The 72089-nt window shown below is 34.0% G+C and overlaps 6 protein-coding genes across 6 annotated transcripts; all 6 read left to right on the top strand.

The window, feature by feature from the left end:
* Nucleotides 1–205: 205 nt before the first annotated feature.
* On the top strand, nucleotides 206–799 carry LOC105766867 (uncharacterized). The gene has a single exon (XM_012586418.1). It carries the CDS (start codon nucleotides 206–208, stop codon nucleotides 797–799), a length of 594 nt encoding a protein of 197 aa, XP_012441872.1.
* A 6433-nt stretch (nucleotides 800–7232) lies between these two features.
* On the top strand, nucleotides 7233–7826 carry LOC105766866 (uncharacterized). Its single transcript, XM_012586417.1, has one exon. It carries the CDS (start codon nucleotides 7233–7235, stop codon nucleotides 7824–7826), a length of 594 nt encoding a protein of 197 aa, XP_012441871.1.
* Nucleotides 7827–13591: 5765 nt separating this feature from the next.
* Nucleotides 13592–14185, top strand: LOC105770806 (uncharacterized). The gene has a single exon (XM_052630259.1). The coding sequence runs from the start codon at nucleotides 13592–13594 to the stop codon at nucleotides 14183–14185; it is 594 nt and encodes a 197-aa protein (XP_052486219.1).
* A 5026-nt stretch (nucleotides 14186–19211) lies between these two features.
* On the top strand, nucleotides 19212–19805 carry LOC128041003 (uncharacterized). Its single transcript, XM_052630258.1, has one exon. The coding sequence runs from the start codon at nucleotides 19212–19214 to the stop codon at nucleotides 19803–19805; it is 594 nt and encodes a 197-aa protein (XP_052486218.1).
* A 21552-nt stretch (nucleotides 19806–41357) lies between these two features.
* LOC128041002 (uncharacterized) lies at nucleotides 41358–41951 on the top strand. Its single transcript, XM_052630257.1, has one exon. It carries the CDS (start codon nucleotides 41358–41360, stop codon nucleotides 41949–41951), a length of 594 nt encoding a protein of 197 aa, XP_052486217.1.
* Nucleotides 41952–48741: 6790 nt separating this feature from the next.
* On the top strand, nucleotides 48742–49459 carry LOC105766865 (uncharacterized). The gene is made up of 3 exons (XM_012586415.1): nucleotides 48742–49051; nucleotides 49136–49328; nucleotides 49411–49459. The coding sequence occupies exons 1-3, from the start codon at nucleotides 48742–48744 to the stop codon at nucleotides 49457–49459; spliced, it is 552 nt and encodes a 183-aa protein (XP_012441869.1).
* The last annotated feature ends 22630 nt before the right edge of the window (nucleotides 49460–72089 follow it).

Here is a 72089-nt window from a genome sequence, read left to right as displayed (position 1 = left end):
TAGTAAATAAATTACTAAATTAGTTTTGCTAAAAAATTGTAAAATAACTTTATTTTTATAACTGATAATAATGTATGTTATTGTTGCTAAGACTTATCGAAAAATATATTATTTTTACAGTTATAAAAAGTAGTAAAAGAAATTAAAAAGTCACAAGATCAAAATTTGTAATTAAAAATATCTTCGTATCATAATCAACAAGACAATGGTTCCTCCAAATCAGTTATGCTTAGTTTTAGTTATTTTCTTATCTATCTTTTCCCTTTCTTCTTTGCCAACAAGTGCAATTATTCCAAAGGCTAATGTTTCCCTTCCGATACCTTCATCGCAACTAGTGGAAAATTTATGCAATGGCAAGGCAGTTGAAAATCGCAGGTTTTGTCTAAAAGTACTTTCCACTCCCAAAATTATTGCGGCAATGGATACAACCCAACTAGGAACCCTCATTATGAAATTAGGAGCAACAAATGCCAAAGCAACGTTGAATGTATATAATGAAAGAATTAAGAAACCAGGTTCTCCCCAGGCTTTGAAAGCTCTTAATTGTTGCGTTGAGGCTTACAAATATGCAATCTTATCATTTGAAATGGTATCTTCAGAATTGGTTGAAGATCCCCAAACTGCAAACTATGATGTAGCTATTATAGGTCCCGAAATTGCTAATTGTGAAAAGGAACTGATTAACGCAAAGGTTCAAGCACCTCGACTCCTTGCTGGGAATAGATTTATGAAATATTATATCTCAATGGGATATGAGATAACATCAACTCTCGAGCTTGAAAATCCAAAAGAGTATTAGGCAAAAAATTAAGCGTATATGTATAGATAATAATGTGTGAATTTTTTTTATCTTGATTGATACAATATAATATTGATGGCATAAGCGTGTTGCCATTATTGTTGCTGTTGAAACTGTCAATTAATTTAAATAATCATTGTAAAATTATATAATTTTTTTCATATTCGATTAAGTTAATGAATTATTAATATTCCAATCATCAGCTATTCAAAGTGGACTCAGAATCTAACCAAACTAAATAATATCAATCTTCTTACCTCTTCCATTTATGACATTTTTGCAAAAATCTGTAATAATTACACCTAATATTCTAGGATGAGATTTTTGTAAAAAAAATCTAGGAGTATTTATCGTCTTCCACCCTAGTTGTGTTATACTCCATTTCCATTTATTGCTTTAGTTAATTGCCTTCTCCTTAATGCTTTCTTTCAATTCCTTGCATCCAGAAGTACTAGTGAACTTTTCCTTATTATCCAAAGATTAAATCATGGAACCATTACCTCTTAATTGACAAAGCTTTATCCTTTGAAAATTACTTTATTAAACTTTAAGAAAGAATAAAGAGTCATTTGTAATGAAAAGATGGGAAAACAAAGATCATTTAACTTGACATTACAAAGATATTTTACTCTATTCATGGAAAAAAATGATGTTACTTTGCAGTATTATGTTTTTCTTAGCAAATTGAAATCAAGTCAAGCCACCGAATATATTTAGTTCTTTGGTTCTTTTTAACAAATTGAAATCAAACTATCTAAATAGGGCCAGATATTTCCCTTTTGTTCTTTGTAAATGATTTGGTAATCTTTTCGAAAGTGGACTTAAAGCATGTTTGGATCCTTAAAGGAATTCTTCACTGCTTATGTAGTTTCTTAGGCCATCGAGCCAATACCCAGAAAACCAACATTTTCTTTTCTATATGAGTGGGTGGTGATCTTAGTAACATGCTAAGTAGTTTACTTGGCTTACAAAGGGCCCAAGATATTGAAATGTATTTGGGGTGCTATTATTCTATAACACAGTTTCTAACTCTACATTGTGGTTTTTGGTAGAATAGGTGCATGGCAAATTGAGTAAATAGGGTGCTAAGCAACTCTCTATGGCAGGTAGTGTTACTCTTGTTTAGCTTGTTCTTCTTTCTTTATCAAATTATTTTATGCAACCAATGTAAATTTTGAAATGTGTTTGCATATAGATTGAACGATTGGCAAGATAATTCATATGGGTGTTGATAAATGATGGAAGGAGAGTGTCTCCAGTTGATTAAGACTCTAATTGTCAACCTCGTACCTGTGGAGGATTAGGTCTAAGGAATTTAAAGGATTTGAATGCTTATTTTGTTTTCTAAAATTTGGGTTTAATCAAGTCTCTAAGGATCTACCTTATGGGTTCGAGTTCTTTGATCAAAGTATTGAATGAAAGTGAGGGTGCCAGAAAGTATTGCACGAGAAATGTGTTCAGCCATATGCAGAGGACTTGCTAAGATACGACCTATATCGAGAAAGAATTTATATTGGTCTATTTAGACCGAGAATTTTGTCTACTGTTGGTTTTCATCCAATCATGTGCCTTCTCAAATCAATCTTATAATTGATTGTTTACTGTGTGACATGGTATCTGAGGATTGGATGTGGAATCTAGAACTGTTTAGAGCTTGGTTTCTAAGGGATATTGATAAAAGAGTTGTGAGTATTCCCCTCACCACCCTTAGATTGGTCATGATAAAATGAATTGGGTGCGCACCTCGGTATGGTCCTTTTTGGTCAAGAGTGCTTATTGATCGATAATGGAGGGTACATAGAATAGAACAGACAAAGGGTGGCTAAGGAATTTTCAAGGACTTTAATGTGTCTTTTTTTTTCTTATGGCTTGTGTTCGAACAACATCTTCTAACTATTTAGAACGGATAGGAAGGGCATTGGTCACAGTGCGTCCTGTCAGATGTGTCACCATGAAATGAAAGATTTAATTAATGTGGTTAGGGATTTCCTTGTTGCAAAAGAGGCTTGGATACAGATTGTGCCTGGAAACCGTTGGCCCTGATTCTGCTCCAATAGTTTTCTACACTAGATGAAGACTAATTTATGATCTTAAGTGTGGATGTCGTGTGTGGGGATCTTTTGGTCTAGTTACTTTGGTTTAATAGCTTGTCGCATATGGAAAAACAAGAACCTTTTTTACTTTTAGGGAATAACATTGGGGATTTATTTAAACTATTAAGATTTTCATAATCTTGGCAAAATAGTACAATTCAACCTATAAGAGTCACTTGTCTAGACATCTCATTATTAATTCTGAACGTCCTTTGGTAAGAAATTTGATGCGTTATATACTGACGGGACTGTTAGGATGGAAACAGGTTTTGCTACTACCGGGGGTTTTACATGTAAACAAGATGGAGAATAGATCCTTGGATATAACCACTATTTGGGGAGTTGTTCTATTTTTGAAGCTGAAATTTGTGGATACTTGAAGGTTTTGCCATTATTTAGGGGAAGGCGTACAAGAATGTGTCCATACACATGGATAGCTTGGAATTCGCTAAAGCATTGTAGGTTAGCTGCTTGGCTAGTTCGTCCTCAACCTCGATAAGAGGGATTTATTTTTTTTTACAAACTATAGTCCCATGGAAAATCAAGTGTATTCTGAGATAGAGGAATAAAGTTGCTAAAAGGCTTGCTAAGGTGGCTTCAGATAGGAATAAAGAGGTGCAGGTGTTTGTTAATTTCCCTGAGGAGATGTTAGATGAATTTAGGTTTGATAAAGTATTTGAGTTTCCGTTTGTAATTATTTAGTAGAGTTGGTTAGTTTTATTTACACACCAAAAGAAAAGTTGATTGCAACCAAAATTTTCAATAAAAAGAGAAAAAACAATATAATTGTATAGTCAAACACTTATACTAGTAAATAAATTACTAAATTAGTTTTGCTATCAAAATTTTAAAATAACTTTATTTTTATAATTGATAATAATGTATGTTATTGTTGCTAAGACTTATTGAAAAATAGATTATTTTTACCTTTATAAAAAGTAGTAAAAGAAATTAAAAAATCACTAGATCAAAATTTGTAATTAAAAGTATCTTCGTGTCATAATCAACAAGACAATGGCTCCTCCAAATCAGTTCTGCTTCGTTTCAGTTATGTTCTTATCTATCCTTTCGGTTTCTTCTTTGCCAACTAGTGCACTTACACCAAAGGCTAATGTTTCCTTTTTTGTACCTTCATCGCAACTATTAGAAAATTTATGCAATGGCAAGGCAGTTCAAAATCGCAGGTTTTGTCTGAAAGAACCTTCCACTCCAGAAGTTATTACGGTAATGGATACAACCCAACTAGGAACCCTCATTATGAAATTAGGAGCAGTAAATGCCAAAGCAACGTTGAATGTATATAATGAAATAATAAAGAAACCTGGTTCTCCCCAGGCTTTGAAAGTTCTTAATTGTTGCGATGAGTCTTACAAATATGCAATCTTATCATTTGAAATGGTGTCTTCAGAATTAGTTGAAGATCCCCAAATCGCAAACTATGATGTAGCTGTTATAGGTCCCGAAATTGGTAATTGTGAAAAGGAACTAATTAACGCAAAGGTTCAAGCACCTCAACTCCTTGCTGGGAACCAATTTATGAAATATTATGTCTCAATGGGATATGAGATAACATCAACTCTCGAGCTTGAAAATCCAAATGATATTAGGCAAAAAATTAAGGGAATATGTATTGATAATAATGTGTGAATTTGTTATCTTGATTGATACAATATAATATTGATGGCATAGGCGTGCTGCCATTATTGTTGCTGTGGAAATTGTGAATTAATTTAAATAATCATTGTAAAATTATATAAAATTTTTTCATATTCCATTAAGTTAATGAATTATTAATATTCCAATCATTAGCTATTCAAAGTGGACTCAGAATCTAACCAAACCCAAATAATATCAACTTTTTTACCTCTTCCATTTATGACTTTTTTGCAAAAATCTGTAATAATTACACCTATTGTTCTAGGATGAGATTTTTGTAAGAAAGATCTGGGAGTATTTACCGTCTTCCACCTTACTTGTGCCGCGCTCCATTTCCATTTATTGCTTTCCTTAATATCCTTCTCCTTAATGGTTTCTTTCAATTCCTTGCATCCAGAAGTACTAGTGAACTTTCCTTTATTATCAAAAGACCAAATCATGGAATCATTACCTCCTAATTGACAAAGCCTTATCCTTTGAAAATTACTTTATTCAACTTCAAGAATGAGTAATGAGTCATTTGGAATGAAAAGATGGGCAGACAAAGATCATTTAACTTGACATTACTAAGATATTTTACTCTATTTGTGGAAAAAAATGATGTTACTTTGCAGTATTATATTTTGCTTAGCAAATTGAAATCAAACCAAGTCATTGGATCCATTTAGTTCTTTGGTTCTTTTTAAAAAATTGAAATCAAACTATCGAAATGGGGCCAGATCTTTCTCATTTGTTCTTTGCAAATGATTTGGTAATCTTTTCAAAAGTGGACTTAAAGCATGTTCAGATCATTAAAGGAATTCTTCACCGCTGATGTAGTTTCTTAGGCCATCGAGTCAATGCCCAGAAAACCAACATTATCTATTCTGAAGGAGTTGGTGATCATCTTCGTAACATGCTAAGTAGTTTACTTGGCTTACAAAGGGCCCAAGCTATTGAAATGTACTTGGGAGTGCCGTTATTCTATAATAGAGTCACTCTACATTACGGTTTGTGGTAGAATAGATGCATTGCAAATTAAGTAATTAGGGCGCTAAGCAGCTCTCTAAGGCAGGTAGTGTTACTCTTGCTTAGTCTCTTGCTATTTCTTTACCAAATTTTTCTGTGCAACGAATGTAAATTTTGAAATGTGTTTACGTGTAGATTGAACGGTCGACAAGATAATTCATATGGGTGTCGACTAATAGTGGAAAGAGTGTGTCTCTAGTTAATTAAGACTCTAATTGTCAACCTCGTGTTTGTGGAGGATTTTGATAAAATAGTTGTGAGTATTCCCCTCACCACCCTTAGGCTGGTCCTGATAAAATCAATTGGGTGCACACCTCGGTAGGGTCCTTTTTGGTCAAGAGTGCTTATAGATTGATAATGGAGGGTATACGGTATAGAAAAGACAAAATGTGACTAAATAATTTTCAAGGACCTTAACATGTCCTTTTTTTCTTATGGTCTGTGTTCGAACAGCATGTTCTAACTATTTGGAATGGATACGGAAGGGCATTGGTCACAGCGCGTCCTGTCAGATGTGTCACCATGAAATGGAAGATTTAATTCATGTGGTTAGGGATTTCCCTGCTACAAAAGAGGCTTGGATATAGATTGTGCCTACCAACCGTCGTCCCTGATTCTGCTCCAATAGTCTTTTACTCTAGATAGAGACTAATTTATGATCTTCAGTGTGGATGTCGTGAGTGGGGATCTTTTGGTCTAGTTACTTTGGTTTATTAGCTTGGCACATATGGAAAAACAAGAACCTTTTTTCCTTTTAGGGAATAAGATGAAGTTTTATTTAAGCTATTAAGATTTCCATAAGCTTGGCAAAATAGTATAATTCAACCTATAAGAGTCACTTGTCTAGACATCTGCTTATTGATTCTGAACGTTCTTTGGCTGGAAATTTGATGCGTTATATATTGACGAGGTTGTTAGGATGGAAACATGTTTTGCTACTGCCGGGGGTGTTACATGTAAGCAAAATGGAGAATAGATCCTTGGATATAACCACTATTTGGGAGTTCTTATATTTTTGAAGCTGAAATTTGTGGATACTTGATGGTTTTGCCATTATTTAGGGGAAGGGGTACAAGAATGTGTCCATACACATGGATAGCTTGGAATTCATTAAAGCATTGCAGGTTAGCTGCTTGGCTAGTTCGTCCTCAACCTTGATAAGAGGGATTCATTTTTTTTACAAACTATAGTCTAATGGCAAATCAAGTGTATTCCGAGAGAGAGGAATAAAGTTGTTGAAAGGCTTGCTAAGGTGGTTTCAGAAAGGAATATAGAGGTGCATGTGTTTGTTAATTTCCCTGAGGAGATGTTAGATGAATTTGGATTTGATAAAGTAGTTGATATTTTGTTTATAATTATTTAGTAGAGTCAGATAGTTTTATTTACACACCAAAAGAAAAGTTGATTGGAACCAAACTTCTCAAGAAAAAGAGAAAAAAAACAATGTAATTGCACAGTCAAACACTTATATTAGTAAATAAATTACTAAATTAGTTTTGTTAACAAAATTGTGAAATAACTTTATTGTTATAATTGATAATAGTGTATGTTTTTGTTGCTAAGACTTATCCAAAAATAGATTTGTTTTACCTTTATAAAAAGTAGTAAAAGAAATTAAAAATCACAAGATTAGAATTTGTACTTAAAAATATCTTCGTATCATAATCAACAAGAAAATGGATCCTCTAAATCAGTTATACTTTGTTTTAGTTAATTTCTTATCTATCTTTTCACTTTCTTCTTTGCCAATAACTGCAATTATTCCAAAGGCTAATGTTTCCCTTTCGGTACCTCCATCGCAACTAGTAGAAAATTTATGCAATGGCAAGGCAGTTCAAAATCGCAGGTTTTGCCTGAAAGCACTTTCCACTCCCAAAGTTATTGCGGCAATGGATAAAACCCAACTAGGAACCCTTATTATGAAATTACGAGCAGCAAATGCCAAAGCAATGTTGAATGTATATAATGAAATAATTAAGAAACCAGGTTCTCTCCAGGCTTTGAAAGCTCTTAATTGTTGCGTTGAGGCTTACAAATATGCAATCTTCTCATTTGAAATGGTATCTACAGAATTGGTTGAAGAACCCCAAACCGCAAACTATGATGTAGCTGTTATAGGTCCTGAAGTTGGTAATTGTGAAAAGGAACTAATTAACGGAAAGGTTCGAGCACCTCAACTCCTTGCTAGGAATCAATTTATGAAATATTATGTCTCAATGGGATATGAGATAACATCAACTCTCGAGCTTGAAAATCCAAATTATTATTAGGTAAAAAAATAAGTGAATATGTATAGATAATAATGTGTGAATTTTTTATCTTGATTGATACAATATAATATTGACGGCATAGGCGTGTTGCCATTGTTGCTGCTACTGATTTAAGTAATCATTGTAAAATTATAGAATTTTTTTTATAATCCATTAAGTTAATGAATTCCTAATAGTCCTATCCTTAGTTATTCAAAGTGGACTCAGAATCTAACCAAATTGAAACAATATCAACCTTATTACCTCTGTCATTTATGACCTTTTGCAAAAATTTGTAACAATTACACCTATTGTTCTAGGATGTGATTTTTTTAAGAAAGATTTTGTAGTATTTACTATCTCCCACCCTATTTGTGCCGTACTTCATTTCACTTTATTGCTTTCCTTAATTGCCTTCTCCTTAATGCGTTCTTTTAATTCCTTGAATCCAAAAGTACTAGTGAACTTTCCCTTACTATCAAAAGACAAAATCATGGAATCATTACCTTTTAATTGGAAAAGCCTTATCCTTTGAAAATTACTTTATTCAACTTCAAGAAAGAATAATGAGTCATTGGTAAAGAAAAGATGGGCAGACAAAGATCATATAAATTGACATTACTAAGATATTTTACTCTATTCGTGGGAAAAAATGATGTTACTTTGCAGTATTTTATTTTTCTTAGAAAATTGAAATCAAACCAAGCCACCGTGTAACACCCCGAATTTTGGGCCTAGAAGAAATAAGTTTTTAACAAGGGAACAGTTAGGAGACTGCACATAAATATTTAGTTGTGCGAGGAAGTGACATAAATGAATGTTTGCTTCAGTGGTTAAGTGATTTAAGAGTGTTTGGAAGTGTCTAAGAAGTCAGGTGTTCAAGCCTTGGCTTATGCAAAATTTTTATTTTAAGTGAATAAAATCTTTGGGTCTAGATAGTAGGTTCTTAAATTATTGTGGTTAAAATATGATACAAAATAGTTGTTGGTCTAGTGGTAAGGGGCGTGTGGAGTGTACATGGGGTCTAAGGTTTGAGTGGTGGCGCATTAAAAAAGGGAGTATTTATTTTGCTGCCTAATCCATGTGGGTGGTAGAGTTGGATTAAAATACTACTAAATGGAGTTTGAACTGGTCATAGAGAGAATTGAGGAGGGATATTTGGTGAGATTTGATGAGAGAATATTGGGATTTCGGGAGGTTGTTGTTGTGGAGAGATATATATCATCTCATTTGTTCCTTGTTATCGATGGGAGATCGGCAAGGTTTTCAAGGTTTTCATCGCTTTCTCTAACTTGCATTACTTCCATTCCTAGCTGGTGGTGGTTGAGGTTGATTGGCACATTGCCTAGGAACCAATAGTGTGATGGTCATTGATTTTTGGAATAAGAGTGTTCGGAACGAAGGGAATCTGCAAATCGCATCAGGTGTGTAACCACCCCACTGTAACAGTAGGATGACAAAAGCCGAAAAGCTGAAGTACAACGTTGAGACCACACGAGTGTGCGATCGCTCGTGTGGAAAGCCAAACCTACAAATCATGGGCGATAAACTGTAAAGGCCTCTATGAGCATTTTCATGGGCTTAGGCCGTAATAGGCCACGTTGGGCCGAAATGGGCCGTGTGGGCTCAATGGGCTCATGGGCCCACATGGATAAAATCCACGAGTTATGGCAAATATTGGATTGGGCTATGTAGATTTCATAGCTGTGGCAAAATCTGGGCTGAATGGGCCGCACGAGCATATGGGCCTACTTGGGTCGAGTAATGGGCCTTGGGCACATTTACACTATTATGACCATTTAGGTTACATGAGTCGCTCGAGGCGACTGCGGACCTTTCGAGAGGTCGATATCTGCACCGAGACCCCAAAATAGGTAAAATGACCGAAATACCCCCATAGGGTAAAATGATCGAAATACCCTCATAGGGTAAAATGACCGAAATACCCCATAGGGTAAAATGACCAAAATACCCTCATAGGGTAAGATAACTATTATACCCCTGAGAGATGAAATGATTGATTTGTTCTATGATATGTATGAATATGATTGAGCATGACATTTTGCATACACGTAAGATATTATGTCGTGATATATTGCATGGGGATGGATTGTTATATTTGGAGGAAGGGTACCGTACTGATAAGGTTACACGGGTCGCCCAAGATGACTATGGAAATACTGATGGATACATGCCATTTATTTTACTGGCAGCTTTGCTGCAATACTGTTTAGTGTCGTAACCGATGCTAATCTTGGTGTGTCTGGCCGAGTGGGTTGATTTTATCCCCACATGGTGTGTTTGGCGGGACGAAGTGGTGTGTAGAGGCTGGATTGGATAGGATTTCTAACTGCATATATGCACTGATTAATGATATTGTACTATTACTGCATCGATTAATGATATTACATACTGTTCACTGCATGACTAATATCAGTTACTGTTATGGGCCAAGGCCCCACTGATACTACTACTGAAATTAGGCAAAGGCCCTACTGATTACTGGCATTGTGATGGGCTCAAGCCCAATCATTTACTGTTACGGGAAAGGGCTTAGGCCCACATTGAACTGGACTGTTATTGTAACGGGCTCAGGCCCAAACTGTAGTTATTTACTGTTTAATTGACTGTTTGTTTATTAGGGGATTACACACTGAGTTTTCGTAAACTCACCCCTCTATTTAATTGTACAGGTAATCCCCAGTTGTAGTCGGGTTGGTGCTGTGAGGGACACGGAGGTGGCCACACAACTGCAGCTGTTCTACACTTGCTTTTTTTGAAATTTAATGTTTATGTTCGATTTTGTTTTTGTAATAAGGCCTTCAAGTTTGTTTAAATTTTTAGTTGGGATTGTGCTTACTTATTTTAAACTGCTAGTTTAGGAGAAGACGGATTTTCAAAATAATTATTATTTTCAAAGACACGAGACCTAAACAACAGAGTTTCAAAAGCTTCCACAATTTCAGATCAACATACCATAACAAAAGCAAGACAGCAAGGTAAACATTTTGGCTAGATGATTTGTTAAATAATAATTAAAAGGTTTTTAAACTTAGAAATGAATTTTTACCAACAAGACCAATTTCCGAAAGACACTTCAATGTGACACGTCAGATTCGACCATCACGTCTAGGCCGGGTTTGGGGTGTTACACACCGGATCAATTTAGTTTTTTGGTTTTTTTAACAAATTGAAATCAAACTATCTTGATGGGGCCAAGTATTTCTCATTTGTTCTTTGCAAATGATTTGGTAATCTATTCGAAAGCGGACTTAAAGAATGTTCGGATCGTTAAAGAAATTCTTCACTTCTTCTGTAGTTTCTCAAGCCATCGAGTCAATGCCCAGAAAACCAACATTTTCTTTTTTGAAGGAGTGGGTGATGATCTTAATAACATTTTAAGTAGTTTCCTTGGCTTACAAAGGGCCCAAGATATTGAGAAGTACTTGGGAGTGTCGTTATTCCATAACATAGTTTTTAACTTTACATTGCATTTTGTTGTAGAATAGATGCGTAGCAATTTAAGTAATTGGGACACTAAGCAGCTCTCTATGGCAGGTAGTGTTACTCTTGTTGAGCCTGTTCTTTTTTTTACCAAATTATTTTATGCAACCAAGTGAATTTCAAAATGTACTTCCGTGTAGATTGAACGGTCGATAAGATAATCCATGTGGGTGTCGACTAATGGTGGAAGGAGAGTGTCTTTAGTTGATTGGGACACTAATTGTCAACCTCGTGCTTGTAGAGGATTAGGTCTAAGGTATTTAGAGGATCTGAATGTTTATTTCTTTGCTAAAATTGGGATTTAATCAAGTCTCTAAGTATACTGCCTTCTGGGTTCGAGTTCTTCGATCAAAGTATGGAATGAAATTAAGGGTGCCTGAAAGTATTGCATCAGGAATGTGTTCAGCCGTATGGATAGGACTTGCTAAGGTATGACCCATATCGAAAGAGAATTTATATTGGTCTGTCTGGACCAGGAATTCTGTCTATTGTTGGTGTTCATCAAATCATGTGCCTTCTCAAATCAATCTTCTGACGGATTGTTTACTTTGTGACATAGTAACTGAGGATGGGATGTGGAATCTAGAACATTTTAGAGTCTGGTTTCCGAAGGATATTGATAAAAGAGTTGTGAGTATCCCCCTCACCACCCTTTGGTTGGTCCTGATAAAATCAATTGGGTGCACACCTTGGTTGGGTCCTTTTTGGTCAAAAGTGCTTATTGATCGATAATGGAGGATATATTGAATAGAAAAGACAAAAGGTGGTTAGTCGTAAGGAATTTTCAAGGACCTCAACGTGTTCGTTTTTTCTTATGACTTAAGTTTGAAATACAACTTCTAACTATTCGGAATGGATACGAAAGGGTATTAGTCATTGTACGTCTTGTCAGATGTGTCACCATGATACAAAAGATCTAGTTCATGTGCTTAGAATTTCCCTGCTATAAAAGATGCTTGGATGCAGATTATGCTAGCAAACCGATAGCCCCGATTCTGCTCTAATTGTTTTCAAGACTGGATGGAGACTAATTTATGATATTCAGTGTGGATGTCATGTGTGGGGATCTTTTGTTCTAGTTACTATTTTTAATAGCTTGGCGCACATAGAAAAACAAGAACCTTTTTACTTTTAGGGAATAACATGGGGTTTTATTTAAACTATTAAGATTTCTATAAGCTTGGCAAAATAGTACAATTCAACCTATAAGAGTCACTTGTCTAGACATCTTGTTATTGGTTCTGAACATCCTTTGAAAATACTGAAGCTCCTTTTAGTTGATGAAATCAATGGAATGAGGGTGAGGGTGCTCAAAAATATTGCATGAGTAATGTGTTCAGTTGTATGGAGAGGACTTGCTAAGGTACGACCCATATCGAGAGAAACTTTATATTGGTCTGTTTGGACCGGGAATTCTATCTATTGTTGGTGTTCATCAAATAATGTGCCTTTACAAATCAATCTTCTGATGGATTGTTTACTTTGTGACATAGTAACTGTGGATGGGATGTGGAATCTAGAACTTTTTAGAGTTAGGTTTCCAAAGGATATTGATAAAAGAGTTGTATCCTCATCACCACCCTTTGGTTGGGCCTGATAAAATCAATTGGGTGCGCACCTCAGTTGGGTCCTTTTTGGTCAAGAGTGCTTACCGACCGATAACGGAGGATATATGGAATAGAAAAGACAAAAGGTGGTTGGTCGTAAAGAATTTTCAAGAACCTCAACGTGTTCATTTTTTTCTTATGCCTTATGTTTGAAATACATCTTCTAACTATTTGGATTGGTTACGGAAGGGCATTGGTCACAGTCATCTTGTCAGATTTGTCACCATGAAACAAAAGATTTAGTTCATGTAGTTAGGGATTTCCCTGCTACAGAAGAGGCTTGGATGCAAATTGTGCCTGCAAACCGTCAGCCCCTATTCTGCTCCAATAGTTTTTAAAATTGGATGGAGACTAATTTATTTAGTAAAGTTGGTTAGTTTTATTTATACACCAAAAGAAAACTTGATTGCAACCAAAAAATCCAACAACAAGAGAAAAAACAATATAATTGTACAGTCAAACACTTATATTAGTAAATAAATTACTAAATTAGTTTTGTTAACAAATTGTAAAATAACTTTATTGTTATAATTGATAATAATGTATGTTATTGTTTCTAAGACTTATCCAAAAATAGATTTGTTTTACCTTTATAAAAAGTAGTAAAAGAAATTGAAAAATCACAAGATCGAAATTTGTAATTAAAAATATCTTTGTATCATAATCAACACGACAATGGCTCCTCCAAATAAGTTATGCTTAGTTTTAGTTATTTTCTTATCTATCTTTTCGTTTTCTTCTTTGCCAACAACTGCAATTATTCCAAATGCTAATATTTCCCTTTCGGTACCTTCATCACAACTAGTAGAAAATTTATGCAATGGCAAGGCAATTCAAAATCGCAGGTTTTGTCTGAAAGCACTTTCCACTCCCGAAGTTATTGCGGCAATGGATACAACCCAACTAGGAACCCTCATTATGAAATTAGGAGCAGCAAATGCCAAGGCAACGTTGAATTTATATAATGAAATAATTAAGAAACCAGGTTCTCCCCAGGCTTTGAAAGCTCTTAATATGTGCGTTGAGGCTTACAAATATGCAATCTTATCGTTTGAAATGGTATGTTCAGAATTGGTTGAAGATCCCCAAACCGCAAACTATGATGTAGCTGTTATAGGTCCTGAAATTGCTAATTGCGAAAAGGAACTGATTAACGCAAAGGTTCAAGCACCTCGACTCCTTGCTGGGAATCGATTTGTGAAATATTATGTCTCAATGGGATATGAGATAACATCAACTCTCGAGCTTGAAAATCCAAATGAGTATTAGGCAAAAAATTAAGGGAATATGTATAGATAATAATGTGTGAATTTGTTATCTTGATTGATAAAATATAATATTGATGGCATAGGTGTGTTGCCATTGTTGTTGCTGTTGAAACTGTGAATTAATTTAAATAATTATTGTAAAATTATATTTTTTTTCATTTTCCATTAAGTTAGTGAATTCTTAATATTCCAATCATTAGCTATTCAAAGTGGACTTAGAATATAACCAAACCCTAATTATAACAACCTTCTTACCTCTTCAATTTATGACCTGTTTTGCAAAAATTTGTAATAATTACACCTATTGTTCTAGGATGAGATTTTTGTAAGAAAGATCTAGGAGTATTTACCATCTTCCTCCCTACTTGTGTCGTACTCCATTTCCCTTTATTACTTTCCTTAATTGCCTTGTCCTTAATGCTTTCTTTCAATTCCTTGTATCCAGAAGTACTATTGAACTTTCCTTTATTATCAAAAGACCAAATCATGGAATCATTACCTCTTAATTGACAAAGCCTTATATAACATCCCAAAATAGGGCCTAAATGGAATAGTGGTTGCGAAACCATGAATTTGAGATAGAAAAGTTTATTGTGATTAATTTTTATGATTTATTGATTGATTGGATGCATGTGTTAGAATACCGATAAGAAATTTCAGCGATTGCATGTCTAAATTGCATATTAGGGTTTGATTGCAAAAGTGGGTAAATATGAGCTTTAGATGATAAATGATTTAATAAAAGTGCATAATTGAAGTAGAGGTCCTTAAATGGTAATTAGACCATTAGATTTTCATGAACAAAAATGGGCATGCATAGATAAAAATAACTAAATTTTTAATGAAGGGCATTTTAGTCATTTGGTAATAAAAAGAATTAAAAGGGAAAAAGTTGGCAAAATGTGCTCATCTTCTTCCATAAGGGCTGAAACTTCAAGGGACTCCATAGCTAGGGTTTCTTCACTTTCTCAAGCTAATAGTAAGTGCATCCAAGCCCCGTTTTTAATTTTTTTTATGTTTTTGGAGTCCTCGTAGCTCGGTTTAACTTATTCTACCATTAATTCATGTTAGGGTTCATAGTTCGAAAAATACCCATAGGTGTGTTTGTTTTGGTGTTTTATGGTAGAATATGAAGTTTGAAATTATGTTAAACAACTTTTGCTAGGAAATTATAAGTGAAAATGAGTAAAACGACATAATCGGTAAAAATACCTAATGTTCATAAGTAATTGTTAGAGTGGGAATTTGATGTTGCCATAGATGGGAAAGAGGTTCAGCATATCATGAAACATAAGAATAAGGGATGAAATTTAATTTCCGAGCTTTGGGGCAAAAGTGTAAATATGTAAAAGTTTAGGGGCAAAATCATAATTTTTCCAAAGTTCGAGTCAAGGACTGTTTTGATGAATGTGAGTATTAAATAAGCTAAATTTTCTATTATAGATCAAGAGGAACGAAATCCAGAGTTAGACCGGGGAAAGAAAAAGGTTGAGGACTAAGTTGCTAGATTTGATCGTATTTTGTATCGAGGTAAGTTTACGGTAAATAAATGCAATATTTCAATAATTATTATTAATGTTGTTATTTTCCAGCAATTATGTACTTATTTCATGAAATTATTTAATGTTGACTCAAGTATGAGATGATAGAGAATCAGTGTTAAAAAGTCCCGTTGAAACATTAGGAATGTATCGGATACAAATGTCATGACATTAGGGGGATGAGATGCCATGTAATACCATGTCTGGGACATGACATGGGCACCGATATAAGAACTCTCATGTAAGACCATATCTGGGATATGGCATTTGCAGTACAGGAAACATCCCATGTAAGACCATGTCTGGGACATGGCTTTGGCATGTTATTATCAGATAGTATTCAAGTGGTTCAACAGGCTAGTAAATAGACTATGTTACATGAAAGTTCAGGTAAAAGCATAATAAATAGATTCAAGTGAGTTATAAGGGTTAAGAATATCTCAGTTATCAGTTAAGAAAAAAAATTTCAACAAGGGAGGAGTAAGTTAAAATCATGAGTTCTTTAAGTAAGCAAGTAAGTAAACAAGTAAGAGAGTAAGTAAAGAAGAAAGTAAAGATCATGATACTTGATGATAATTTATGAGTATAATTATTTATGATAAATGTTGTTATTTATTTGCTTGTAAACTTACTAAGCTTTATGCTTACCCCCTTTATTTTCCTTCTTTTTTTTATATAGTATCGCCAAGCCAATTCGGGGATCGTAAGGATGTCGGAGATTGTTTCACACTATCAACAGACCATCTCGATATTTTGTGATTCGAAACATTTTAAGTTATGGCATGTAGAGGGACTTAGTCATTTTGTGTGTGTGTCCTTATGATATGGCTAGTGAATAGCATGTAAATACTTGATAATGATTAGCCATTGAACTGGCTAATTAAGAACATGTTTTGGTATTATGTATGCCTAAATGATAGTTAACACAAAGAAATTATAAAAGAGTACAAATTTGCAATGGAACAATTTATGGACATCAGCATTGATGTGATTTTGAAAAATCACCAAGGATAGTAGAAATGGAATTAGAGAGTGAATGAGACATAGAATTAAATCTTATCGAGATTATTTTTACATGAAAGAAACGGTGTAGGCAAAGGAATTTTATATTTTGTAATATTTGAATTTTAGTGAGACGGGGTCAGAATGGTTTTTGAAGTCCCCTGTTCTGATTTTAGGAAATCATTAATAATTGTACATAAAGAATTATGAGTTATAATTTATATTTCTAGATCCCTTAGTGAGTCTATTTTCAATAGAAACAAGCAAAAGCACCGTATGAAGCCCGTACAATGAGACAATTGATTTCTAGAGAATAGAGGTCAGAACCGTCAGACAGTGAAATAGGGGAGACTTTAACGAATTAACTGTACTATTTGGCTAACCCAAAAATTCTAGAAATTTTATGATAAGAAGATATATAAGTCTAGTTTCAGGGAAAATTTACGAATCTAAATTTTTAGTTTCAAAACTTGAGTTATAATTAAATTAGTGACTGTCAAGCAAGTGGACAGTTTTATTGTGAATAGTGAAATAAATTATTTTGATTTATTTAAGTATTCGAAAAATTTTTAATGTTCCCGGTTTGGACCCAAACCATTTTTGTTGCATGTTATAGGGTCTTGAGAGCCCTTTTTAAGGACATATTGATTGAATGTTAGTGAATTAATTTTAAACGCAAATTTTTATGCTCCGAACTAGTAAGTTAAGTTAGGTAACGCCTTGTGCTCGACTTCGGTAATGGTCTCGGGTAAGGGGTGTTACACCTTATCCTTTGAAAATTACATTATTCAACTTCAAAAAAGAATAATGAGTCATTTGAAAAGAAAATATGGGTAGACAAAGATCATTTAACTTGACATTAATAAGATATTTTACTCTACCCGTGGAAAAAAAATAATGTTACTTTGCAGTATTTTGATTTTCTTAGCAAATTGAAATAAAACCAAGCCACCAGATCCATTTAGTTCTTTGATTCTTTTTAAAAAATTGAAATCAAACTATGTTATTTGATTCTTTTTAAAAAATTGAAATCAAACTATCTAAATGGAGCCAGATCTTTCTCATTTTTTCTTTGCAAATGATCTGGTAATCTTTTCGAAAGTGGACTTAAAGCATGTTCGGATCCTTAATGGAATTCTCATCGCTTATGTAGTTTCTTAGGCCATCGAGTCAATGCCTAGAAAACCAACATTTTCTTTTCTGAAGGAGTGGGTGATGATCTTAGTAACATGCTAAGTAGTTTACTTGGCTTTCAAAGGGCCCAAGATACTGAAATGTACTTGGGAGTGTCGTTATTCTATAACAGAGTTTCTAACTCTACATTACGATTTGTGGTAGAATAGGTGCGTCGCAAATTGAGTAATTGGGACGCTAAATAGCTCTCTATGGCAGGTAGTGGTACACTTGTTTAGTTTGTTCTTCTTTCTTTACCAAATTATTTTATGCAACCAATGTAAATTTTGAAATATGTTTGCGTGTAAATTGAATGATCAACAAGATAATTCATATGGGTGTCGACTAATGGTGGAAGGAGAGTTTTTCTAGTTGATTAAGACTCTAATTGTCAACCTCGTGCTTGTGGAGGATTAGGTCTAAGGCATTTAAAGGATTTGAATGCTTATTTTTTTGCTAAAATTGGGGTTTAATCAATTCTTTAAGGATACTATCATATGGGTTCGAGTTCTTAGATTGAAGTATGGAATGAAAGTGAGGGTGCCTGAAAGTATTGCACGAGGAAGGTGTTCAGCCGTATGGAGAGGACCTGCTAAGGTACGACCGATATCGAGAGAGACTTTTTATTGGTCTATTTGGACCAAAAAATTTGTCTACTGTTGGTGTTCATCCAATCATATGCCTTCTCAAATCAATCTTATGATTGATTGTTTACTGTGTCACATGGTAACTAAGGATGGGATGTGGAATCTAGGACTGTTTAGAGCTTGGTTTCCAAAGGATATTGATAAAAGAGTTGTGAGTATTCCCCTCACCACCCTTAGGCTGGTCCTGATAAAATCAATTGGGTGCGCACCTCGGTAGGGTCCTACTTGGTCAAGAGTGCTTATTGATCGATAATAGAGGGTACATGGAATAGAAAAGACAAAGGGTGGTTAAGCAATTTTAAAGGGTGGCTAAGGTTTGATAAAGTAGTTGAGTTTCCATTTGTAATTATTTAGTAAAGTTGGTTAGTTTTATTTACACACCAAAAGAAAAGTTGATTGCAACCAAAATTTTCAATAAAAGGAGAAAAAACAATATAATTGTACAGTCAAACACTTATATTAGTAAATAAATTACTAAATTAATTTTGTTAACAAAATTGTAAAAGAACTTTATTGTTATAATTGATAATAATGTATGTTATTGTTCCTAAGACTTATCCAAACATAAATTTGTTTTACCTTTATAAAAAGTAGTAAAAGAAATTAAAAATCACAAGATCAAAATTTGTAATTAAAATATCTTCGTATTATAATCAAGAAGAGAATGGCTTATCCAAATCAATTATGTTTAGTTTTAGTTATTTTCTTATCTATCTTTTCGCTTTCTTCTTTTCCAACAAGTGCAATTATTCCAAAGGCTAATGTTTCCCTTCCGATACCTTCATCACAACTAGTAGAAAATTTATGCAATGGCAAGGCAATTCAAAATCGCAGGTTTTGCCTGAAAGCACTTTCCACTCCCGAAGTTATTACGGCATTGGATACAACCCAACTACGAACCCTCATTATGAAATTAGGAGCAGCAAAAGCCAAAGCAACGTTGAATGTATATAATGAAATAATTAAGAAACCAGGTTCTCCCCAGGCTTTGAAAGCTCTTAATATGTGCGTTGAGGCTTACAAATATGCAATCTTATCATTTGAAATGGTATCTTCAGAATTGGTTGAATATCCCCAAACCGCAAACTATGATGTAGCTGTTCTAGGTCCCGAAATTGCTAATTGTGAAAAGGAACTGATTAACGCAAAGGTTCAAGCACCTCAACTCCTTGCTAGGAATCGATTTATGAAATATTATGTCTCAATGGGATATGAGATAACATCAACTCTCGAGCTTGAAAATCCAAATGATTATTAGCCAAAAAAACTAAGGGAATATGTATAGATAATAATGTGTGAATTTGTTATCTTGATTGATACAGTATAATATTGATGGCATAGGCGTGTTGCCATTGTTGTTGCTGCAAAAATTGTGAGTTAATTTAAATAAATATATTTTTTCATATTTCATTAAGTTAATGAATTCTTAATGTTCGAATCATTAGCTATTAAAATTGGACTCAGAATCTAACCAAACCCAAATAACATCAACCTTCTTACCTCTTCCATTAATGACCTTTTTGTAAAAATTTGTAATAATTTCACCTATTGTTCTAGTATGAGATTTTTCTTAGAAAGATCTGGTAGTATTTATCGTCTCCCACCTTACTTGTGTCGTACTCCATTTCCTTTTATTGCTTTCCTTAATTGCCTTCTCCTTAATGCTTTCTTTTAATTACTTTAATCCAGAAGTATTAGTGAACTTTCCTTTATTATCTAAAGATCAAAACATGGAATCATTACCTCTTAATTGACAAAGCCTTATCCTTTGAAAATTACTTTATTCAACTTTAAGAAAGAATAATGAGTCATTTGTAAAGAAAAGATGGATAGACAAAGAAGATTTGACTTGATATTACTAAGATATTTTACTCTATTCGTGGAAAGAAATGATGTTACTTTGCAGAATTTTGTTTTTCTTAGCAAATTGAACTCAAACCTAGCCACCGAATCCATTTAGTTCTTTGGTTCTTTTTAACACATGAAATCAAACTATCTTAATAGGGCCAGATCTTTCTCATTTTTTCTTTACAAATGATTTGGTAATCTTTTTAAAAGCGTACTTAAAGAATGTTCAGATCCTTAAAGGCGTTCTTCACTGCTTATGTAATTTCTTAGGCCATCGAGTCAAAGCCCAGAAAACAAACATTTTCTATTCTGAAGGAGTGGGTGATGATCTTAGTAACATGCTAAGTAGTTCACTGGGCTTACAAAGGGCCTAAGAATTGAAATGTACTTGGGAGTGTCGTTATTCTATAACAGAGTTTTTTTACAAATGTACTTGGGTTTGTGGCAGAATAGGTGCATAGCAAATTGAGTAATTGGGACGCTAAGCAGCTCTCTATGGCAGGTAATGTTATTGTTGTTTAGTCTGTTCTTCTTTCTTTACCAAATTATTTTATGTAACCAATGTAAATTTTGATATGTGTTTGCTTCTAGATTGAACGATCGGCAAGATAATTCATACGGGTGTCGGCTAATGGTGGAAGGAGAGTGTCTTTAGTTGATTAAGACCCTAGCTGTCAACCTCGTACTTGTGGAAGATTAGGTCTAAAATATTTAGAGGATTTGAATGCTTCTTTCTTTGCTAAAATTGGGGTTTAATCAAGTCTCTAAGGATACTGCCTTATGGGTTCGAGTTCTTTGATCGAAGTATAAAATAAAAGTATTGTACGAAGAAGGTGTTCAGCCGTATGGAGAGTACTTGCTAAGGTACGACCCGTATCGAGAGAGAACTTATATTTGTCTATTTGGATCGAGAATTTTGTCTACTGTTGGTGTTCATCCAATCATGTGCCTTCTCGAATCAATCTTATGATTGATTGTTTACTGTGTCACATGGTAACTAAGGATGGGATGTGGAATCTAGAACTGTTTAGAGCTTGGTTTCCAAAGGATATTGATAAAAGAGTTGTGAGTGTTCCCCTCACCACCCTTTGGCTGGTCTTGATAAAATCAATTGGGTGCGTACCTCGGTAGGGCCCTTTTTGATCAAAAGTGCTTATTGATCGATAATGGAGGGTACATGGAATAGAAAAGACAAAGGGTGGCTAACGAATTTTTTAAGGACCTTAATGTGTCCTTTTTTTTCTTATGGTTTGTGTTCGAAGAACATCTTCTAACTATTTAGAACGGATACAGAAGGGCATTGGTCACAGTGTGTCCTATCAGATGTGTCACCATGAAATGAAAGATTTACTTCATATAGTTAGGGATTTCCCAGCTGCAAAACAGGCTTGGATACAGATTATGCCTGTAAACCGTCGACCCTAATTCTACTCCAGTAGTCTTCTAGACTAGACAGAGACTAATTTATAATCTTTAGTGTGGATGTCGTGTGTGGGGATCTTTTGGTCTAGTTACTTTTGTTTAATAGCTTGGAGCATATGGAAAAATAAGAACCTTTTTTACTTTTAGGGAATAACATAGGGTTTTATTTAAACTATTAAGATTTCCATATGCTGGGCAAAATAGTATAATTCAACCTATAAGAGTTATTGCAGCAATGGATACAACCCAACTAGGAACCCTCATTATGAAATTAGGAGCAACAAATGCCAAAGCAATGTTGAATGTATATAATGAAATAATTAAGAAACCAGGTTCTCCCTAGGCTTTGAAAGCTCTGAATTGTTGCGTTGAGGCTTACAAATATGCAATCTTATCATTTGAAATGGTATCCTCAGAACTGGTTGAAGATCCCCAAATCACAAACCTTGGTGTAGCTGTTATAGGTCACGAAATTGGTAATTGTGAAAAGGAACTAATTAACGCAAAGGTTCAAGCACCTTGACTCCGTGTTGGGAATCGATTTATGAAATATTATGTCTCAATGGGATATGAGATAACATCAACTCTTGAGTTGGAAGATAAAAATGAGTATTAGGTACAAAATTAAGGGAATAGGTGTAGATAGTAATGTGTGATTTTTTTATCTTGATTGACACAATATAATATTAATGGCATAGGCGTGTTGCCATTGTTGCTGCTGCTGAAACTGTGAATTAATTTAAGTAATCATTGTAAAGTTATATTTTTTTTCATATTCCATTAAGTTAATGAATTCTTAATATTCCAATCATTAGCTATTCAAAGTGGACTCAGAATCTGACCAAACTGAAATAATATCAACCTTATTACCTCTTCCATTTATGACCTTTTTGCAAAAATCTGTAACAATTACACCTATTGTTCTAGGATGAGATTTTTGTAAGAAAGATTTGGTAGTATTTACCATCTCCCACCCTACTTGTGTTGTACTCTATTTAGCTTTATTGCTTTCCTTAATTGCCTGCTTTTAATTCATTGAATCCAAAAGTGTTAGAATTAAGTGACCCAAATCCTTATTTAAATAAAATACTGTGGTAAAATAAAATAAAAGTAAAATCCCTATAGAATTATACTTCTTTTATTTTATTTTAGAATAAGATTTTTAAACCTTATTAAACTTCATCTATTTGATATTGATTAGAATAAGGTGTTTCACTCCTATTAGAATATGGTTTTACAAGCCTATAAATAGACATAGTCTACTTTTCTTGTAATTAATTTGAATTCGACATAGTGAATTTTCTTCTCCTTTGCCCGTGGTTTTTTTCCCAAAAGGGTTTCCACGAAAAATCTGTGTGTTCTTTATTTTTATTTCTATTTCTATTTTCTTTGCAATATATTGTCATTACTGATATTCTATTTTTACAAATTGGTATCTGAGCATCTAGGTTGTTCATCTCAATCACGGTAATGGCGTCTTTCAAGTATGAAATTTCGCTGTTGGATCGCAACACCAAATTCGCGTTGTGGCAGATAAAAATGCAGGCAGTTCTTGCACAGATGGATTTAGAGGAAGCCCTGCTAGGGGTAGATAAGATGCCTTGAACATTGACGGAAGAAGAGAAGAAGTGCAATGAACGAAAGGCGTTAACACAATTACATCTGCATTTGGCTAATGAAATTTTGCAGGTTCTGATGAAAAAGAAGATCGCCGCTGGATTATGGAAGAGGTTGGAACAAATATATATGTCGAAAACTCTAACTAGTAAGCTGCATATGAAGCAGCGTCTTTATGCTCATCGTTTGGATGAAGGTGCGTCTGTGCACGAACACTTGACAATGTTTCAAGAAATTTTCTCAAATTTGGAGGCCATAGAGGTTCAGTATGATAAGGAAGATCTAGGGTTGATTCTACTTTGTTCGTTGCCCCCGTCTTATTCAACCTTTAGAGATACAATTTTATATAGTCGCGAGTCTCTCACAGTTGATGAGGTTTATGATTCTTTAACCTCGTATGGTAAGATGAAACATCTTGTGGTTAAAATCGACTCTCAAGGAGAGGGTCTCATTATTTGTGGGAGACAAGATCGAAATGCTGACGATGATCATGGAAGGACACAGGAATGGAATCCTCGCAATAAATCTAAGGGTAGATCGAAGTCTTCAAACAGAGTTAAAACTTGTAACTTTTGCAAGAAGAAAGGGCACATTAAATCTGAATACTATAAGCTACAGAGCAAGATCAAAAGGGAGGCTGCGAATCAAAATGGAAAACAACCATAAAATTCTGGTAAGGTTGATATTGTAGAAGACTACAGCGATGGTGAACTTCTAGTCGCTTCTGTCAACAATTTTAAAGTGAGCGAGGAGTGGATCCTTGATTCGGGCTGCACCTTCCACATGAGTCCCAAACGGGATTGGTTTACAACTTACAAAATAGTGTCTGAAGGTATTGTTTTAATGGGAAATAATGCTTCATGTAAAATTGCAGGTGTTGGAACAATTAAAGTTAAGATGTTTGATGGAGTTGTAAGAACACTTAGTGACGTACGACATGTTCCAAAATTAAAGAGAAATTTAATTTCGTTGAGTAATCTTGATTCAAAAGGGTACAAATATACAGCTGAAAGTGGGGATTTGAATATTTCCAAAGGTTCACTCGTTGTGATGAAAGGGCAGAGAAAGACTGCTAAGTTATATGTTTTGCAGGGTTCTACTGTTACTAGTGATGTAGTTGTCGCATCCTTTTCCTTATCAGATGATGATATTCCTAAACTTTGGCATATGCGACTAGGGCATATGACTGAGAATGGCATGGCAGAATTGAGCAAAAGAGGACTTCTTGATAGGCAAGGAACTTGCAAACTGAAGTTCTGTGAGCACTGCGTTTTTGGGAAGCAAAAGAGAGTTCGATTCACTAGAGGAATCCATAACACGAAAGGAATGTTGGAGTATATTCATTCTGATTTGTGAGGGCCATCTAGAGTGCCTTCAAGAGGTGGAGCTAATTATATGCTAACTTTTATTGATGATTTTTCCAGAAAAGTGTGGGCGTTCTTCCTAAAGCAGAAAAGCGATGTGTTTTCCGCATTTAAGTCTTGGAAAACCATGATTGAAAAACAGATGGGAAAGTAAATAAAATATCAGACAATGGCTTAGAGTTCTGTTCTAATGATTTTAATAAACTGTGCAAGTCAGAAAGGATCGTGAGACACTTGATAGTTCGTCATACTCAACAGCAAAACGGTGTTGTAGAACGAATGAACAGAACGATCATGAGAAGGTTCGATGTATGTTGTCAAATGCCAACTTGCCAAAGTCATTTTGGGCGGAAGCAGCCTTTACTGCATGTTTTTTGATTAACAGATCTCCATCCGTTGCCATTGAGAAAAAGACTCCACAAGAAGTATGGTCTGGTAATCCTGCTAATTATTCTGATTTAATGATCTTTGGTTGTCCTGCATACGCTCATGTTGATAATGGAAAATTGGAACCGAGATCCATTAAAAGTGTTTTTCTTGGTTATAAAGTTGGTGTGAAAGGGTATAAGTTATGGTGTCCTGAAAATAGAAAAGTTGTGGTTAGCATAGATGTTGTTTTTGATGAAACTGCTACGCTACCTAACTTATCTCTTAAAGACTCTTCGAATAAAGAAAATCAAAGGCAGGTGGAGCATCAGATTAATACAGAATCTACAACAGAGTCGACTACTGAAGCTAGTACAAAAATTCAAAATAGAGTTGCTTCTTCACCACAATACTCTATCGCCAAAAATAGAACTAGAAGAGAAATTAAACCTCCAAAGAAGTAAGTCGAGGCTGATCTAGTTGCTTACGCTTTATATGTGGCTAAAGATATAGATGCAAACCAAGAGCCATCTAATTATTCTGAGGTGGTTAGTTGTAAAGACTCAGAAAAGTGGATGTTTGCTATGCAATAGGAGATGGAATCACTACACAAAAATAAAACATGGGATCTTGTGAAACTTCCTAAAGGTAAAAAGGTTGTTCATTGTAAATGGGTGTTTAAGAAGAAAGAGGGGACTCCAAGAGTTGAAGAACCCAGATATAAAGCAAGGCTTGTTGCAAAGGGTTACAGTCAAATTCCAGGAATAGACTTCACAGATGTGTTCTCTCCAGTTGTGAAGCATAGTTCGATTCGAGCTTTGCTCGGTATTGTGGCCATGCATGATTTGGAGCTTGAGCAGTTACGTGTAAAAATTGTATTTTTGCATAGAGAACTTGAGGAGGATATTTACATGCAACAGCCAGAGGGTTTTACAGTCTCAGAAAAAAAGTATTATGTTTGCTTGCTGGAAAAGTCCCTTTACAGTTTGAAACAGTCACCAAGACAGTGGTATAAGAGGTTTGATTCCTTTATGACTTCTCATGATTTTAAAGTAGATTTGACGGTTGTGTTTACTTTAAGAAAAATAGTAACGGTTCTTTTGTGTATCTACTCCTTTATGTTGATGACATGTTGATAGCAGCAAAAGATAAAGGAGAGATAAGAAAGGTCAAAGCCCAACTAAGTGAAGAATTTGAGATGAAAGATTTGGGAGTAGAAAAGAAGATACTAGGTATGGAGATTCTGAGAGATAGAAAAGCAAGTAAATTGTACCTAAGTCAGAAGGGGTAAATTGAGAAAGTTTTTTGCAAATTCAATATGCAGAATGCTAAGCCTGTTAGTACTCCTTTAGCAGCCCATTTCAGACTTTCATCGGCTTTGTCTCCACAATAAAATGATGAGATTGAGTACATGTTACATGTTTCATACTCTAGTACTGTGGGATCTCTCATGTATGCCATGGTTTGTTCACGTCCGGATTTATCATATGCAGTTAGTGCAGTTAGTAGATACATGGCGAATCCCGGTAAAGAACATTGGAAAGCAGTTCAATGGGTTTAAGATACTTACAAGGTACTACCGATGTTTGCTTACAGTTTGGAAGAACTAGAGATGGATTCATTGGGTATGTTTATGCTGATTTTGCTAGAGACCTCGATAGAAGAAGATCTCTCACAGTTTATGTCTTTACAATCGGATGTTGTGCAATCAGTTGGAAAGCCACTTTGCAAACTCTGATCGCTTTGTCTACCAATCTGAAGTTGAGTACATGGCGATTCTCGAGGCTTGTAAAGAAGCTATTTGGTTGAAGGACTCTTTCTTGAACTCAATGAATACCTTCAAATCAATACAAGATTTTGTGACGATCAGTGCCATCTTCCTTACAAAAGATCAAATGTTTCATGAGAGAACAAAACACATTGATGTTCGGTATCATTTTTTTCGTGATATTATTACTCGTGGTGATATTGTTGTGAGCAAAATTAGTACTCACGAAAATCCTACAGATATGATGACTTTCCTATAACCAAGTTTGAGCATTGCTTAGACTTGGTTGGTGTTCATTATTGAAGATAAACCCTTATGGGGTTTTATGGAGGAGGTGGAGAACTTGTTCGTTTAGATTTCTCAATGAAGAACTTGTTCATTAAGAATTAGTGTCAAGGTGGAGATTATTAGAATTAAGTGACCCGAATCCTTATTTAAATAAAATACTGTGGTAAAATAAAATAAAAGTAAAATCCCTATAGAAATATACTTCTTTTATTTTATTTTAGAATAAGGTTTTTTAAACCTTATTAAACTCCATCTATTTGATATTGATTAGAATAAGGTGTTTCACTCCTATTAGAATATGGTTTTACAAGCCTATAGATAGACATAGTCTATTCATCTTGTAATTAAATCGAATTTGACATAGTGAATTTTCTTCTCCTCTGTCCGTGGTTTTTTCCCTGAAAGGGTTTCCACGTAAAATCTGTGTGTTCTTTATTTTTATTTCTATTTCTATTTTCTTTGCTATATATTGTCACTACCAATATTCTATTTTTACAAAAAGTAATATAGTGAACTTTCCCTTATTATCAAAATACCAAATCATGGAATCATTACCTTTTAATTGACAAAGCCTTATCCTTTGAAAATTACTTTATTCAACTTCAAGAAAGAATAATGAGTCATTGGTAAAGAAAAGGTAGGCAGACAAAGATCATTTAAATTGACATTACTAAAATATTTTACTCTATTCGTGGAAAAAAAATAATGTTACTTTGCAGTATTTTGTTTTTCTTAACAAATTTGAAATCAAACCAAGCCATCGGATCCATTTAGTTCTTTGGTTCTTTTCAACAAATTGAAATCAAACTATCTAAATGGGGCCAAGTATTTCTCATTTGTTCTTTGCAAATGATTTGGTAATCTATTCGAAAGCGGACTTAAAGAATGTTAAGATCGTTAAAGGAATTTTTCACTTCTTCTGTAGTTTTCCAAGCCATTGAGTCAATGCCCAGAAAACTTACATTTTCTTTTCTGAATGAGTGGGTGATGATCTTAGTAACATTCTAAGTATTTTACTTGGCTTACAAAGGGCCAAGATACTGAAATGTACTTGGGAGTGCGGTTATACCATAATTGAGTTTCTAACTCTACATTGCGGTTTATGGTAGAATAAGTGCATAGCAATTTAAGTAATTGGGACACTAAGCACCTCTCTATGGCAAGTAGTGTTACTCTTGTTTAGTCTGTTCTTTTTTCTTTACCAAAGTATTTTATGCAACAATATGAATTTCAAAATGTGTTTGCATGTAGATTGAACGATCGGTAAGATAATTCATATAGGTGTCGGCTAATGGTGGAAGGAGTGTGTCTTTAGTTGATTGAGACACTAATTGTTAGCCTCTTACTTGTGGAGGATTTGAATGCTTCTTTCTTTTCTAAAATTGGGGTTTAATCAAGTCTCTAAGGATTCTGCCTTCTGGGTTCGAGGTCTTCGATCTAAGTATGGAATGAAAGTGAGGGTGCCCGAAAGTATTGCTCGAGGTATGTGTTCAGCCTTGTGGAGAGGACTTGCAAAGGTACGACCCATATCGAGAGAGAATTTATATTGGTCTATTTGGACAGGGAATTTTGTCTATTGTTGGTGTTCATCAAATCTTGTGCCTTCTCAAATCAATCTTCTGGCGGATTGTTTACTTTGTGACATAGTAACTGAGGATGGGATGTGGAATCTAGAACTTTTTAGAGTTTGGTTTCCAAAGGATATTGACAAAAGAGTTGTGAGTATCCCCCTCACCACCCTTTGGTTGGTCCTAATAAAAGCAATTAGGTGCGCACCTCGGTTGGGTCCTTTTTGGTCAAGAGTGCTTACTGATCGGTAGTGGAGAATATATGGAATAGAAAAGACAAAGGGTGGCTGGTCGTTAGGAATTTTCAAGGGCCTCAACGTGTTCATTTTTTTTCTTATGCCTTACGTTCGAAACAACATCTTCTAACTAGTTGGAATGGATATGGAAGGGAATTGGTCACAATGCGTCTTGTCAGATGTGTCACCATGAAACAAAAGATTTAGTTCATGTGCTTAGGGATTTCTCTTCTACAAAAGAGGCTTGGATGCAGATTGTGCCTGCAAACCGTCAGCCTCGATTCTGCTCCAATAGTCTTCAAGACTGGATGGAGACTAATTTATGATATTCAGTGTGGATGTCATGTGCAGGGATCTTTTGCTCTAGTTACTTTGGTTTAATAGCTTGGTGTATATGGAAAAACAATAACCTTTTTTTCTTTTATGGAATAACTTGGACTTTCATTGAAACTATTAAGATTTCTACAAGCTTGGTCTAGACATCTCGTTCTTGATTCTGAACGTCCTTTGGTAGGAAATTTGTTACTGCTGGGGGTGTTACATGTAAACAAAATAGAGAATGGATCCTTCGATATAACCACTATTTGGAGAGTCGTTCTATTTTTTAAGCTAAAATTTATGGATACTTAATGGTTTTGCCATTATTCAGAGAAAGGGGTACAAGAATGTTTCGATAACATGGATAGCGTGGAATTCGTTAAAGCTTTACAAGTTAGCTACTTGGTCAGTTCATCTTCAACCTTAACAAGAATGATTTATTTATTTTTACAACCTTAATAAGTGTATTCCAAGAGAGAGGAATAAAGTTGCTGACAAGCTTGCGAAGGCGGCTTCAGATGGGAATACAAAGGTGCTAGTGTTTGTTAATTTCCCTTAGGAGATGTTAGATGAATTTAGGTTTGATAAAATAGTTGAGTTTCCATTTGTAATTATTAAGTAGAGTTGGTTAGTTTTATTTACAACCAAAGGAAAAGTTGATTGCAACCAAAATTTTCAATAAAAAGAGAAAAAGCAATATAATTGTACAGTCAAACACTTATATTAGAAAATAAATTACTAAATTAGTTTTGTTAACAAAATTGTAAAATAACTTTATTGTTATAATTGATAATAATGTATGTTATTATTGCTGAGACTTATCCATAAATAGATTTGTTTTACCTTTATAAAAAGTAGTAAAAGAAATTAAAAAATCACAAGATCAAAATTTGTAATTAAAAATATCTTCGTATTATAATCAAGAAGAGAATGGCTTATCCAAATCAATTATGCTTAGTTTTAGTTATTTTCTTATCTATCATTTCACTTTCTTCTTTGCCAACAAGTGCAATTATTTCAAAGGCTAATGTTTCCCTTCCGATACATTTATCACAACTAGTAGAAAATTTATGCAATGGAAAGGCAATTCAACATCGCAGGTTTTGCCTGAAAGCAGTTTCCACTCCCGAAGTTATTACGGCACTGGATACAACCCAACTAGGAACCCTCATTATAAAATTAGGAGCAGCAAATGCCAAAGCAACGTTGAATGTATATAATGAAATGATTAAGAAATTAGGTTCTCCCTAGGCTTTGAAAGCTCTTAATTGTTGCGTTGAGGCTTACAGATATGCAATCTTATCATTTGAAATGGTATCTTCAGAATTCGTTGAAAATCCCCAAACCGCAAACTATGATGTAGCTGTTATAGGTCCTAAAATTGCTAATTGTGAAAAGGAACTGATTAACGTAAAGGTTCAAGCACCTCGAATCCTTGCTGGGAATCGATTTATGAAATATTATGTCTCAATGGGATATGAGATAACATCAACTCTCGAGCTTGAAAATCCAAATGAGTATTAGGCAGAAAATTAAGGGAATATGTATAGATAATAATGTGTGAATTTGTTATCTTGATTGATACAATATAATATTGATGGCATAAGCATGTCGCCGTTGTTGTTCCAGCTAAAATTGTGAATTAATTAAAATAATTATTGTAAAAAAATCATATTCCATTAAGTTAATGAATTCTTAATATTCCAATCATTAGCTACTCAATGTAGGCTCAGAATTTGACCAAACCGAAATAATATCAACCTTCTTACGTATTCCATTTATGACATTTTTGCAATAACCTTTAACAATTACACCTATTGTTCTAGTATGTGATTTTTGTAAGAAAGATCTAGTAGTATTTACGGTCTCCCATCCTACATGTGTCCTACTCCATTTCGCTTTATTGCTTTCCTTAATTGCCTTCTCCGTAATGCCTTTTCCGTAATGCCTTCTTTTAATTCCTTGCATCCAAAAGTACTTGTGAACTATTCCTTATTATCAAAAGACCAAATCATGGAATCATTACCTCTTAATTGAAAAAGCCTTATCCTTTGAAAATTACTTTATTCAACTTTAAGAAAGAATAATGAGTTATTTGTACAGAAAAGCTAGGCAGACAAAGATCATTTAAATTGACATTACTAAGATATTTTATTCTATCCGTGGAAAACAAATGATGTTACTTTGCAGTATTTTGTTTTTCTTAACAAATTGAAATCAAACTAAGCCACCAGATCCATTTAGCTCTTTGGTTTTTTTTAACAAATTGAAATCAAACTACCTAGATGGGGCCAATTACTTGACATTTGTTATTTGTAAATGATTTGGTAATCTATTCGAAAGTGAACTTAAAGAATGTTCAGATCCTTAAAGGAATTCTACACCACTTTTATAGTTTTTCAAACCATCGAGTTAATGCTCAGAAAACCAACATTTTCTTTTCTAAAGAAGTGGGTGATGATCTTAGTAACTTGCTAAGTAGTTTACTTGGCTTACAAATGGCTCAAGATATTGAAATGTACTTGGGAGTGTCGTTATTCCATAACTGAGTTTCTAACTCTACATTGCGATTAATGGCATAATAGGTGTGTAGCAAATTGAGTAATTGGGACGCTAAGCAGCTCTCTATGGCAGGTAGTGTTACTCTTGTTTAGTCTGTTCTTCTTTCTTTACCAAATTATTATATGCAACCAATGTGAATTTTGAAATGTGTTTGCCTGTAGATTGAATGGCCGGCAAGACAATTCATATAGGTGTCGGCTAATGTTGGAAATAGAGTGTCTCTAGTTGATTGAGACTCTAATATTCAACCTCGTGCTTGTGGAGGATTAAGCCTAAGGCATTTAGAGGATCTGAATGCTTCTTTTTTTTACTAAAATTGCGATTTAATCAAGTCTTTAAGGATACTTCCTTTTGGGTTCGAGTTCTTCAATCAAAGTATGGAATGGAAGTGAGGGTGCCTGAAAGTATTGCATGAGGAAGGTGTTCAGCCGTATGGAGAGGACTTGCTAAGGTACGACCCACATCGAGAGAGAATTTATATTGGTCTGTTTGGTCCGGGAATTTTGTCTATTGTTGGTGTTCATCTAATCATGTACCTTCTCAAATAAGTCTTACAACGAATTGTTTACTTTGTGACATGATAACTGAGGATGGGATGTGGAATCTAGAACTTTTTAGAGTCAAGTTTCCAAAGGATATTGATAAAAAAAAGTTGTGAGTATCCCCTTTCCACCTTTTGGCTGGTCTTGATAAAATCAATTGGGTGCACACCTCAGTAGAGTTCTTTTTGGTCAAAAGTGCTTACTGATCAATAATGGAGGATACATGGAATAGAAAAGACAAAGGGTGGCTAGTTGTAAGGTGTAACACCCCTAACCCGAATCTATTGTTGGAACAAGGTTACGGTGCATTACCAAAATTTATAGATCAAGTAACAGACATTTCATACCATCTAACATTCATATCAGAACTTAATCCAAATTAATCATATTGTCCCTTACGTGAGCCCTCGAAGCTCAAAATACATGTTAGAAATAAGTCGGGACTAAACCGGGTACTCAAAATTTTTTCAGAAAACATTAAAATTTTTCAAAGGTACAGGGGACACACACCTGTGTGGCCAGGCCGTGTGTCTCACACGGTCAAGAGACACGCCCATGTCTTAGGCCGTGTGGGCATTCAAAATAAGGACACACGGTCATGTCCCAGCTCATGTCCAAACTTTGAAGCTCTCTGACTTGGGTCACACGGCCAAGCCACATGCCCATATGCTAGGTCGTGTGAGCATACTCACTTGCATTAATAAGGTGCAGGGGTCACACGGCCAAGCCACACGCCCGTGTGCTAGGCCATGTGAATAATTTGAGTGTTCTATTTTGCAAATTAAAAAATGTAAGGGAAACACGGCCAAACCACATGCCCATGTGCTAGGCCGTGAACAATTTTGAGTATACTGACTTGTGCAAATTTTTAAAATACAGGGGACACACGACCGTGTTACCTAGCCATATGTCACACACAGCTGAGACGCACACCCGTGTCTCTGCCCGTGTAGACGAAATAGGCCATTTTTCTAGCCACATTTCTCACCTAATTTGTCTGCCACCTACATTAGCACTTTAACACATCAACAAGCCACAACAAAGCAATCAAAACAAGTCATAATCATGTCTTAAACATAACATATCATCACATACCTATAATTTTACCATCATTTAACCTTATCAACACATATCAACCATAACAAGGCCATATATATATACAATCATACCATATAAAAGCCAAACAAATGGCTAATCTTCACAAAATATTTATATACCAACATTGGCCAATTTAGCCTATACGTGCCATTATAACCAAAATAATTTACTATATATACTAAAATGGGACGATGGATAGTGTGATGTGGCTCCGACCAGCTTCCAAGTTACTATAAAACAAGGAAAGTAAAATAGAGTAAGCATTTAATGCTTAGTAAGTTCGTATAACATTGAATTTAACTTACCATTTAATCACATTAAAGCTGAGCACTCTAAGCATATTTAAATCAAATTGGCCAAAAGCCCTAACACATATCCTCATCATCCATGTTCGCCATGTATTTCGTATGAATATCAAGAAACATGTATGAGCTCAACAATAATCAAATTTTCATATACATATACTTTCCACCTCATGTGTCCATATAACATGTACAAATCATATCCATGTATTTCAAATATATTTTCGTAATAATTCATCTCGAATTCAGATTTTCTCATATCAGAACTTTGACGTTGAACCATTTAAATATCGTTGGATACACGGGTAGTACACATAAAGTGTACAAATTTGTAATCCGTCAATTCATATACAGGTATGCCCATGCGAGCCTGTAATCGAAAATCTCTTTTGAGCCATATAATGGGAAGATCATAAAACCCGTAATCGGGAAGCTCATGCGAGCCAATATCGGGAAGCTCCGGAGAGCCATTAAATGGGAAGCTCATGAGAGCCAATTATCGAAAAACTCATTTGATCCATAAACGAGAAAATCAAGAGAGCCATTATATCAGGAAGCTCGTGAGAGCCATATAATGTGATGCTCATAAGAGCTAACTAATAGGACGCTCTTGTGAGCTGTGGTGTGTCCGTACATGCAGGATCACAACCAATTCAGGAACCCTTAATGACAATGTCATTTGTATCCATCGAATTTCTTAGGTTCAAACAGGACTTGGTACTTGTCAGATATCTTCAGATCTGTGATCAATACTTATATATGGTAATCGTACAAATCACACACAATAATATTCAATTTAAAACATATAAATGTAAAATTTAGTTACATGAACTTACCTCGACAAGTGTCCGTAAACACAAAAGCTACTAATCCGATACTTTCTCATTTTCTCGATCTAACTCTGTATTGTGTCTATCCAGATCTATACAAATGAATTTAACTCAATTTAATACAAATCATATTCAATTCAATCCAATACACATATTTGGCAAAATTAGTATTTTACCCCTATACTTTTAATTAATTATGATTTTATCCCTAGACTCGGAAAATGAAATTCATACAACTTAATCCTTATTCCAAGCCTAGCCGATTTTCATGTATCACAATAGCAACCCATGTATTTCATAAAATTCAAAATTTTTCCATGAATTGTAACACCCCTAACCCATATATGTCGTCAAAACAAGGTTTCGGAGCATTACTAGAATTTACAAATTAAATACAGACATTTTATATCATTTCACGTTCATATCAGAAACCAATCATAATCAATCATATTGTCCCTTAAATAAGCCCCCAAGGCCCAAAATATGCATTAGAAACAAGTCAGGACTAAACCGAGTATTCAGAGAATTTTTCGTAAAATATCAAAATTTTTCCAAGGTGCAGGGGACACACACCCGTGTGGCCAAGCCGTATGTCTCACACGGTCAAGAAACACGCCCATATCTCAGGCCGTGTGGACTTTCGAATTAAGGACACACGACCGTGTCCCAGCCCAAGTCCAAATTAGAGTGCTCTCTAACTTGGGTCACACGGCCGGGCCACATGCCCGTGTGCTAGGCCGTGTGAGAATATCTGAGCATTCTGTTTTGCAATTTTAAAAATGCAGGGGACACACGGCTAAACCACACACCCATGTGCTCGGCCGTGTGTTACACACGGCTGAGACACACGCCCGTGTCTCTACCCGTGCGGACGAAATGGGCCATTTTTCTAGCCACATTTCTCACCCAATTTGTCTTCCACCTACATTAACAGTTTAACGCATTCAGAAGCCAATACATGACATTCAAATCAATCCAAAACCAAGTCTTAAACATTTCATATTATTACATATATTTTAGCATTCAAATTTACCATATTGATCAAAAACACATATTTGCTTACTTGTATCAAATATACTATCTCAACTCATTCATCAACATGCCTATAAACTATCCATCATTCAACCATATCAAACACCACAAACATGATAAGGCCATACATATATATATCAAAATATGTCCAACTCAAGCCATTCTAATGGCTATTTACAACAAAAAACTTTAAAGCCAACATTAACCAAATTACCCTATACATGCCATTATAACCAAAATTAGTTTTCTATATGTACCGAAATGGGCCGATGGATAGTGTGAGACATCTCCGCCAAGCTTCCAACCCAACGAGCTTCCAAAATGCTATAAAACAGAGAAAATAAAATAGAGTAAGCTTTTTAAGCTTAGTAAGTTCGTATAACAGGAAAATTAACTTACCATTATTTCACATACAAGGTAACCATACAAACAACTTCCAAATCAACTTGGTCATAGCCTAAACACATATCCATATCATATTAGCCAAGTAATCACATGTAATAAATCATAATCATGGATAAACTTAGTCATTAACATGTTCCATATACTTGTATCAGGCATGTCATACTTCAATATATATTAAATAATATCATTTCCATAAAATTCAGGTATACATAGGTAATAGTTCGCTTTGAACTCATGTTACTTCATATCAGAGCTTTGCCCGTTAAAACATTTAAAAAATCGATGGATACATGGGTAGTATACACGAAGTGCACAAAACTGTAATCCGTCAATTCATGTAATATTCATCAATTCATATTCAGGAATGCTCATACAAGCACATAAATAGGAAGCTCATGTGAGCCATGTAGCAGGAAGCTCATAAAAGCCATAATTGACAAGCTCATACGAGCCAATATCAGGAAGCTTCGAAGAGACATTTATCAAGAAGCTCATGAAAGAGCTTTTAATCAGGAGGCTTTGGAGAGCCACATATCGGGACACTCATAAGAGCTGCGGTGTGTCCACAACACATGCCGGATCACAACCAATCGGGATGCTCAGAAGAGCTATTAATGGGAAGCTCATAAGAGCCATATATCAAGAATCTCAAGAAAGCCAATATCAGGATGCTCACAAGAGCTAATAACGGGACGCTCTTGCGAGTTGTGGTGTGCCTGCAACACATGCAGGGTTATAATCAATTCGAGAACCCTGTATCCATCAAATTTTATTTATTCAAACGGGACTTAATACTTTTTGGTCATCGTCGGATATGTAATTAATTTCATATACATGGAAATAATACAATCACGTCCGTACAACTCAATTAACACATATAAATTCTCAATTTAGTTAGACGAACTTACCTCGATAAGTGTTCATAGGTTTGTAATCTACTAATCTGATACTTTCTCTTTCCCTAATTTAACTCCGTATTTGATCCATTCGGATCTATACGAATGAATTTAACATTAATTTAATACAGTTCATATTTGATGGGTGTCGCATCCACCAATATAAACCTACACCTGATTTGCAATTTAAGCAGTATAGGGAGTAGGGTCGACCCCTCAGAGACTGGGTTTACTGCAAATTGTTGTTCTCTTGACCAGATTTATGTCCGGGCAGTTGTCGTGCCCAAGATAATTAGGGGGTGGATAAAATCGAAAACTTGGAACCTAAAATAAATACATAAAATGCGTAAAAAGTAAAAGTGAAAATGAAATAATAATAAAAACAGTTAAATAAATTTGAAGAAAAATTAATTAGAATAAGCTCAACTTTAGGCACGGATTTTTCCTCGTCTTTAAACTGATCCTCGAAATTAGATGAACTACTCTTTTCCAATAAGCTAGTTATAGCTACCAAAGACGCCTCGGACACCAACTCTTTCTTGTGTAAATTATTTATGGAACGTCCAATAACTAAATCTTACCGATCGAACAACCACGAAACGTTCGTGATTTAGAACTCCGGCAGCCTTGCGTTCTAGAAGAGCCTAGCTCGAACCAATGCCCTCAACCGTGTGGGACATTTAAATCCGGTTACTACTTCCCTTGACGGAACCAAACAGCAATCTCCACTTGGCACGCCAATGTGTTCACAAAAAACCGATTAGAATCGATCCTTTCGGAATTCCAACTGTACGTCTAACCACACTAAATCAAACGACGTCTTTTTTGACTTAGTGTTGATCTGACTTTATGAGTTGACAAAATCATACTCTTAATCCGGAGAAATAATAAGTACTAGAATTTAGGAGTTAAATTGCTCAGGTTCGTAACTCACGGATCTTGACGAGGCTAATTCCGACCTAAAGCTGAAAATGGATTTAGTTAACTAAGGTTTGGGGCATGTTGGTATTGGGCATAAATTAAATAAGGTAAAATGGGTGGAAAGGATGGTTAGCTACTGGAAATGAAAAGGGAATTTGAAAAAGGAATTGCAAATGGTTTAAATTGGTGGCTAACTAGGAATTAATAAATTGAAGAAAAAGAAGCTAAAAATAAAAAATGCTACGTGAGTGGAAAGGAGAGAATATCTTGAAAGATAAAAGCCTGATATTTCACTTGATGATTAAAATGAACAATGTAGCCTCTATTTATACTAGCGGCCTTGCTAAATTAAGAGCCAGCTAGTATAGAAAATCAAGGAAAAATATTCCATGATATAAAAAATATCCCAAAATAATCTCCCACTAAGTCAACAATTTCAGCTAATTATTCTTGGAAAAATTCTGCTTTGGCCCTCCTTCTTTTCTTCTTTCTTCAATCTAGCCCAATTGTTTCTTTTTTCTTCTATTTAGCCCCAAATTGTACCCCTGCACAAAATTCAACAAAAACATGGAAAAATTAGTGGAGCACTCTCATAAATTAACCAATTTAATTACATAAAATATGTAACTTTGGCATTTAATCAATATTCAATTCAATCCAATTCACATTTATGGCCAAATTATCATTTTGCCCTTATACTTTTAATTAATTTTGATTTTGTCCCTAGGCTCGGAAAATGAAATTCATGCAATTTAATCATTATTCCAAGCCTAGTCGATTTTTACATATAGCATTTGAAGCCCATGTATTTCATAAAAATTTAGAATATTTCCATGAATTTTACATCTTTTCAATTTAGTCCCTAAATCATAATTTTATCAAAATTCCCTTTACAAAAGTTGTTTATCTATCAACAACCTTTCATTTTCTACCATAAAACTTCATAATTCATGCATACTCATCCATAGAAAAACCTTAACACTTTAATAACTTTGCAAATTAATCCTCGAGATAGCTAGATTAAGCTATTACGATCTCGAAAACATAGATATCATTAAAAACGAGACAATGATACTTACCCAATTTAGCCAAATAAGCTTGCTTGAACTTAGGTTTTCATGGCTAGGGTTTCCATCTTTCTAATTTAGGAAAGATGATAATATTATGGTATTTTGTTTTATTTTATTATTTATCATCTTTATTTATTTCATCTTTTCAATTTCATCCTTTTCTTTATTAAATTTTCGAATGATGAATCATCATACTTATCTACTAACTCCTCTTAATGGTCTATTTGCCATATAAGGACCTCCAATTTTGAATTCCATAGCTATTTGATCCCTTTAGCTATTAGAATCCAACTTTTGCACTTTATGCAATTTGGTCTTTTTCATCAACTTAAACATGTAATCGGTAAAAAAATTTTACGAAATTTTCATACGACATTTCAATCATAATGCAGACCATGAAATAATATTAAAATAAGTTTCCATCTAGACTCAAATTTGTGGTAATTTCATCAAAATTCTCTTTACAAAGGTTGTTTATCTATCACCAACCTTTCATTTTCTACCATGAAACTTCATAATTCAACTATATTCATCCATGGAAAAATCCTAACACTTTAATAGTTTTGCAAATTAATCCCCGAGATAGCTAAATTAAGCTAAAACTATCTTGGAAACATAAAAATCAGTAAAAAACAGGATAATAATACTCACTTAATTAATCAAAATAAGCTTGTCTATCTTCAAGCATCAAAACTAGGGTTTCTATGTATTTTGTTTTAGGAAAATGATGAAAATGACTTTAATTTAATTATTTATTTCTTTTATCATCATTATTTATCATCTTTTCAAATTAACCCTTTACTTTTCTTAAATTTCCGATGATGAATAATCATCATTATATACTAACTCCTCTAAATGGTCTTTCCCATATCGGGTCCTTCAATTTTGAATTCCATAGCTAATTGGTACCTTTAGCTACTAGAATTTAACTTTTACACTTTATGCAATTTGTTCCATTTCATCAAATTAAACATGTAATCAGTAAAATTTCTTAATGAATTTTTCATGCAATATTTCTATCATACTATAGACTATAAAATGATATAAAAATAAATTTTCTTCTGACCTCAGATTTGTAGTCCCAAAACCATGGTTTCGATTTCACTGAACATGAGATGTTACATAAGGAATTTTCAAGGACCTCAACGTGTTTATTATTTTTCTTATGGCTTATATTTGAATAACATCTTCTAACAATTTGGAACAGATACAGAAGGGCATTGGTCAAAGTGCGTCTTGTCAGATGTGTCACCATGAAACAAAAGATTTAGTTCATGTGCTTAGGGATTTCCCTGCTACAAAAGAGGCTTGGATGCAGATTGTGTCTGCAAACCGTCGGCCCCGATTTTGCTCTAATAGTCTTCAAGACTGGGTAGAGACTAATTTACGATCTTCAGTGTGGATGTTGTGTATGGGGATCTTTTGGTCTAGTTACTTTGGTTTAATAGCTTGGTGTATATGGAAAAGCAAGAACCTTTTTTACTTTTAGGGAATAACTTGGACTTTCATTGAAACTATTAAGATTTCCACAAGCTTAGCAAAATAGTACAATTCAACCTATAAGAGTCACTTGTCTAGACATCTTTTTATTAATTCTAAACTGTTAACATGTTTTGCCACTGCCGAAGGTGTTACATGTAAACAAAATAGAGAATGGATCCATGGATATAACCACTATTTGGGGAGTTGTTCTATTTTTTAAGTTGAATTATGTGGATACTTTATGGTTTTGCGATTATTAAGAGAAAGGGGTACAAGAATGTGTCGCTACATATGGATAGCTTGGAATTCGTTAAAGCTTTGCAGGTTAGCTACTTGGCCAGTTCGTCCTCAACCTTGATTAGAACGATTCGTTTATTTTTACAAACTATAGTTTGATGGCAAATCAATTGTATTTCGAGAGAGAAAAATAAAGTTGCTGTCAAGCTTACCAAGGTGGCTTCATATAGGAATACAGAGGTACAGGTGTTAGTTAATTTCCCTGAGGAGATGTTAGATGAATTTGGTATTGATAAAGTAATTGAGTTTCTGTTTGTAATTATTTAGTAAAGATGGTTAGTTTTATTTACACACCAAAAGAAAAGTTGATTGCAACAAAAATTTTCAATAAAAATAGAAAAAGCAATAAAATTGTACAGTCAAACACTTATATTAGAAAATAAATTACAAAATTAGTTTTGTTAACAAAATTGTAAAATAACTTTATTGTTATTATTGATGATAATGTATGTTATTGTAACTAAGACTTATCCAAAACTAGATTTGTTTTACCTTTATAAAAAGTAGTAAACGAAATTAAAAAATCACAAGATCAAAATTTGTAATTAAAATATCTTCTTATCATAGTCAACAAGACAATGGCTCCTCCAAATCAATTACTCTTAGTTTTAGTTATTTTCTTATCTATCTTTTCGCTTTCTTCTTTGCCAACAAGTGCAATTATTCCAAAGGCTAATGTTTCCCTTCCGATACCTTCATCACAACTAGTAGAAAAATTATGCAATAGCAAGGCAGTACAAAATCGTAGGTTTTGCCTGAAAGCACTTTCCACACCCGAAGTTATTGCGGCAAAGCATACAACCCAACTAGGAACCCTCATTATGAAATTAGGGGCAGCAAATGCGAAAGCAACGTTGAATGTATATAATGAAATAATTAAGAAACCAGGTTCTCCTCAGGCTTTGAATGCTCTTAATTGTTGCGTTGAGGCTTACAAATATGCAATCTTATCATTTGAAATGGTATCTTCGGAATTGGTTGAAGATCCCCAAACCGCAAACTATGATGTAGCTGTTATAGGTCCTGAAATTGCTAACTGTGAAAAGGAACTGATTAACGCAAAGGTTCAAGCACCTCGACTCCTTGCTGGGAATCGATTTATGAAATATTATGTCTCAATGGGATATGAGATAACATCAACTCTCGAGCTTGAAAATCAAAATGAGTACTAGGTAAAAAAATTAAGAGAATATGTATAGATAATAATATGTGAATTTGTTATCTTGATTGATACAATATAATATTGATGGCATAGGCGTGTTGCCATTGTTGCTACTGTTGAAACTATGAATTACTTTAAATAATCATTGTAAAAATATATATTTTTCATATTCCATTAAGTTAATGAATTCTTAATATTCCAATGGTTAGTTATTCAAAGTGGACTCAGAATCTGACCGAACCGAAATAGTATCAACCTTCTTACCTCTTCCATTTATGACCTTTTTGCAAAAATATGTAATGATTACACCTATTGTTCTAGGATGAGATTTTTGTAGGAAAGATCTGGTAGTATTTACCGTCTCCCAGCCTACATGTGTCCTACTCCATTTCGCTTTATTTCTTTCCTTAATTGCCTTCTCCTTAATGCCTTATTTTAATTCCATGCAACCAAAACTACTAGTGAACTTTTCCTTAATATCAAAAGACCAAATCATGGAATCATTACCTCTTAATTGACAAAGCCTTATCTTTTGAAAATTACTTTATTCAACTTCAAGAAAGAATAATGACTCATTGGTAAAGAAAAGATGGGGAGAAAAAGATAATTTAAATTGACATTACTAAGATATTTTACTTTATTCGTTGAAAAAATGAGGTTACTTTGCAGCAATTTGTTTTTCTTAGCAAATTGAAATCACCAAGCCACCGAATCCATTTAGTTCGTTGGTTCTTTTTAACAAATTGAAATCAAACTGTCTAGATAGGGCTTGTTCTTTCTCATTTTTTCTTTGTAAATGATTTGGTAATCTATTCGAACGTGGACATAAAGAATGTTCATATCCTTAAAGGAATTCTTCACCGTTTCTATAGTTTCTCAAGCCATTGAGTCAATGCCCAGAAAACCAACATTTTCATTTCTGAAGGTGTGGGTGATGATGATCTTAGTAACATGCTAATTAGTTTACTTGGCTTACAAAGGGCCCAAGATATTGAAATGTACTTAGGAGTGTCGTTGTTCCATAACAGAGTTTCTAACTCTACATTGCGGTTTATGGTAGAATAGGAGTGTAGTAAATTGAGTAATTAGGACGCTAAGGAGCTCTCTATGGCAGGTAGTGTTACTCTTGTTTAGTCTATTCTTCTTTCTTTACCAAATTATTGTATGCAACCAATGTGAATTTCGAAATGTGTTTGTGTGTACATTGGACGGTTGGCAAGACAATTCATATAGGTGCCGACTAATGGTGGAAGGAGAGTGTCACTAGTTTATTGAGACTCTAATTCTCAACCTCGTGCTTGTGGAGGATTAGGTCTAAGGCGTTCAGAGGATTTGAATGCTTCTTTTTTGCTAAAATTGGGGTTTAATCAAGCCTCTAAGGATACTGCCTTTTGGGTTTGAGCTCTTCGATCGAAGTATGGAATGAAAGTGAGGGTGCTCAAAAGTATTACACGAGGAAGGTGTTCAGTCGTATCGAGAGGATTTGCTAAGGTACGAGCACTATCGAGAGAGAATTTACATTGGTCTGTTTTGATCAAGAATTCTGTCTACTGTTGGTGTTCATCCATTCATGTACCTTTTCAAAACAATCTTATGACGGATTGTTTTCTTTTTGACATGGTAACTGAGGAAGGGATGTGGAATCTAGAGCTTTTTAGAGTCAGGTTCCCAAAGGATAGGTATAAAAGAGTTTTGAGGATCCCCATCACCACCCTTTGGCTGGTCCCGATATAATCAATTGGGTGCACACCTCAGTAGGGTCCTTTTGGGTCAAGAGTGCTTACTGATCGATAATGGAGGATACATGGATTATAAAAGACAAAGGGTGGCTGGTTGCAATGATTTACTTCAAGCGCTTAGAAATTTCCCTACTACAAAAGAGGCTTGGATGCAAATTGTGCCTGCAAACGTCGCCGCGATTCTGCTCCAATAGTCTTCAAGACTAGATGGAGACTAATTTATGATCTTCAGTGTGGATGTCGTGTGTGGGGATCTTTTGGTCTTGTTAGTTTGGTTTAATAGGTTGGTGTATATGATAAAACAAGAACCTTTTTGACTTTTAGGGAATAACATGGTGTTTTATTGAAACTATTAAGATTTCCACAAGCTTGGCGAAACAGTACAATTCAACGTATAAGAGTCACTTGTCTAGACATCTTGTTATTGATTCTGAACATCCTTTGGTAGGAAATTTAATACATTATACACCGAGGGGCTGTTAGGATTGAAACATGTTTTGCTACTGCCAGGTGTTAAATGTAAACAAAATGGAGAATGGATCCTTGGATATAACCACTATTTAGGGAGTATTTCTATTTTTGAAGTTGAAATTTTTGGATACTTGATGGTTTTTCCATTATTCAGAAAAAGAGGTACAAGAATGTGTCGATACACATGGATAGCTTGGAATTCATTAAAGCTTTGCAAATTAGCTGCTTGGCCAGTTTGTCCTCAGCCTTGATAAGAAGGGTTCATTTCTTTTTACAAACTATATTCCAATGGAAAATCAAGTGTATTCCGAGAGAGAGGAATAAAGTTGATGACAGGCTTGCTCAGGTGGCTTCAGATAGGAATACAGAGGTGCAAGTGTTTATTAATTTCCCCAAGGAAATGTTAGATGAATTTGGGTTTCATAAAGTAGTTAAGTTTCCATTTGTACTTATTTAGTAGAGTTGGTTGGTTTTATTTACACACCAAAAGAAAAGTTGATTCCAACCAAAATTTTCAATAAGCAGAGAAAAATTAATATAATTGTATAGTCAAATAGTTATATTAGAAAATAAATTACTAAATTAGTTTTGTTGACAAAATGTAAAATAAATTTATTGTTATAATTGATAATAATGTATGCTATCGTAACTAAGACTTATCCAAAAATAGATTTGTTTTACCATGATCAAAAGTAGTAACAGCAATTAAAAAATCACAAGATCAAAATTTGTAATTAAAAATATCTTCGTATCATAATCAACAAGACAATGGATCCTCCAAATCAATTATGCTTAGTTTTAGCTATTTTCTTATCAATCTTTTCGATTTCTTCTATGACAACAAGTGCAATTATTCCAAAGGTTAATGTTTCCCCTCAGATGCCCTCATCGCAACTAGTAGAAAATTTCTGCAATGGCAAGGCAATTAAAAATCGTAGGTTTTGCCAGAAAGCACTTCCCACTCCCGAAGTTATTGCTGCAATGGATACAACCCAACTAGGAACCCTCATTATGAAATTAGGAGTAGCAAATGCCAAAGCAACGTTGAATGTATATAATGAAATAATTAAGAAACTAGGTTCTCCCCAGGCTTTGAAAGCTCTTAATTGTTGCGTTGAGGCTTACGAATATGCAATCTTATCATTTGAAATGGTATCTTCAGAATTGGTTGAAGATTCCCAAACCGCAAACTATGATATAGCTGTTATAGGTCCCAGAATTGCTAATTGTAAAAAAGAACTGATTAATGCAAAGGTTCAAGCACCTCGACTCCTTGCTGGGAATCGATTTATAAGATATCATGTCTCAATGGGATATGAGATAACATCAACTCTCGAGCTTGAAAATCGAAATGAGTATTAGGCAAAAAATTAAGGGAAAATGTATAGATAATAATGTGTGAATTTGTTATCTTGATTGATACAATATAATATTGATGGCATAGGCGTGTTGCCATTGTTACTGCAGCTGAAAGTGTGAATTAATTTAAATTATCATTATAAAATTATATATTTTTTCATATTCCACTATATTAATGACTTCTTAGTATTCCAATCATCAACCATACAAAGTGGACTTAGAATCTAACCAAAATGAAATAATATCAACCTTCTTACCTCTTCCATTTAGGACCTTTCTGCAAAAATCTGTAATAATTACACCCATTGTCCTAAGATGAGATTTTTGTAAAAAAGATCCGGTAGTATATACCGTCACCCACCTACCTATGCCCTACTACATTTCCCTTTATTTCTTGCTTTAGTTGCCTTTATTTTAATGTCTTCTTTCAATTCTTACAATCCAGAAGTATTAGTTAACTTTCCCTTCTTATCAAAAGACTAAATCATGGAATCATTACCTCTTAATTAACAAAGACTTATCCTTCAAAAATTATTTTATTCAACCTCAAGAAAAAATATTGAGTCATTTGTAAAGATAATATGGGACAAAAAGATCATTTAACTTGACATTACTATGATATTTGACTCTATTTTTTGGAAAAATGTAGTTACTTTGTAGTATTTTGTGTTTTTTTAACAAATTGAAATCAAACCAAGCCAACTAATCCATTTAGTTCTTTGGTTTTTTTAACAAATTGAAATCAAACTATCTAGATCGGGGCTGGTTCTTTCTCATTTGTTCTTTGCAAATGATTTGGTGGTATTTTTGGAAAGTGGAAAAGCTTGGTCAGATCCTTAAAAGAATTCTTCACCCCTTCCTTAGTTTCTCAGGCCATCGAGTCAATGCCTAGAAAATCTACATTTTCTTTATTGAATGAGTGGATGGTGATCTTTGTAACATGCTAAGTAGTTTACTTGGCTTACAAATGGCCCAAGATATTGGAATGTACCTGGGAGTGTTGTTATTCCATAATATAGTTACTAACACTACATTACGGTTTGAGGTAAAATAGGTGCACAGCAAATTGAGTAATTGGGATGCTAAGAAGCTCTCTATAGCAGGTAGTGTTGCTCTTGTTCAATCTATTCTTCTTTCTTTACCAAATTCTTTTATACAATAAATGTGAATTTCGAAATATGTTTGTGAGGAGATTGAACGATTAGCAAGACAATTCATATGAGGCTCAGCTAATGGTGGAAAGAGAGTGTCTCTAGTTGTTAAAAACTCTATTTTTCAACCTTGTGCTTCAAGAGGATTAGGCCTAAGACATTTAGGGGACCAAATACTTCTTCTTTTATAAAATTTGGTTTTAATCTAGTCTCTAAGGATAATACCTTATGGGTTCGAGTTCTTCGATCGAAGTATGGAATAAAAGAGAGGGTGCCCGAAAGTGTTGCACAAGGAAGGTATTTAGCCTTATGGAGAGGACTCGCTAAGGAATGGAGAATTTAGATTTGTCTATTGGTACTAAGAATTTTGTCTACTATTGGAAAGACCCTTGGATCCCAAATTTAGGGTCATTGATAAATCACGTGCCTTCTCAAATCAATCTTGTGATGGATTGTTTACTTTGTGACATGGTAACTGAGGATAGGATGTGAAACCTAGAACTGTATTACTTTTTTAACAGGAATTTGGGATACACAACTCTAAAAAATATAGATGGCATAGGCGTATTGCCATTGTTGTTGCTGTTGAAACTGTGAATTAATTTAAATAATCATTGTAAAACTATATTCTTTTTCATATTCCATTATATTAATGAAGTCTTACTCTATTTGATGGCATAGGCTTGGATGCGGATTGTGCCTGCAAATCATCGACCCCTGTTCTTCTCCAATAGTCTTTCAGATTGGATAGAGACTAAATTGTGTTCTTCAGGGTGGATGTCGAGTGTGGTTATCCTTTGGTTTAATAGCTTGGCGTATATGAAAAAATAGGATCCTTTTTGTCGTTTAGGGAATAACATGGAGTTTTATTGAAACTAATAAGATTTCTATAAGTTAGGCAAAATAGTACTATCCAACCTATAAAAGTCACTTGTCTAGATATCTCGTTCTTGATTCTGAACGTCCTTTGGTAGGAAATTGGATGCATTATATACCGATGGTGCTTTTAGGATGAAAACAGTTTTTGCTACTACTGAAGGTGTTATATGGAAACAAAATGGAGAATGGATCCTTGGATATAGCCACTATTTGGGAGTTGTTCTATTTTTGAAGTTGAACTTTGGGGGTTCTTGATGGTTTGGCCATTATTCAGATAATGGGGTACAAGAATGTGTTGATACACACGGATAGCTTGGAAGTCGTTAAAGCTTTGTAGGTTAGCTGCTTGGTTAGTTCGTTCTGAGCTTTACAAACTATAGAGCAATGGCAAATCATGTATGTTCCAAGAGGGAGGAATAAAGTGGTTGATAGGCTTGCTAAGATGGCTTCAGATAGGAATATAGAGGTGGAGGTGTTTGTTAATTTCCCTAAGGATATGTTAGATGAATTTGGGTTTGATGAAGTAATTGACTTTCCATTTGTAATTATTTAGTACACTTGGTTAGTTTTATTTACACCAAAAAAAATAATAATTGAAACCAATTTTTTCAACAAAAAAAGGAAAATATATATAATTGTATAGGTCAACACTTATGTTAGAAAATAAATTACTAATTTAGTTTTGTTAATGTTAAAGATATGTGACACAAATTCTTGTTAAATAAAATCCAAGTGGCCAGATAAGGGGATCTACAAGGGCGAAGGCTGAGGGTTTAAACATTACTCTATTTATAGGTACAGGCTGCACAAGTGAAATTCGTATAGAAGTATACTTCCTCTATTTGATGTTGATTAGAATAAGGTGTTTTAACCTTACTACATTACTTCTAATTGACTTTGATTAGAATATGATTTTACAAACCTATAAATAGACGTAGTGGTCTCTCCTGTTGTATCATTTGAATTCGAAATATTGAATTTTCTCTCTTTTCATGCCATTATACACATTATATTTTTACAGTTAACAAAATTGTAAAATAACTTTATTGTTATAATTGATAATAATGTATGTTATTATAACTAAGACTTATTCAAAAATAGATTTGTTTTACCTTTATAAAAATAAGCACAAAAAAAAACTAAAAATCACAAGATCAAAATTTGCAATTCAAAATATATTTGTATCATAATCAACAAGACAATGGCTCTTCCAAATCAATTATGCTTTGCTTTAGTGATTTTCTTATCTATCTTTTCCCTTTCTTCTTTGCCAACAAGTGCAATTTTTCCAAAGGTTAATGTTTCCCTTCCGGGACATTTATCAAAACTAGTAGAAAATTTATGCAACGGCAACATAGTTGAAAATCGCAAGTTTTGCCTGAAAGCACTTTCCGCTCCCAAAGCTATTGCGACAAGGGATTCAACCCAACTAGGAACCCTCATTATGAAATTAGGAGCAGCAAATGTCAAAGCAACATTGAATGTATATGATGAAATAACTAAGAAACCAGGTTCTCTCCAGGCTTTGAAAGCTCTTAATTGTTGAGTTGAGGCTTACAAATATGCAATCTTATCATTTGAAATGGTATCTTCAGAATTGGTTGAAGATCCCCAAAGTGCAAACTATGATGTAGCTGTTATAGGTCCTGAAATTGCTAATTGTGAAAAGGAGTTGATTGATGCAAAGGTTAAAAATCCTCGACTCCTCGCTAGGAATCAATTTATGAAATATTATATTGAAATGGGATATGAGATAACATCAACTCTCGAGCTTGAAAATCCAAATGAGTATTAAGAAAAAAAAATTAAGGGAATATGTATAGATAATAATGTGTGAATTTGTTATCTTGATTGATACAATATAATATAGATGGCATAGGCGTGTTGCCATTGCTGTTGTTGCTGAAACTGTGAATTAATTTAATTATTGTAAAACTATTTATTTTTTCATATTTCATTATATTAATGAAGTCTAATTATTCCAATCATTATCCATTCAAAGTGGACTCAAAATCTAACCAAACTGAAATAATATCAAACTTCTTACCTCTTCCATTTATGACCTTTCTGTAAAATTCTCTAATAATTTCACCCATTTTCCTAGTTTGAGATTTTTGTAAGAAAGATCTAGTAGTATTTTCTGTCACCCACCCTACATATGACTTACTCCATTTCCCTTTATTACTTCCCTTAATTGCCATCACCTTAATCCCTTCTTTTAATTCCTCGCATCCAGAAGTATTACTGAACTTCCCCTTATTATTAAATGACCAAATCATGGAATCATTACCTCTTAATTGACAAAGCCTTATCCTTTGAAAATTACTTTATCCAACCTCAAGAAATAATAATGAGTCATTTGTAAAGAAAATATGGGACAGACAAAGATCGTTTAACTTGACATTACTAAGATGTTTTGCTCTATTTTTCGAAAAAAAAATGAAGTTACCTTGTAGTATATTTCTTTTACGAATTGAAATCAAACCAAGCCACCATATCCATTTAGTTGTTTGGTTTTCAGAAAGAAAATATAATATATTATTTTTTGCATTATTTTTACTTTATCCATTCCAAATTTCTCTATTCAACCTCAAGAAAGAATAACGAGTCATTTGTAATGGAAAGATGGGACAAACAAAGATCGTTTAACTTGACATTACTAAAATATTTTACTCTATTTTTGGAAAACAAATGAAGTTACTTTGCAGTATTTTTTATTTTTATTTTACAAAATGAAATCACCACGGGCTCCATTTAGTTCTTTGGTTTTAGAAAAAAATATTATATCTTGTTTTTGCATTATTCTTACTTTTCATATAAAATATTTAATTTTATATTGATGATATTCTACTATTTGGAAATTGTGTAGAGACAATATCATTAATTAAAGGATAAACTATAAAAATAGTCACTTTTTTTCCTCAGATTACATTTTAGTCCCTTATGCTTGACAAGTTATGTTTTAGTCACTTACATTATCGTGTTGTTACGAAGTGGTCACTCTGCCATTAAGCTCTATTACCTCTCTAACATCAGTCGTATATGGCAGTCCGAATGGGTTTTAAATGTCAACTTGGATGTTCAGTCGTGATGAGAATAAGTTTTTAATTTTTTTATGAAAATAGAATACAAAATTTTTCCATAAAATCCAATTTTCTCCCATTTTAAAAGAAGCAATAGCTGGGTTTTCGAAAATTACCATAAAAAATAGAAGGGTAATAGGGGTTGCGCGTGGACCAAGATCGAGTTGTCAAGTCATGGGAAACTCCTACGAAAACTCTAGACGATCAGATCTGAAAACGAAATAGCAAAACTTAATTAGAATCAATTCGATCTGGAAACTAAAAATCCCTAAATCAATAAAAAACAGCCAAGAATCAAAACACTTATGAATAGATGTTCTTCGAAGCCAAGAACACGAAATTAAGCCCCAAGATTAACTTCCAATCAGTCGAAACTATCAAAGAACACAAAACAGCAACTAAATTAAAAACAGATTGCAAAATCAATGGACACTAGTTCTAGGGATTGGACGGCAAGAAAAGGGGAATTTTTGTGAATCAAAAAAGTTTCTTTATGTCCAAGGAAGTGTCGAATCAGATCTTGAAGTTTGGAATGGCTGAAACGAAACAAGAACAATTAATCCCAAATTATTCAACAAAACGGTACAAGTAGAATTTAACAAAGAAGAATGAACAGCAAAAGAATAAAGATAAAGTCCTAAGAAGCCTTGAAATCCTGAAAGATTTCACAACTCCCTTCAAACGGCTCTAATCTCCCCTCCAATGAAGATCAATTGGCAAGAAGAAGGCTGAAGATGGCTCCCACAATCAAAAAGATTGTTAAAACTACTTCTAAAGAAAACTCAAGAGAAAATTCTTGGAGAACTCAATAGAATTTTCACTCAAAGCAAATCTGATATTTTCAATGTAATTCTACTGTGTGTAACAAGGATGGCAGGTCATGCCTATAAATAGGCCTTATAACTATTTCCTAATCTCATTAGGAAAACTTAAAAAAACCTAATTAAAAAATTTAAGAGGGAAATTCGGCCAAGTCATTTTAATGGGCTGCTTGGGCCGAATTTTTACATATAATACTCCTAATGTCTAAATATTAAATTAAACAATTAATTTTTTTACAAATTGGGCCACTTTAACAATTTGGCCTGATTTTCAACTAAGTATGGTTTGACTTCTTGGTTGGGCTTGGAATCCTTTTATTGGGCCTTGCCTTCAAGAACTTGGGCTTGTAGTCTCCTACCGAAATTGGTTCGTTGATGCTCGTAACGGAGATCCAATGCGCTTTGGCTGCAAGATTCGGTTTCTTGGACCAAGATTTCCAAGATTTGAAATTTTGATTTTCTTGATTCTTGAAATCGCTCCAAACGGCAAGATTGGGCCAAGATTCGACTTCTTGATTTTCTTGAAAATAAGAAAGTGAATCTTGATTTTCTCTTTCTTTCGTGTACGCATCTAAGGCCTTGCTAACAAATTCCTGAATGGTCCCATTTAGTTTGGAACGCATTTGTCGGGACTTTGACCTTGTTATTGGGCCTTGTGGTAATTTGAGCCCATCATGTTCTTGAGCTTGGGTTGTGCCTTTGTGACTCGTATCAAAGATCTGAAAATGTAGAATATATAAAATTCCCAAGTTTAATCCATTTTTTCTTTATCAATATAATTTATTATGTTTGTCTGCGTCCATTATTTATTTATCGTTTTTAAATCTATGTTTTGTCTTCTTCTTCACCAACAAATACGGCCTTCTTGATTTGTTATTTCTCAAACCAACTAATGCTTCATTATTACATGATTAATTAACGGGATGCTACTAGGCATTTCTTTGATTTTTCATAAATAATTAAATAAAAAATTGAATAGTTTTGAGTTAGATTTGAATATTTATGCTTGGGAGGATTTATCTCTCTTTATTAATTTCCTTCTCCTAAAAATCGAATAAGGGGAATTGACAATGATTAGAAGGAAATAATAAAATGGTGACATTGTTCATTCTTGGGTATTCTTGCTTGTATCAATGAAGGAAATAGTGTTGATCACAATTGGTTTGGGGGAGTACTAGCAAATTTGGATCATTTTTCGATTGATCCCTGAAATAACACCTATAATAATAATAATGCAGTTGGTGATGGGCATAATTGAAGAAAGAAACATACTAGCAATTCATTTAAACAGCTTCAGTGATCCATAAGTGAAGCTTCAGGTAGGAAAACAGAGATATAGGACCAAAATGATGAAGAAGACGTTGAACTCAACTTGTGGTGAGGAATTCATTTTCAAAGTAGAGGACTTTATGGGAGAGCTCCAAATCTCTATGTTGGATGAGGATAAGTTATTCAATTATGATTTTTTGGGCCAAGTTGAACTCCTAATATCCCAGGTTTTTTATGCTCCCTAGAAATCTCTTGGCACTGTTTGGTATCCTTTGCGCCCCAAGAACAATAAGTCAAAGATCAAAGATTTGGGTATGTTTTTTTTTCTTTTTCCTATGTTCCCTTTTCATAACCCGACCCAGAAGTTATGACTGAATTTGGAGAAATTACATTGAGTCGTTTGGAAAACTATTTTCAGTGCGTATTTAGCAATTACGAATCTGACAACCAACCATTAAAACTATTTGCTTGTTTACAAACACATTTAAGAATTTAATTAATTTGAAACGGAAAATATTTTCAGAGTTTTTAATTTTGAAAACCAAAATCAATTTTGTCGACTTGCATGATTTTGCGGTTTCACGTTTGAAAACAGTAGTTATCAACGAATTAACAAAACCCAAAACGAGTTCAAAACAAATTATAGATTATAGACCCAAAAAGTTCAAAATAAATAATAACTGAAAACACCATATTAACATTAAGGTCAAAAACAATCCGAGCTCCCACACGTTGTCTGGTCCTAAGTCAAAGGGTTACCTGAACAGACAGAGATAAAATAAAGGGATGAGCTATAAAGCTCAGTGTATAATTAAACTTAAACAAAGATCAAACAAACACACTATATAAATCATAGTAAAGTAGAGGATTTTATAACGATTTTATAACTAAAGCAGAACAAACCAAAGCATCACAGAAATATTTATAACAATCTGTTGTGCGGAAGCGTGTAAAAAAGTAAAATTATTGTACTAAAAAATCACACTAAGTTTAATTCCCAGGAAAGAAAGGTGGATCACAAGGATCGCTTAAGTACCAGGTCTTTCCTAGCCAGAATATCCCTCAATCGTAATTTAATAGCACAATAAATCACTACAATCACACTCACAATTCATACAGAATAATACAATAAAGAACACAAGAATTTAACGAGGTTCAGCAAATTTTGCCTACGTCCTCGGACACTACCAAATATATTTCACTCCAAAATACAAGTGAGAATTTACAAAGAGAGAGAGAGAGAAAACAACGCCTTAAGTAGAGAATGGCAAATATTGGGATAATGAAGAAGAGAAATGGTTAGGCCTATTTATAGTTGAGGTTCAGGGATCAAAATTGCAATTATCTTATGCCAAATCTCAATCCCACTTTTGGTGCCTTAAATCTCAGATTTTGATACCCATATCTATCTGATACTCATATCTTTCTAATACCCATATCTTTGACTTTCTATAAATATGGATGATTTCCAATAATCTCCACCTTGAAGATTTGATTCGAATAATCTTATCTTCACACAATTCTCTCTGCCTTTGTCAACAACACTTGATAGTGCCTTCTTCAACTGTTAAACATGCTCTTTCATAAACTGATCAAATCACTTGTCCCATTGCCTCGATTGTTTCAATCCATAAAGCGACTTTGTCAATTTGCAAACCTAATTTTCTTTATCAGTAACCTTGAATCCATCTGGCTGAGTCATATAGATTTCCTCTTCTAAATCACCATGTAAAAATGCGGTCTTCACATAGAGCTGAACTAGTTCAAGATCATATTGCACAACCAAGGCTAGCAAAATCCGAATAGACGAATGCTTCACAACTGGAGAAAACACTTCATTATAGTCTATTCCTTCTTTCTGAGCGTAACCCTTTGTTACCAATCTAGCCTTGTATCGAACTTCATTTTTACTAGGAAATCCTTCCTTCTTTGCGTATACTCATTTGCATCCAATTGCCTTCTTTCCTTTGGGTAGTGTCACCAACTCCCAAGTCCTATTTTTATGAAGAGACTGAATTTCTTCATTCATAGCTTGCTTCCACTTTACACCATCAGGGTTACTTCTTGCTTCTGTATAAGTTGAAGGAATATCATCATCTGCAATTTGAAGTGCATATGCCACCATATCATCAAAGCGAGCAGGCATACGAATCTCTCTTCTTGGCCTCCTATATGTAATTGAATCATGTTGCTGTAGAAGTTCTTGGGTCGAAACTTCTTCATCATTTGTTCCTTCAATATTAGCTGGATCATCACTAACATTTTAAAGCTCCACCTGCTGCAAAGTGCCACTAGTTTTGTTATCCTTTTGTGAATCCTTATTCTTCATCATGGTTGATTCATCAAAAGTCACATCTCTACTGAAAACAATCTTCCTTGTATCAGGACACCAGAGACGGTATCATTTTACTCCACCAATTATACCCATAAATAATACTTTCTTTGCTCTTGGGTCTAACTTAGATTCTTTTACATGATAATAAGCAATGGAACCAAAAACATGTAAAGAATCATCATCAGTAGCAGGTTTACCAGCCCACCTCTCCATAGGAGTTTTTCCATTTATTGCAGCTGATGGCAACCAGTTAATTAGATGGCACGCATATGTAATTGTCTCAGCCCAAAATTCCTTGCCCAATCAGCATTGGACAACATACATCGAACTTTCTCCAGTATAGTCTAATTTATACATTCTGTCACCCCATTCTGTTGTGGTGTATCTCGAACAGTGAAGTGTCGCACAATGCCCTCATCTTGACATACTTGTAGAAATGGATCATCCTTGTACTCAGTACCATTGTCTGATCGAAGTCGTTTGACCTTTCGACCAGTCTGGGTCTCCACCATCTTCTTCCATTTCAAAAATGCATCCAAAACTTCATTTTTTTCTTTTCATTAGATACACCCATACTTTTCTTAACTAATCATCAACAAAAGTAACAAAATAGTGCATACCTCCCAAAGAAGCCACTTTAGTAGGTCCCCACACATCACTGTGAACGTAGTCCAGAATTCCTTTTGTATTGTGAATTGCTGAACCAAATTTTATCCTCGTCTGCTTACCCAGAACACAATGTTCATAGAATTCCAATTTGCAAGAATTTGCACCTTTCAACAAGCCTTGCTTCGCCAAACTCTGCAAAGTTTTTTCACCAAGATGTCCCAATCGCATATGCCATAACCGGTAGCCTCGAATCGCATCTTCGCAGGTTGTTGATGTTGATCCAATAACTGTACTTCCATTTAAATAGTATAGGTTATTCCTTCTTGTGCCTTTCATCACCGTCAATACCCCAGCTACTACCGTTAGTAATCCATCTCTCAAAGTGATTGTGAGCCCTTTAGATTCTAGGACCCCTAATAAGATAAGATTTCTCTTCAAGATAGGTATGTAGCAAACATCTGTCAAGACTTAAATTGAGCCGTCGTAATTCTTCAATTGGATTGTACCTACTCCCATTGTCTTACAAGCGCTGTCATTGCCCATAAAAACAACTCAACGTTCTAGTTCTTTAAGACTAGAAAACCAGTCCTTTTTAGGACACATATGGTAAGTACATCCGGAATCCAAAATCCACTCATCTGTATGACATGCCATTCCCATGCCAATGAAGCTAAAGTCTGACTCCTCATCATGCTCCGCTACACATGCATCAGAAATAGCCTTGCCCTTTTGTAACTTAGGACAATTCTTTTTCCAATGCCCTTTCTCACGACAAAAAGCACATTCATCTTTGGCAAGTCTCCCTTTGGACTTACTCCTTCTACCAGATTTGTTGCTATACGAACGACCTCTAACCGTTAAGACTTTTGTAGTTGTATCTCCGTAATCTTTTTTATCTTTCTTTCGAGTCTCAACTCTATACAATGTACTATAGACTACATCAAATGTGATCGAATCGTTCCCATGAAGGGTGGTAAGATCATCATATTCATCAGGAAGAGAATTCAACAATAATAATTCATTGTCATCATCCTCAAATTTCTCATCCAAATTTAGCAAGTCTGCTAAAATTTTATTGAATGAGTTCACATGGTCATTTATCGACATACCGGGTGCATACGTGAATCGATAAAGTTTTTTTCTCATATAAAGCCTATTCTCAAGACTTTTTGTTAGAAAATTTTCTTCCAGTGTATCCCACAACTTCTTCACTGATGTCTCCCTCATGACAGAGTACTTCTGCTCTTTGGCCAAACATAGACGAATTGTTCACATGCCTGTCTATTGATCTTAGCCCACTCCCTGTCATCCATCTTGTCAGGTTTTTCTTCAAGGGATATATCCAGCTCTTGCTGACATAAGACATCCAGGATCTTACATTGCCACATACCAAAATTATTGGTACCATCAAATTTCTCTACTTCAAATTTTGCATTGGTCACAGTAGTCTTTGCTGATGATGATACCTTTTTCCATTTTTCTCCTCAATCCTAACTACTGTACGTAAACAGTGTCGTGAACGATCATATTCCCTAAGTACGAATCTAGCTCTGCTACCAATTTTTGTGCGGAAGCGTGTAACAGAGTAAAATTATTGTACTAAAAAATCACACAAAGTTCAATTCCCAGGAAAGAGAGGTGGATCACAATGATCGCTTAAGTACCAGGTCTTTCCTAGCCAGAATATCCCTCAATCGTAATTTAATAGCACAATAAATCACTACAATCATACTCATAATTCATGCAGAATAATACAAAAAAGAACACAAGAATTTAACAAGGTTCAGCAAATTTTGCCTACGTCTTCAGGCACTACCAAATATATTTCACTCCAAAATACAAGTGAGAATTTACACACAGAGAGAGAGAGAAAACAGTGCCTTAAGTAGAGAATGGCAAATTTTAGGATAATGAAGAAGAGAAATGGTTAGGCCTATTTATAGTTGAGGTTCAGGGATCAAAATTGCAATTATCTTATGCCAAATCTCAATCCACTTTTGGTGCCTTAAATCTCAGATTTTGATACCCATATCTTTTCGATACCCATATCTTTCTGATACCCATATCTTTGACTTTCTATAAATATGGATGACTTCCAATACAATCATGTAAACAGGATAGAGAATGTTTGATTATGCTAATGCGGTGTTTCTCAGAAAATCAGAATGCAGATTTTTCAGAAATATCCTACCCATCTCCGCTACACACTAACATAGAATTTCCCAGAACTCTTCCAACCAAATCACACCAATAGATAATTGTGGACAGTACCACTAGAATTGCAGTTAAAACTGCCAGTTCAGATATATGTGGTCAAGCCACCATAATTGCAAACAAGTTTCAAAACAAATTTGTGGACAAACCACCAAATAATGGAGATCATTAAATTGCCAGAAACATCCTCCTTTCACATCATCCCAAACCCCATGCAATGTGTCATGGCATGCATATTTAGAATCAAAATAATAAGCACATTGGACATGCTGTCGTGCAATAACATAAACAGAAGGTATGGGAATCCATGTTTTGTAGAACAAATTGATCAAGTCTTAATGAATCATAACAGATTTGTCAAGAAGTCAGATGCATAGTTACATATCAGAATCAGTATCAATCATAGCGACTTATTCGGATATCACATGTTCTCACAACCAACAAGGTAACACGGAAAGGAACCATCAAAATTAGCAAAACACAGATCACACCTGAATAAATCTCATACCTTAAACATGTCCCAAACAAAAGCATATTATACGCTAATAGATCATGCTTACTTAGCTAATATCATATCAAGCATACATACAGATAATGGATTATACATCAATAGATCCTCATAAATTAATTTTTATAACTTGTTTCAAATCATATGGACCCCACGATAAACCTATGTTCAGTTCGAATGACGTTTACAACCCTAAAGAAAATTTTTTATTTTTGGCCCACACGCCCGTCTGGATTCACACAGCCTAGGTGGCTAGCCCGTGTGATCCACACGGCCAAGAACACGCCTGTGTGATCTACACGGCCAAGCACACGCCTGTCTGGCCCACCTTAGTGTCGTATACGGCCTTTCACATGACCTAGCAGACGACTATGTGGCTCAAAACAATGAGTTACACAATCTAGCACACCCAACACAAGCCCGTGTGATTCAAAACCAAATATATATCTCACAAGGTTTGGACACATACCCGTGTCTCTGGCCTGTGTGTTTCAAATTCCAAAACAGTGAGTTATACGGCCTAGGCACACGTCCGTGTCTCTAGCACATGTGCCTCTAATTCTAAAATAGTAAGTTACACGATCGTATGGCTCACACAGTTGTGTGGCATCGACAACCATATTTTTTGGCCTCTGTCATTCGTAAGATTTTGGGTTTTTGTTACACACCTAGTACAATTTTCACATAGAAATAACAAAAATAATTTTGAAACATAAAAAAAATTCACATGATCAATCAAATGATTTATTCATAATTAAATCACTAAAACTAGCGTTCAAAACCGTAGCTATATCGAAGAACTTCGACACAAAAACCCCAACTCAGAATGAGACTCTATCAATAATCAAATAATAATTACACAAATCTTAAGTTGCTGGAGGAATGTTAAACATCACTTGAACCTCTCCTGATTCAAACAACCAATTAAAACAACACCTAAAGAAGAATCGCCCTTTACAACGCAACTCAAGAACTGACCATACTATCAAAATTTTACTATCATCGGTGCTAAGATTGAAATCAATAAGGAAAATCAAGTCCCGCATAGAATTAATTTAACGTAAAATATCAAAAGAAAAGGTAAAATAAATAAAAGAAGGCAAATCTCCGAAGAAGAAACAAAAAAGAACGACATGAAGAAATTGAAAATGATCATGAAATAGTGTGAGTTTTGGGAAGTTTAATTAACTTTTTTTTAAATAAAAAAACTCACAAGCAGTATAAAAAAAGTTTTCTTATTCCTTTAACAGAAATTCAAACACAAGACCAGGGGGTATACAGAAACTTACCTATTGAACTAGTAGGCTCATTCTTATCATCACCAGAGCTAAAATAATATATATATCAGATGCTCGAGAATAGAGGTTTAGCAAAAAGTAGCGAAAATTCAAGGAAAAATATTCAAACCCAGAACCTCGCATACACAAACACAACACTTAGCCACTGGACCAGATTAATTCACTTCCCACAATTCACAATCTTAACTCAAACACAGGCTGTAACCACTCTTGGTTTCTCTAACTCAATTTTTTCTAACCCGACTTTTGGGATTTTACAGCATTTATAAAACTTTAGTTGCCCCTGTGCTAGAATTTTTATGTTTATAAGGGTCTCACTATCCCTTTTTGAGTCTCAAACAAAGGTATAATCAAGAAGTTGGTATGGGTTAATGCTTTATTGATTATCGAGAATTATTGTCACACCCAAATTCCTTTAAACCTGAAATAAAGAAATAATTGAGGGGTTATATTGAAAGAAGCCAGAAGTTGGCGGTCTCCACTGGAAAATTAAAAAAAGATAGTAACAGATTTAGGATTTAGATGAAATCCAATGATAGTTTGGTTAGATATAAACCAGCTGATTCTTTAGTGGCAAACATGATGATTATCAATGGATGGATACTATACGATTGAAGGTTACGCAAGAAGGCCTATAAATTGCAGATAAATGACTTTTCAGGGAAACTTCTTCTAAATTTTTTTTCATTCTCTCCTCTTCTTCGTCTTTCTTGGTTGTTCTGAGGAAGCAATGGTCATGGAAAACTCTGCATGGGGCAATGATCGCAAAAAATTTGTTTGAAAAATATAAAATCTGAGGATCTGCTACTAGGAGAATAAAAGTTCTAGCGTTTTGAAAAGGTAAGCCGATGAGGCAAAGAAGCACCATGTGAGTTTCTACACTCCATCCCTGAATGATAAGTATGCTTAAGATTCTATAAATATATAAGTATCTGCCACTTTTGTTCAGAAGGCAAGAATTATTTATGATACCATGGCATTTTATTTCTAAGATACATTTATGACATGCGAAACATGAAAAGGAAATATTGATAGGTTTAGATGAAGTTAGGATATGAGAAATAGGACTTTTGAGTAGATACCTTCATACGATGTTGATGTGTACAAATCGTGATGGTGAAGCTCCGGGCCTTACAAAGGGGACACTGTAGTGTTTGAGCATCAAGCTTAGGATTGGAGTAATGGATGGAATGCAACGGGAAAAGTAAATAAGAAAGATCATCGCTAGGTCATGGGTCCGAGTGGAGGCTATACGCCTAAAATGAGTAAGACCAAAGCTAAAAGACGTTCTAGCATCATGTGATGGTTTGACCATAAAAATAAGTAAGACCACAACTGAAAGACGTTATGGCATTAGATGAAAGTTACCTAGAATGGTAAATTGGATCAATACCATAATTGAAAGATGCTATGACATCCTTTGATAGACCACCGGGACAGCAAACATGGGTTATATTGTGTAAGACCATAGCTGGAAGACAATATGGCATCATAGATAATCCGCTAGGACAATAAATATGGGATAGTTTCTTGGGACAGTAAATACGGAGCTTACGTGATGTAAGATCGTAGCACGGCTATGGCAACCTATGGAGTCTGCCATGACATTAAACATAAGGTATATTGTGTAAGACCATAGCCCGACTAAGGTAGCATGTGAAGTCTTCTAGGACAATAAACACGAGGCAGTCCACTAGGATATTAAACTTTGGATCCTAATGCATAAAACCTTAGCTTGGCTATGGAAGTATAAAGTAGTCCACCGAGATAATAAAGACGGGTGGTCAATCAGGACGAGAATGGTGGAACATTTTGCAAACAAGGAGAACGGAGCTAGAAGGAAAATGGAACATGGACTTGCGATGATTAATCCGTGGGTCGAAGGAATTTGCCAATGAATGGGGAACGTAGTAAAAATGAGAAATGATTGTTGGAAGGGCTTATGGCTAATAGCCCAGTAGGTAGTAGTCACAGGAGTTGACGTCCTAGCGGTGCCTGGTGTACCAGCGAATGAAAAGTGAGTTATCTAGGGATCACAAAAAAATTTCGCTAATAAGATCAAATTGGGAAATATGCTCATATTGTAATAAACTTGTAATTATGATACCCGCGAAACTAACTAAAAATTGACTAAGGCAAGTGCACCTATCAATTAATAGTATAGCTACGATGAGCAAAGATATCATTCCCGTGAAGACTAAAAGTACTAGTAATTACTATCTTATTTTTGTCATATATACGTCTTAGAATGCCAAAAAAACCTGAAAATCGCATTTTGCCACTATTCATAGTGCAAATTCGTGCAATCAACATGACCTGCCACATGACTGTGTGGCAGGCTGTGTGGAAGGGGTCAACCCTTATGGCTATTGTACCTTACTCTAATCTTTTGGTTTTCACTCATTTTTTGCTCCTTTTGCTCCCAAATTCTCTACTAATTATGAAAACATGAATTTAAAGGATTAGGAGCATAAAAATCATCATTAACATGAATAATCGCCAAAAAATGCATTAAGAATGAGTTGAAAACAAGTTACTTTTAACACTTATCAAATTGTTTTCTACATATTTGAAGAATGAATAAATAAATAAAGTTAATTTCACATTTCACTATTACGTCTTTTGTGTTTATATCTTTCATATTTTGCATGCATAGTGAAATTGTGATAAGCAAATATTAGTTAATTGATTGTCTAAGTTCAAACTGATGATAAGTGGCACAGTAAGAATGTTTAAATTGTGAGAAAGACAACTTACTTCAATAAATAATCTAAACGAGTCTGTAATCCTATAAAAGAATCAAAATGATCATTTGATTCAAATACTTAAAAGGATTATTATGTCATCTACAATTTCAATTGGAGAGATGGCTAGTCTTGGCTACCGGAGTAGGTGACTTTACGGGTAGAGACATAGATGTATTCATTGGAAGAATGATACATCGGACTAGACCCAAGTTGAATTAATTCTGAATTCATTTGTGAATTAATTCACTTGTGGCATTTTTGGTGTGATTTACCTAAATCTTGAGTTAGTCACTGACTATATGTATGAAACTCATATATTTTGATATAAGTGGAGGCTTATTCTCTAAAGATGATCGAGCTTATGGCTGGTATGTTGGGTACATAACTTGTGTATGGCATGGCTTTACTAGCAACAATGGAATTCATAGCTCGATAAAAGAGTTAATGATATCCTCTCATTGGCATTATGTGGATTGATAAATATGGAACATGGTCACGGGTTGTTTGTTCTCAAGCGAGCAATTTATCTCAGTCATTTGTTAACAGTGATCATATTAATCATTAAGAAGACACAATGGTGATAATGAGATAAAATAGGATTGTATTGAGTGAATGAATTTAACTCAAAGGAATCAAAGATATCATATGAGGGTAACACACACATGACGAGGTCATTAGACAAAGCTGTGGGATGAATTACTTTTGTAAAGAGTATACAATAAGGAGTTTTTAATCATGGTGATTTTTTTGAACTGACTCCATGATTAAGTAAATTGTGAATTATTGGAACGATGCTTCTAAATATAATTTTAATTACTCGAGCCTAACTGTATATGTCCAATTGGCCCCTCTTCTAGCTCAATAAAAGCTTGATCGGACTGCATTTAAATTAGAAAAAATTTTTACGAAGTTGGATATAATTTAATTGAGTTTATTTATTCGATGTGGAATTGAATTGGGCAATCGTGAGAATTGATCAACTAGAAAATTTGATTAAAGAATTTGATCAAGCAAAATTAGATTATTCAAATTAATTAAAATAAATATGATATTTTTGGAAATTAATTTTCAAGTCAGACAATTGGCCCAATTGGTAATTGAACTTGAAACTTGGACTTGAGATTGAAAATTAGGACTAAGAACCCAAAAACAAGACTGAGATCCAAAAACTGCATGAACCACGCCAATGGTCCAACTAGTGGTTGGACTGAATAAATCAAGCTATCACTGACCCAGACCAAACCGACTCAGGGTGTCATGAGGGTGACTACGATGGCACCTACAATGGCACCATTGGACACAACGGTGACTCTCTAAACTCTCCCAATAAAAAGAGAGCCTTGGGTCATTATTTTACACACACTTGAATTCAACAGAAAGTTGTAAAGAGAAAATCATTTGAATAAATTATTTCAGAAGATTTCTAGAGATATTTTTTATTTACAATTTGACCTAGAAGTTTAGATAAATTGCAAAATTACTCCACTAGTAATTTTGTGGAAAATTTTCTAATTCAAAGTGAGTCCATACTTGCCAAAAGTGAGCTTGAGGATAACGGAGAAGACTAAACGGTCGAAACGTTCATCCTAGATGAATAAAAAATGTACAATTTTGATTAAGTGTTTATTATTTTAAATATCACACCTAATATCTAATTTTGGAAAAAAATTAAAACTCTATTTCTTCCTTAAACTTATTTTCTGTTGTATTTTTCAAACCTGATTTTTTAAAAATAGGTATCGAGCCAAGTTGTACTCTATCTATCTATAAGTATAAACGGTAATCAAAATAATTTTTATTTTTCTTGAATGATTCGATTACATAGAAAGTGACATTCTTTAAATCTTATGCATGTTTTGAGTTATATATGAGAATGGATGTGATATTATATATTATTATATAATTAAGCAGTTCAACATTAAGTACAGGTGAAGTGCTTTTAAATATCTATATTCAACAAAAGGGTTCTTCAATGGAAATAAGTTGTAATTTTCAGGTAAAATTTTGCATTCTATTTTCATAAAAAAATTAAAAACTTATTCTCATCCCAGTTATTAGAAAGGTAACAGAGCTTAACGGCAGAGTGACCACTTCGTAACAAAATGATAACGTAAGTGACTACAATGTAACATTTCAAACATAAGTGACTAAAATGTAATTTGAGACAAACAAAAGTAACTATTTTTATAGTTTACCCTTAAACCATAGGTAACATAGCAGTTTACCATAAAGTACTTAGGTGGAGCTAATCATGTCCTTAGTGATTGAAAGAGCATAAATGATATTTTTATTCTAAGCAATATGCATAGATATGATTTTGGAACAATTTTCGATGACTAATGTAATGAAAGGGACACAATGTAACACCCCTAACCCATATACGTCGCCGGAACAGGGTTATAGAGCATTACCAAAATTTACAGATCAAGTAAATAAACATTTTAAATCACATAGCATTCATACCAGAATCTTATCATAATGTCCCTTATATGAGCCCTAGAGGCCCAAACATACATTAGAAACAAGTCAAGACTAAACCGGGTACTCAAAGAATTTTTTGCAAAATCTCAAAATTTTTCCAAGGTCCAAAGGACACACGCCCGTGTAGTCAGGCCGTGTGGGCATTCGAAATAGGGCACGTGATCATATCCCAGCCCATGTCCGTACCCGTATAACTCTCTAACTTGGGTTACACGGCCAAGTCACACGCCAGTGTGCTAGGCCGTGTGAACATGATGATTTGCATTAAATAGGTGCAGGTGTCACACGGTCGAGCTACACGCCCGTGTGCTAGGCTGTGTGATCAATTCTGAGCATTCTGTTTTGAAATTTTAAAGATGCAGGGGACACACGGCCAAGTCACACGCCCATGTGCTAGGCCATGTGTCACACACAGCTGAGACACACACTCGTGTCTTTGCCCGTATAGACGAAATAAGGCTATTTCTAAGCCATATTTCTCACTCAATTTTTGACATCAACCTATCACAATAAATTGCACATTTACAAACCATATCAAAGCACTCAAAACATGCTAGAATTATGTCTTAAACATAACATACTACCGCATACAACCAATGTGCTCTTAAGCACCTCAAATGACAATTTATCATTATGTTACCCTAATACTCATATTTACCTAGATACCAAATGCATATATGCATAACCAACTCATATTTCAAGCATGATAAATCTACTTATATATACATCAAAATATATTAATCATAAGTCATTCCAATGGCTATTTACAACCAAAACATTTATATGCCAACATTGGCCAATTAACCTATACATGCCATTATAACCAAAATTAGTTTTATATTTGTACCGAAATTGGCCAATGGATAGTGTGATGATATCTCCACCAACGAGCCTCTGAATTACTGTAGAACAAAGGAAAATAAAACAGAGTAAGCTTTAAAGCTTAGTAAGTTCATATAACATTGAATTTAACTTACCAATTAATTCACATTTAAGGTAAGCAAATAAACATGCTCAAACTAATTTGGTCAAATGCCTAAACACATATCATCATCAAGCATGTTAGTCATGTAATTCACATGAATATCAAGAAACATGTTTGAGCTCAATATCAATCTAATTTTCCATATACATATATATTCCATAAAACATGTACAAATCATATTCATGTATTTCAGATATATTTTCATAATAATTCGTCACCAATTCAGATTATCTCATATCAAAACTTTGCTCGTTGAATTATTCCTTATTTGATGGATACATGGGTAGTACACACGAAGTGTACAAATCTGTAATCTGTCAATTCATGTATTATCTGTCAATTCATATTCGAGAATGCTCATAAGAGCACATAAATGGGAAGCTCATGTGAGCCATGACATGGGAAGCTCTGGAGAGCCGTTAACGAGAAGCTCATATGAGCCAATATCGGGAAGCTCTGAAGAGCCATTAATCGAGAAGCTCATAAAAGTCAATTATCAAGAAGCTCCAGAGAGCCAAATAACGGGAAGCTCGTGAAAGCCTATTATCGGGACGCTCATAAGATTTGTGGTGTGTCTACAACACATGCAAGGCCACAACCAATCAGGAACCCTTAATGACAATGTCATTTGTATCCATCGAATTTCTTAGGTTCAAACGAGACTAGGTACTTCTTAGACATTTTTGGATATGTGATCAATGTTTATACATGGCAATCATACATTTCACAATCATAACATTCAATTCAAACATATAAATATGCAAAACTTAGTTACACGAACTTACCTCGATAATTTTTTGTGTATGCAAAATCTACTAATCCGACACTTTTTCTTTTCATCGATATAACTCCGTATTTGGTCTATCCGAATCTATACGAATGAATTTAACATTAATTTAATACAATTCATACTCAATTCAATCCAATTCACACCTTAGGCAAAATTACTATTTTGCCCCTATACTTTTGATTAATTACAATTTCATCCCTAGGCTTGGAAAATGAAATTCATGCAATTTAATCCTTATTCCAAGCCTAGCCAATTTTTACATGTAACAATAGCAGCCCATGTATTTCACAAAATTTCAAATTTTTCCATGAATTTTACATCCTTTCAATTTAGTCCCTAAATCATAATTTCATAAAAGTTCCATTTACAAAAGTTGTTTACCTATCAACAACCTTTCATTTTCTTCCATAAAACTTCATAATTCATACATACTCATCCATGGCTAAACCCTAAAACTTTGATAACTTTACAAATTAATCCCTGAGATAGCTAGATTAAGTTATTACGATCTCAGAAATATAAAAATTACTAAAAACGGGACAAGAAAACATACCTAATTCAACCAAATAAGTTTGCTCAAAACCAAAGTTCCATAGCTAGGGTCTCCATATATTTTGATTTGGGAAAGATGATGAAATAAGATGATATTAGATTTTTATCATCTTTAATTATTTCTCTTTTCAATTTAGTCATTTTCTTTTCTTAAATTTCCAATGATGAATCATCACACTTATCTACTAACTCCACTAATTGGTCCATTTATCATATAAGGACCTCAAATTTTGAATTCCATAGCTATTTGATACCTATAGCTACTAGAATCCAACTTTTGCACTTTATGCAATTTGGTCATTTCTATTAAATTAAACATGTAATCGGTAAAATTTCTTTACAATTTTCATATGATATTTCAATCATAATGCAGACTATGAAATAATATTAAAATAATTTTCTTTTCAAACTCAGATTTGTGATCCCGAAACTACTGTTCCATTTCACTGAAAATGGGTTATTACACACAATCTTCTCCATTAGTGTTTCATATTTCTTTAGATAAATATCTTAAGGTGGCAGAAGAAAGAAAGCATATAAAAAAGGTTTCATCCACATTGACAATAGAAAGCCTTATGCATGAGATGATTTGCACACGTCAAGATATTTGTTTTGCAGTTAGAATGGTGAGTCGATACCAGGTGAATCCTAGACCTAAGCATTGACAAAAAATAAAGCATATACTCAAGTATTTATGAAGAACGATGGATTATATGCTAGTATATTTTGGAGGGGACATAACACCTTTTGGATATATGAATTTGGTCTTCTAGACTTATAGGGGTTTGAGAAAATCAAAATTAGACTATGTTTGTTATAGGAGGCAAGGCATAGTTTAGAGGAGTGTTAATAAAACTTGTATTGCTGCTTTCACTATGATGGCCAAATATATAGTTGCTTCAGAAGCAACCAAAAAAGCTACTTTGCTTCAGAAGAATAGTTCTTAGTATCGAAAAAGATTATCATACTATTTTGCAATAACAATGTTGCCATAGCTAATACTAGGGACCAAGCATCATAAAAGGAAAAAGCACATTGATCACAAGTGGGTCAAAAAAAGTGGCGGTATAGGACTCCCTTTCCCATGAAAAAGTTATCAAACACACCTTTGAAAAGACTTAAGTGAACCATGACTCCTCGAATTTAATTAATTTAGAATTTTAGATGAGAATTAAACTCTTGCATAATTCATATATAAATATATATATATATATATGTTTTTTGAAATTTAGCATGCCCAGAATATTAAGGGAAAACTCTGTAAAAATTTACTGGTATTTAATTTGAGTAATTTTTCTTGTACTATAATTTCTATTTTTCATGATTTTTGAATCTTAATTGGGAGTAATTATAATTGTGATCATCTAGCAATTATAATTCAAGATTTAGAGAGTTAAGATTTTCTATTTAGCACATAATGAGATTGCAATACTCTCTTTGGGAGAGTCTCGATTTTGTCCTTGTTCGATTTTTTGTTTTAGAACCTACTCTCTAACTAACTATGACTTTAAGAATAGTGAAGAAGATCAATTAGTTGAAACTGTGAAAAGTTCAGACTTCGGCTTAACTTTATTGAAAATTTTGGTGACCTTGGTGATTTCGGATCTCCTTGCAACCTTAGCACAAGGCACTTATTTGGTAAAATTTATTGCTATAGATATCATAACAAAAATTCCATTTTTAAAATTTTTAAAATTTCATTGCGCCAACTCTAGCATATTTTTTAATTGTTTTCCAACATATTATTCATATACCATTATAATATAAATGTATATGTTGACTTAATGGCAAGAGTATTATGTGGTAGACATGAGAGTTTAGGTTTGATCTCAAACAACCCCATTTCCCTCTCTAATGAATGTGAGAGAGTACCTCAAATAATTAATTTTTTTTTCTAAATACAAAATTTAGATCTAAAATATAATTTTTCTTCCTCATAGTGATCAGTGTAAAAAAACCTACATCTAAATTACCACTTTACCTGTGAAACAAGCATTCACAAAGTGTTTAGTTTTAAAAATAAATGAGAAGTTAAACTCTTCAAATTTAATTAATTTAGAATTCCATATGAGAATTAAACTGTAACAGCCCAGTTTAGACTCTAGTTGGAATAGTGGTTTCGGGACCACAAATTCGAGTTAGAAAAATATTTTAATATTATTTTCCGTGCTTATAGAATGTCAATTGACATGTGTGAAATTTATGTGATTTAATTTATCCGTTTGTGTGCTTAATTTGCAAAAAGGGCTAACTCGCATAAAAAGTAAAAGTGGCATTCTCATTGTTAATATGTTAATTTGTTATGATTTCATTTATGGGAAGTTCTTAAAAGGTTAATATGCCATTATAAGGCTAGTGGACATTTATGTCCATGATTCAAGTGTTTATATTAATATTTCATTAAGGTTAAATTAGTAATTCATTAAATCAAAATGAATTAAGTGAATAAGGCCAAAATGCTCATCATTTTCAAGTGTTCTTCCATCAAAATTAGAAAGAAAATAAGGGTTTTAAAGCTTTCTTCTATTTGGCCGTAATCAAGCTTAATCAAGGTATGTTTTTGTTTCAGTTTTTGATAATTTCTACGTTTTTGTGATCGTTGCAAAGTGTTTTCTAAAGCCTATGTCTCAATTTCAGAATTTGATAATGATTTTGATTTGTGTCATTGATGATTTTGTGAGTTTAATGATGTTAATTGATGAATTATGAAAGTTTGGTATGAGATTAATATGTTTTGTGTTTGGATTTTTGATAAATTTGAGTATTTTGGGCTAAAATGTGAAAATGAGAAATAGAAGGGTTAAAATGTGAAATAAAGGAAATATATGGGCATATATGAAGTGTATAAACATTCGGCCTAGCATGTGTAAAATGAAATTATGTGTATTTTGTAATTTTGTGAATTAGGGACTTAAATGTCAAAATGTGAAAATGTAATAGCTAATTTGCAAAATGCCCTAAATATGAATATGTGGATTAAATTGAATGTTTTGGTGAATAAAAGAGTTAAATTTGTATTAATTTAGATCAAGAAAAGAGGAAAATGGATTTGGATCGAGGGAAATCAAAAGTTGTCGAATAATCATTCTGATCCGTTCATCTCTATACGAGGTAAGTTCATAAGTAAATAAATGTCGTTAAATTTGAATGTATATGTATTATAAATGCCGAATTGAATTTTAACGAATATATATGTAAATGTTGAATTGTTTTAAGCATAGGAGAATTGTTTACGAGCTTGATTCGATTGAATTACGACATCCGAAAGCTCGTACGAACCATAGGAATAGTTAGGATATATATATGTCATGACATAGGATTCCGATATGTGATTTTGTGTAAGACCACGTCTGGGACGTTGGCATCGATTTGAGATTTATGTGTAAGACCATGTCTGGGGCATTGGCATCGTATATGATTTCACGTAAGACCTTGTCTGAGACAGTAGCATTGATATTTGATTACATGTAAGACCACATCTAGGACGTTGGCATTGTACGAGCTTTTAGAGTTATCCGAGTATCCTTATTGATTCCGAACGGTTCGACGGGCAATATCGAGAAATGAATGATTATGTAAAAATGTATCTGATTTAGGTACGTGTGATTTGTTTATGTAATTCAGAAAATGAAAAGTGAGTATGTTTCAAATGACTATATGTGAAATACATGACAATGAATAATGCTATTGTATTGAATTGAATTATATGATAAAAGTGAATGTATATATGTTTGAAATTGTTTGTATTCGGCCTATTTGAATTGAATTGTTAATAATGATTTATTTGCTTATGGCTTACTAAGCTTTCCAAGCTTACTTTGTGTGTATTTATCTGTTGTTTTATAGATTTTGAAAGTTAGCTCCGAGCTCGGGGATCGTCTAGGATCATCATCACACTATCGACTATTACTTGGTACTTTTGAAGTTTGAAACTATGAACATATGGCATGTATAGGCTGGTTTTTATATGTTTGGTTTTGAAATTTGTATATAGATAGCTATGCGAAAATGGCTTGATTATAATGTTAAAGTTTGTGAGTATGTGGCTATAACTTAAAGCTCATTTTGGAAGTATGAAATATGGAATAATTTCGGTGGTGGATGACTGTATAATTTGGCTTAGTAATGAGGTAATATGATGGATATGTATTTGATTGTATATTGGCTATATAGGTTTAGTTGCTAAATGGTAAGAAATGAATATGTATCATGATTGTTTTGGTTGATTGTTTTGGTATGGATCCAAATGGTAAATGATGGTTATGATTTAGGTATGTTTTGGTTAGTTTTTAATGGATAGTTAAAAGTGTCAAGTTGATGTTAATATTAATATAGGTATGCGTACATGTGTGGTTGTAAATTCGGTTACGATATTTGGTTCATTTTGATAAGCATATGATCTTGATAATGGTGTGACCAAATCAATGATTAATTAATACGATGAAATATGAAGTTTAGGTATACTAATATATATGCAAATTAGGTGTACATCGGAATGTTATTTGTGTTCAAATGTTAAATGTGGCTTTTGTTTTTTTAGGGTAAAATGCGCATTATATATATATGCATCAATAGTATGTTCGGCCATGTTGTAATGTTACTAAAGTCGCATATGTGATTGCATAATAATTAATGTAAAATGGTTCGAATGGTTTTATTATGTGCTTGTACGAAGTTATGAAATGATATGTTTGATATTCAACAAATGAAATAGATATAGTGACATATATTCGATGTATGAAATGTAATGATATATGTTGGGATATGTTTTAAGCATACAAGTGCCATTAATATTAGACTCATGTGGTTTGAACATTTATATGTATTAAGTACATGTAACTTGGCTTTGTTGCACAT

This window comes from Gossypium raimondii, chromosome 5 (assembly GCF_025698545.1).
Source record: "Gossypium raimondii isolate GPD5lz chromosome 5, ASM2569854v1, whole genome shotgun sequence".
Classification (NCBI taxonomy): Eukaryota; Viridiplantae; Streptophyta; class Magnoliopsida; order Malvales; family Malvaceae; genus Gossypium; species Gossypium raimondii.
Note: the sequence above shows the minus strand (reverse complement) of the source record. Positions and strands in the feature narration are given on the sequence as shown.

What these genes read in the sequence shown, in the direction of transcription:
- LOC105766867 (XM_012586418.1), top strand. Translation starts at nt 206, where the DNA reads ATGGTTCCTCCAAATCAGTTATGCTTAGTTTTAGTTATTTTCTTATCT.
- LOC105766866 (XM_012586417.1), top strand. Translation starts at nt 7,233, where the DNA reads ATGGATCCTCTAAATCAGTTATACTTTGTTTTAGTTAATTTCTTATCT.
- LOC105770806 (XM_052630259.1), top strand. Translation starts at nt 13,592, where the DNA reads ATGGCTCCTCCAAATAAGTTATGCTTAGTTTTAGTTATTTTCTTATCT.
- LOC128041003 (XM_052630258.1), top strand. Translation starts at nt 19,212, where the DNA reads ATGGCTTATCCAAATCAATTATGTTTAGTTTTAGTTATTTTCTTATCT.
- LOC128041002 (XM_052630257.1), top strand. Translation starts at nt 41,358, where the DNA reads ATGGCTCCTCCAAATCAATTACTCTTAGTTTTAGTTATTTTCTTATCT.
- LOC105766865 (XM_012586415.1), top strand. Translation starts at nt 48,742, where the DNA reads ATGGCTCTTCCAAATCAATTATGCTTTGCTTTAGTGATTTTCTTATCT. An exon ending in TGAAATAACTAAGAAACCAG is followed by an intron (nt 49,052 to 49,135) that starts GTTCTCTCCAGG and finishes TGGTATCTTCAG; the next exon opens with AATTGGTTGAAGATCCCCAA. An exon ending in GAGCTTGAAAATCCAAATGA is followed by an intron (nt 49,329 to 49,410) that starts GTATTAAGAAAA and finishes AATATAATATAG; the next exon opens with ATGGCATAGGCGTGTTGCCA.